Raw genomic sequence first — 72,089 nt, 5'->3', positions numbered from 1 at the left:
AACTCTTGCTTAATAATATAATATAATAGAGTATGGACTATATACTATTTAGATTTGATATAATATAATATTTAATATATAATAGTTTAATAAAAAACAGTTTATACAAAGTCGAGGATCTAAGCAATCAATTTAGCGCACACAACAAAATTCACTAAAAGAGGTTATTTTGAAGCCCAAAAATCATCAATTGATTACCTCCACCTCAAGATGTATAGAAACGAGATAAAATGGATTTCAAGCGTTAGAAATAGTGCATCTTGAAATGCATTTTCAAACTGTCAATTTTCAAGATTTTTGAATGCTCATAGATCTACTCAATCTACACTATTTTTGAAGTTTTAGAGTTTATAATTAGAGATGAAAATACATTTTCAGGTCATCCAAAGATTTCCAGCATTGAAACAACATTTTTTGATGCTATTTGAAGGTGCACTTTATTTTGATTGTTTAGAACCCTGGCTTTATACAAACCAAAATCCATTTTAATAATATTGAAATATTATTTATACAAATATAACTGGAAAAATTGTTTTATGCAGGTTGGACCGCATTTCTATAGTATGCGGTCCAGAGGTATAAAGAAGGATACAATTAGGTGGTCCATCTGAAAACAAGTGCAACTAACGATCCAAATGTTTTCTTAATATAATTATTATTTTTAGTTTTCATTTTTTTTTCTCATATTTATGATTTCTATGTTAAGGATTATATATTCTCTAGAAAATAGGACTATATTATATTTATATCTATACTACATTATTAAGCCATAGTTAAGGGGTAGACACATATCCCTAAAATAAGAAGGGACCCTAGTTCTATAGAGGTTGTAGGACATATTCTCACCTTTTAAGTATAGGCGGTCAATTTCCCATATTTTTCGTGAAGCCAATATCGTGGTTGATACTCTTGCAAAGATGACTACATCTTATCAAGGAGCTACAGTTTAACGTTCTTGTCTACCGGATTTTATTGGCTTTGCTTTTTACGCATGGCACAGGTACCGTGGTTTAGGTTTATATAGTACTGACTTGTAAACTTTTTATTTCTTACTTATTAATAAAAAACAAAATCGAGTAGCATGCATCTCCACCGCTGATTTACCAAAAAAAAAAAAAAACAAAAAAGATAGAAGGACGAGATAGAGTAAGCGTTTTTTTGTACTTTCCATTTAGAGAGAGAGCCACGTATGACTCAAGAAGAAAGAGTAGTAAAAAAAATTGAATTTGACAAGAACTACCATAAATAAAGGAGAGATATCACAATATAAGGAGAGAATGGATTGAGGAGGCACAAAATTTAGAAGCTTGCATAAATTTTCGGAGGTCCTAAAGAGCTCCAATAAATACAGGAGAGAAATTTAAAAAGAAGCAATAAGGAAACTCGAGAAAGAGTGAAGAAGTAGAAATGAGGAAATTTGATTTTAATTTGCGATACATAAGTTTACAACAATGATCGTGTCACGCCCCAAGAATTTACAATACTGATATTCCTGAGATGTAACAGTCAAAACATATATACATCTCTTGATAGGACAAATTTACAGTGGCGAATTCTTGCAAAGTAACAAAAGAAAGTTTAAGCACAACTACAATATCTTTCAGAGTTGATCCTGACGAGCACTCAAAATGAAACGCAGGTATCTTGAAAAAATGTTTACCATAATTTGATGAGTTTGGCTACTCAGTAAATGATCATCATAATCCTAAAAATAATCATGGTTGAAAGATATCAATATTTTCAAAAAGGAGATCTATTAACAGAAATGCATTAACAGTTTCACTTTAAAAAATGCATAATTAAGTATAATCCGAATAATTGAAAAACATATAACATTTTAACTGCAGTGCATAATGCAAAGGATTTCAAAAATTACCCTACTAGCGTCCCAAGTAGATCACCTATATACCTCATCAGCATCCTGATGGGTTCACTTAATCTCTATCAGCGTCCCAGATGGGTCCACTTAATCCTTGCAAGTCCACTTATACCTCTCTGGCGTACCGGATGAGTCCACTTAATCCCTACCGGTGTACCGGATAGATCACTTATATCTCACCGGCGGACCAGATGAGTCCACTTGCATACTTAAAGTATTATTAAATCTCTTTAAACATTCGAAAGCAGCAATATCATGTACTCAACATATCACTGAAATTATTAATATGAATTTCACTGAAACCATTAATAACAGTCACTTTCAGTAACATTTCAAAAATAACTAGTCAAATATTTTGGGCTCAAATTTAGAAAGGTAACAGTTTGTAAAGACATTCTAGCATAATTGCCAATCTAATATGTGTAGAAAAACTCTTATAGAAATTCAAGAATACAGAATTATCACAATTTATGGGATGTCAATTCGCAAATAAACATTTCACAGACAATGCTATAATCAATTACAAAAATATCAATTTTAAAATAATAAGGCAGTCATTTGCACATGAATTTTACAATGTCTAAATATTCAAAAACAGTAGAAAGAAATCTCACAATTTTACTAAAAGCAGAAATATAACATTTATTTTTAATAATTTTACAGTATCTAAAATTTTCTAACAATAGACAAGAAAAATAAATAAATTTATCTTTCTAAGAATTTACAGCATTTAAAATTTCTAACATAGATAAAATATTACAATTTTATTAAAAATATTATTTTTCAAAATAACGAGGTCGCTTGCGCATAAAATTTATCGCGCCTAAAATTCATGATAATAAGTAGAAGTAATTATTTCATTTTATTTTTTAAAAAAAGGGGGTATTTTTCAAGATAATGAAGTCACTGACCTAAAATATTTGAGAGGGAGCTTCCGATAAAAATTCGGCTAGAGAGAGAAAGATCTCAAAAAAATTTTAGGGTGGGAGTCCTCACCGTTCGTATTTAAATTCTTAAGACACCATATTATTTTATCTTATTAAGTTACACCTCATACATGAGGTGTAACAATTATATTACACTTGAACATTTAAAGCCCACGTCCACTAAAGGACGTGGCAAGGCAGTTAAAACTTAAACCAAAAGCTTTTAAAAGTAGTGATGGTCCATAAGAACCATCATGCTCATATGGACCAGCACTTATTAAAAGTTTCTTTTTTTTTTTTTTTTTTTTTTTTTTTTGAAATTTTAGGATTATTACATTCTTCCCCTCTTGAAGAAATTTAGTCCTCCAAATTTCTTTACTTGATTATTAAAAAAGATAGGGATATTTTTCTCTGATATCGTCTTCTAGTTCTCATGCTGGCTCCTCTCTTGAATGGTACTGCCATAATATACGGACCAAAGGAATCTCCTTGTTGAGCAACACTTATACCCTTCTATCCAGTATCAAAATTGGCTGCTCAATGAAGGATAGGTCCTTCCTGATCGGTTAAGGTTCATATTTCAAGATATTAAATGAGTCGGGCTGATATTTTCGTAGTGATGATACATGGAAGACATTATGGAAATTTGTCAATTCGGGTGGTAAGGCAAGTCTATAAGCGACACCTCCTATTCTTTCCAGGATTTCAAATGGTTCGATATAACGTGGGCTTAGCTTTCCTTTCTTGTCGAATCTCATAATGCCTTTTATTGGTGAAATTTTTAGGAAAACTCGATCACCTTGCTCAAATTCAAGATCTCTCTTTCGGTTATTGGCATAACTCTTTTACCGACTCTGAGCTGTCCTGAGCCTTTCTCGAATTAATGCTATCTTATCTGTGGTTACCTGGCCAATTTCTGGCCCCAAAAGCTTTTTTTCACCAACCTCGTCCCAACAGATGGGTGACTTGCATTTCCTTCCATACAGGGTTTCATATGGTGCCATCTGAATACTGGCTTGGAAGCTATTATTATAAGCAAACTCAATCAGGGGTAAATAGTATTCTCAGCTTCCTGTAAAGTCAATGACACAGGCCCTCAACATATCTTCTAAGGTTTGGATGGTCCTCTCCAATTGTCCATCAGTTTGGGGGTGAAAGGCAGTGCTAAAGGTGAGTCTCGTCCCCATGGCTGATTGTAGCCTAGCCCAAAATTTAGAAGTAAACCGAGTATCCCTGTCCGATACAATAGTGACCGGAACCCTATGCAACCGCACTATTTCTTTAATGTACAACTGGGCCAGTCGATCCAAAGTGTACGTTGTGCGAATCGGTAGAAAGTGGGCAGCTTTGGTCAACCGGTCCACAATGACCCAAATGCTATCATGTCTTGAATATGTTCTAGGCAAGCCAGAGACAAAATCCATAGAGATGTGCTCCCACTTCTATTCTGGTACGGGTAAAAGCTGCAACAACCCAGCGGGCCTTTGATGCTCTGCTTTTACTTGCTGGCATGTTAGGCACTTAGACACAAATAATGCTACCTCTTTTTTCATATTATTCCACCAAAAGGTTTTCTTCAGGTCCTGATACATTTTAATACTTCTGGGATGTATCGTATAACGAGAGTGATGTGCTTCTTCCTGGATAGTTTTCTTCACACTCTCATCATTTGGGACACAAGTTCGACCTTTGAATCTTAGCAAATCCTCACCACATATAGAGAATTCATCTATTTTTCCTTGCTTCACCTCTTCTACAACTGTTATAAGCTGATGGTCTTTCTTTTGTGCCGATCGAATCTGTTAGATTAATTGGGGTTATGCCCTAATGTTGACAATCATACTTACCACACCAATAATGGACGAAGTCGGACGTCAATCCACTATTTCCTCTAACAATCTCATTTCTTGGATCATTAGATGAGCTCAGACTCCCGTAGATTTTCTACTTAGAGTGTCGGTCACAATGTTCGCTTTTCCTGAATGATAATGGATTGTGCAATCATAATCTTTTAAGAAATCCATCCATCTTATCTGTCGCATATTTAAATCCTTTTGAGAGAAGAGGTATTTCATGCTCTTATGATCCGTATATATTTCGAATTACTCACCATATAGATAATGCCTCCACATTTTCAAAATGAATACTATTGCAGCCAGCTCTAAGTCATGAATTGGATATTTTTTCTCATATTCTTTCAACTGTCTGGATGCATATGCCACTACTTACCCATATTGTATTAATACACAGTTCAAGCCTTTATGTGAAGCATCACTATAAATGACAAATCCCCCACTCCCCTCATGAATAGTTAAAATAGGTGCTGAAGTTAATCGAACTTTTAGTTCTTGAAAACTCTCTTCACATTCACTTGTCCACTCAAATTTGACATTTTTCTGTGTCAATCGAGTCAATGGGGTTGCGATTCAAGAAAATCCTTCTACAAATTTTCTGTAATATCCTGCCAATCCCAAAAAGCTTCGAACTTCAGTCACATTACTTAGTTATTTCCAATTAACAACTGCGTCAACCTTTGAAAGATCAACTGATAGACCTTCCTTTGATATGACATGTCCTAAAAATGTCACTTGTTCAAGCCAAAATTCACATTTACTAATTTTGGCATACAATTTCTTTTCTCTTAATATTTGCAATACCATTCTTACATGCTGCTCATATTCTTTCTGATTCTTGGAATAAATTAAAATATCATCAATGAATACCACAATAAATTTATCCAAAAAGGGCTTAAAGATTTGATTCATTAAATCCATAAATGCAACGGGTGCATTGGTTAATCCAAAAGGCATGACTAAAAATTCATAATGGCCATACCTTGTTCTGAAAGCTATATTGGGAACATCTTCACTTTTAATCTTAAGCTGATGGTATCCAGATCTAAGATCAATTTTTGAAAATACTTGTGATCCTTGTAATTGATCAAATAAATCATCAATTCTAGGTAATGAATACTTATTTTTCACTGTCACTTAGTTCAATTGTCTATAATCGATACACAATCTCATGGTCGCATCTTTCTTTTTAAAAAACAATACCGGAGCACCCCAAGGTGACACACTGGGCCTGATAAAACCTTTATCTAATAATTCTTCCAATTGTTGTTTAAGTTCCTTAAGTTCTGCAGGTGCCATTCTGTAAGGTGCTTTAGAAATTGGGGCTACCCTTGGCAATAATGCAATAGAGAATTCAATTTCCCTGTCAAGCGGTAATTCTAGCAATTCTTTAGGGAAAACGTCGAGAAATTCTCGAATAACCGGAGTGGTATCCAAATTTATTTTTTCCTTCCTATCTTCTTTGATATAGGCAAGAAAGCCTTGACATCCTTTTCGAAGGGGGCCATTAGCTCGAATACAGGAGATTAAATATGATGGGGAGTCTTCTTTGATACCATTGAAGTAAAATACTGGTTGATCCGGAATACTAAAGATAACTATTTTTTTGCAACAATCAATACCTGCATGGCATGCAGAAAGCCAATCTATGCCTAAGATTACATCAAAATCTTGAATTTTTAGAAGTATTAAATCAACCAACAGTTCCTTTTCTTCTATCTTTATTACATGGGATTTGTACACTATATTGGTGTCACTTGAATTTCCCATCGGTGTGGCTACCTCTAGAATGTATTCTAATTGTTCTGGTTCTACCTTTAAGTGGCATGCAAAGTATGGTGACACAAATGAATGAGTAGATCCAGGATCAATCAAAACATGAGCTACTTTTTGGAAGATAATAAGAGTACTTTGGATCACTGATTTTGAGGCCTGAGCTTCTTGCTGGGTGATCGCAAATACTCTTCCATTCATTTGAGGCTTTTGAGCTATCTCTCCCTGCTTTGGAAGCTCTTGCATCTATAAGCTAGGATATTCTCTAATCTAGTACCCCAATTTTCCACATTTAAAACAGGCTCCAGTATTCCAATAACAAGGGCTCGATCCATGGTTTTTCCCACATTTTTTACATGGTTTTATTGGGCTTTGAAGTGGTAAGGGCCTTGGCTTCTTGTTTGCCCTTTCAAGCTGTTATCGATTAGATGGTGTGGGTCTAACCTGAATTTTCTGATTTTTCATCTTTTGGTAATCTTCGAAATCCAATTTGGGCTCGATCCACTATTTCAGCATAAGTTCTCAATTTTAAGACTGATATTCTGCTTCTAATAGCTGGTCTGAGACCCCTTTCAAATTTTTCACCTTTCTTGCCTCATTGTTAATCATATGTGGTGCAAACCTGGCCAATTCAGTAAACTTGGCCTCGTACTGTGCTACTGTCCGGTTTCCTTAGATTAATTCCAGAAATTCCATTTCTTTTTGGTCTCGAATAAAATCTGGGAAGTACTTTTCATTAAATGCCTCTAAAAATACCTCCCAAGTCAAGGGTTTATTTTCTTTGACTAATACTCCTTTGCCATTCGCCACCAATGTTGTGCTTCTCCTTCTAGCATAAAAACTGCAAAGGCCACCTTCCTATCATCAAGACATTCCATTACCTCAAATATTTTCTCCAATTGCATAATCCATCCCTCGGCTTCCAGTGGGTTTACAGCACCCTTAAAAGAAGGTGGGTTCAATTTCTTAAATTGTTCGATATTACTCACACCATTTCCCGTAACTGACTACTTGGGACAATTGTTGTTTTCCATCTGATGTTGCATTAAAGCAACCCTATTTTCTAAGGCTTTGTGAATTCCTTTCATATTAGCTTCAGCTATTTTGAATCTTGACTTCCTCCCTGTCTGTACACGCAATAAATGTAATTTTAAGTACATTCTTTTTAAATTTCCTAAGAATCTTAAACCTATTGCTCTGATACCATAATTGTCACGCCCCAAGAATTTACAATACTGATATTCTTGAGATGTGACAGTCAAAACATATATACATCTCTTGATAGGACAAATTTACAGTGGCGAATTCTTACAAAGTAACAAAAGAAAGTTTAAACACAACTACAATATCTTCCAGAGTTGATCCTGACGAGCACTCAAAATGAAACCGCAGTTATTCTGAAAAAATGTTTACCACAATTTGATGAGTTTGGCTACTTAGTAAGTGATCATCATAATCCTAAAAATAATCATGGTTGAAAGATATCAATATTTTCAAAAAGGAGATCTATTAACAGAAATGCATTAATAGTTTCACTTTAAAAAATGCATAATTAAGTATAATCTGAATAATTAAACTACATATAACATTTTACCGGCAATACATAATTCAAAAGATTTTACAAATTACCCTACTGGCGTCCCAAGTAGGTCACCTATATACCCCATCAACGTCTTGATGGGTCCACTTAATCCCTATTGGCGTCCCAGATATGTCCACTTAATCCCTATTAGCATCCCAGATATGTCCACTTAATCCCTGCAGGTCCACTTATACCTCACCGGAGTACCGGATGAGTCCACTTAATCCCTACCAGTTACTAGATAGGTCCACTTATATCTCACCGGCGAATCAGATGAGTCCACTTGCATACTTAAAGTATTATTAAATCTCTTTAAACATTCGAAAGCAGCAATATCATGTACTCAACATATCACTGAAATTATTAATGTGAATTTCACTGAAACCATTAATAACAGTCACTTTCAGTAACATTTCAAAAATAACCAGTCAAATATTTTAGGCTCAAATTTAGAAAGGTGGCAGTTCGTAAGGAAAGGTGGCAGTTCGTAAGGACATTCTAGCATAATTACCAATCTAATATGTATAGAAAAACTCTTATAGAAATTCAAGAATACAGAATTATCACAATTTATGGGATGTCAATTCGCAAATAAACATTTCACAGACAATGCGATAATCAATTGCAAAAATATCAGTTTTCAAATAATAAGGCAGTCATTTGCACATGAATTTTACAATGTCTAAATATTCAAAAACAGTAGAAAGAAATCTCACAATTTTACTAAAAGCAGAAATATAAAATTTATTTTTAATAATTTTACAGTATCTAAAATTTTCTAACAATAGACAAGAAAAATAAATAAATTTATTTTTCTAAGAATTTACAGTATTTAAAATTTCTAATATTGATAAAATATCACAATTTTATTGAAAATATTATTTTTCAAAATAATGAGGTCGCTTGCGCATAAAATTTATCGCGCCTAAAATTCATGATAATAAGCAGAAGTAATTATTTCATTTTATTTTTAAAAAGAACGGGTTATTTTTCAAGATAATGAAGTCACTTACCTAAAATATTTGAGAGGGAGCTTCCGATAAAAATTCGGCTAGAGAGATGAAAATCTCAAAAATTTTCTTGAGTGGGAGTTCTCGCCTCTCTTATTTAAATTCTTAAGAGACCTTATTATTTTATCTTATTAAGTTACACCTCATATATGTGGTGTAACAATTATATTACACGTGAACGTTTAAATCCCACATCCACTAAAGGCCGTGGCAAGGCAACAAAAACTTAAACCAAAAGCTTTTAAAAGTAATGATGGTCCCTAAGGACCATCATGCTCATATGGACCATTACTGATTAAAGTTTCTTTTTCTTTTTTTTTTTTGAAATTTAGGATTATTACAGATCGTTATTGTGTAATAATAGTATCACAACAATTACATTAATCTATAATAATAATAAATTATAAAAATTAATTATCATGCATCCTAATTTGTTATAATAGCATTAAATATAAATGAATAATTTAATAAAATATTTAAAACCTAATTAAAATTCATGTCATAATTATAATTTAAAATGCCAAATATTATGAAAATTTAAATTATCATGCTTCCTAATTTAAATTTATAATAAAATCTAGAGATAGATTCTAAATTATAGATGTTTATCTAAAGAGATAGAAAGACAACTCCAAATAGAGAGACTCCCAAAAAAAATATTGCGTATAGAAAAAGAAAGCCAAGAGAAATCCTAAATTTAAGTTAATTTTTAGTAAGATGAGGTTAGGATATTTTGTTAACATATCTTTTGGTATATTGGCTAATTTAGATTTGGCTTTTCATGAGGATACCTCACGTCTTAGTTAAGTCTTATTAGGACTAGTATGAATCTTTTTCTTAAGTTACATGTAAAGTAGTGGGCCTTTTGTGGTGCAACGGCGTGAGGTGTAGTGTGTAATAGGGATAAAGATGGAGAGAGAAAGGGATTTTAGAGTAAAACTCCGGTGATGTAAAAAAGATATTGTTTCGTAGGAAATAGAGATAAAGATGACGTATCTGTTTTTAGGAGAGGGGTTGGGTTGTGGTGGTAGCATCCCCACACTCAATTATTACATCGTGGTATCCCAGTTACCATCACATCATAGTATCCATTCTTACTGCTAATACCCACCTTCAAAGTGTAACTCTCTAGTCTACTGAAAAAATGGGGCGATCTTCTCTTTGATCCATTGAAAAAATGGGGCGGTCTTCTCTATTGAATTACCATAAAAAAAGATGAAGATAAAGAGAGATTTTAGAAGGGGCCTTCTGAATTACCATAAAAAAGGATGAAGATAGAGAGAGATTTTAGAAGGGGCCTTCTCCATTAAATTACCCATAAAAAAAAGATGAAGATAGAGAGAGATTTTAGAAGGGGTAAGAGAGAGAGAAAACGAGTAGAGGTTTGTGTTCTCCACTGCATTACCCAAAAAAAATATGAAAATAGAGAGAGATTTTAGAGGGGATAAGAGAGACAAACATGCATAAGAGATAGAGAAAGAGAGTTTCATCACCAAGAGAAAGAGACATGCATAAGAGATAGAGAGAGAGTTTCATCACCAGGTCTATAGTTACAGTAGAGGTTTTCTCTAATTTTTTCTAGAACTTTGCATATGAGGTTTACTCTTTGCTGAGTAGTCTCCATCTTTGTATGGGTTTTATCTCTACAAAATAAACTCTTTGCAGTAGAGATTTTTTTATCTAATATTTTCCATAACAAGATATGACATATAGAGGCTTCCTCTAATATTATCTAGAGCGACGTATATTTCCCGTAACGAGATATGGCATATAGAGGTTTCCTCTAATATTTTCTAGAGCTAGATATGTGTTGCAGCGGATGTTTTCTCTTTGTTGAATTGTCTTTTTGCAGTAAACTCTTTTTTCCCTTAATCTTTCTCTGAAATAGAGGTTGGCCTCTTTTGGTTACTTGAATTTCTTGAAGGTTGAAGCGTACATCTCTTAAAGCCAATGTCTCTACTTTTCTATCTTTATATTATTTTCCCTCAACTCTAAAGAGGCACTTTTTCTTTTTAAAAATTTTCATAGAACTTTATACAAGCCATGTAACTTGATGAAGTCTATGGTTTGTATACATGATTATAGACCTATGTAGATTGTTTAATTTCATTTTCCCTATATATTGTTTATCATTATTTGAATTTTAACACTTTGACTTCGTATGGTTTGTGAATTGAAAATTAGGTATTTATTATTCCTTATGTATGACATATTAATAACACTAGCAGTTGCATGGTTATTTATTTCCTTATTTTTTTAAGTGAAAATACACGTCCAACAAAAATTGAGAAAGAGAAAAATAAAAATGATTAATTTTCTTTTAATTATTGTTTTTTCAATAAATCTAACAATGCATCTCTTTGCTACTTTCATTAATTTTGGTTTTTGATTTTTCATGATTTTGTGTTTCATGATCGTTTATTGTATGTCAATATGTTTTTGTGTGTTTTATTTGTGATTAGTTGTGTGAATGCACATCGCATTTATATGTTCTCTACATTGCATATTTACACAATTACTTACGTGATCGCTTGATTCCTTTTCTATGTGCGACTTATTTATTTCATCTCTATGTGCATAATTCTACTGGTTTAAAAATCTATTTTATTGCCAAGCTCATATTTTTACAATATGAACTATAAGCAGCGTAGACCTAATTAGTAGGGTGTGATTTGGTTCAAGAGAAGGGGAAATCCAAAAAGACATGGATAGAAGTAGTGAGAAATGATATGGTAACTTTTAGTCTTATTGAGAGTATGACTCTTGATAGAGAAGAATGAAGGAACATGATTTATTTAGCCGACCTCAAATAATCGCCAATAAAGCTTGGGTGATGATGATGGTGAGGAATATCTCTTTCTAAAGCACCTTTTCAAAGAAATATTGATGAAAACAAATGTATTCTTATATTTTAAGAGATAGATATGTAAATGGATTTCTAAATACCTTTTATAAAAATCTCCTCTCATCCACATCTACTCACCATTTACCTCGGCCGCTTATAGGTCTGGGGGTTGGATCCACGTCAAGCCCCACATCTTACCTCGGCCGCCTATAGGTTTGGGGGTTGGAGCTTAGTCAAGCCCGACCAGGACCCATACTTGTCAGGGTGTGCAAGACATGGACCCGACCCTGACTTGGCCAAAAATCCAAGTGGGATGTTCAAGGGAGAGGGATTGACCAGGGTTTGACCGATGGCGTTTTACATCTTCTGGCTTCTCTAGAGAGAGCGTGAAGCTCCATTTGCTTTTGCAGATCTTCTGATTTCCCTAAAGAGAGCTTTTAGACTTGAGATCTAATTTTAGTGGTACACTTTCGGGCATTAAAATCAAAATATAGAAGTTTTTTAATTATTATTTTTATCTTAGAGATAATTAAGTTAAATAGTTAAATCGAACTAGAGGCTGTTGCTAAGTTTGTGGGACAACTAACTTAAATAGTTAATAATATTAATTTTTAAAATTTTTATATTACAAATATTAATATTACTAGTACAAATTTGTAAAAAAAATTCACAATAAAGTTAATATTAGATACTTTAATGGTAATAATTTTCTCTTTTTGATCCTCAAGAACTACGATCAAGTGGGACATCTGACATGGTGAGGAGATTTGCTACTGATGTTCTTTTCATAGGATGACTGCAATTGTCGATTCGTCTTAGATTGCCGCACACCATGAGTGTTTTGGTCTTCAGGGGCGCCACGTAGTTTTTAGTAAAGGTTTTCTGAAGCAGTTGGGTGTTGCCTCGAACCTTTTTGTAACGGGCACATTCGCTCGTCCTCTAGAGGACTGTTTTGGCCTAGGCGATTGGGGAAGGAGAGTGTGGGGTCTGTCTTATGATCCCGATGTCAAGTTTATAGGAGGCAACAAGGTAGTTTTTAAACTTAAGGCTGTCGAAGATGTTTCTCATGCTCTGCGTAGTCGTTTCTATAGGCTACGTGGTTCCCTTCTTTCTCTGGACCGGTGGAAACCTTCAGATCATGGTTCGCTTGTCCATGGGAATTTGGTGTGAATTTGGTGTGGATTAGGCTTTGGGGTATCCCTTTGCATATTTGGAAGCTGGAGTCCATTGAGAGGATTGCCTGTTTCTGTGGTACCTTATGTGAACTGATTGGAGTTCCTTCGTGGGGAGGGACTGTACCAGTGTTCATGTTTAGATTAGTGTCGTGGCCTTTGATATGATCCCCAATCATGTGGATATCGTGGTTGATAACCTTCTTTCTCCATCAAGGTTGTTGTGGAGAATGGTGATCCCCACCTTGTTAAAGTGAATTCACCTGAGAGGGCTGCTACAATCCATGGTGATGAAAAGCTTTCTAACTCTCCTTGGAATTCCCCTTTCTATTCCACTGGAAATTGCTGACGATGCACCGGATGCTTGTTTTCGGTGGCCCAAAAGACGTGGGCGTAAGTGGAAAGTTGACAGGAGGAACGCACGTCGGTTTCAATGCGAAACCGCCCAGGATTTAAAATTTCAAAAGTTCTTAGAGGTGGGTTCCAATTGGGCGTTTCCTGCCCTAGACGCAAGTATTCTCGGCGAGTACCCACCCGGGTTTGGAGGAGATGAATTATGCTGAGGTCGCTCTTGATCCCGCGAGTTCACATAATTTCATTGGGGGGGCCCGTGCACATGTGGCCAGCCCGGCGAGTCTCGAGGTCTGCACTTCTGTTCCACCCGCGACCCATGCGTTTGCGCTGCGTATAGGGATATCCTCTGATATCCTCCCTTTGCTGAACTCTTCCTTCTTTCTTCTCCAAAAACTTGATTCTCTCTCGAAGATAAGGTTGCTGGTTTCTCTCCGGTGAAAAAGGGTTTTTTGGTGGAGGGACTTATCGCAGCCTGGTTTCTTTGTTGCTTCTCGTGCCTGATTATGTATTCTCTGCCTCATCGAGCCGCTGCTACAAAAGCCGGAGTAAAATCTTCCAAGCAAAAGCAACGTTTTGATCCTCTGCAAATGGACCTTATGGCCTTGGTAATGGTGATTCCTAACGACGAGGATCCACAGTTCGCAAACCCTATGCTCCTAGATCAGCCTCTTCTTGTGTAGGAAGATGTCGACCCCTCTTCGGCGCTAGTCAGGTCTGAAGAAGGGGACCCTCTAACGATGATGCATGGCCCTGTTTGTCTGCCGCTGTTGGAATGCAGTGTCCCACCGGTGAAGCCTACAACTGATTGTGGGGCTAGCGAGAGAGCAGCAGATGCTATTGAAGTTGTAGAAGTTGCATCAATGGTGCATGATATGGGAATGGAGTTCAGTATTCCTATTGGGGTGTTTGTTGAGGAGGTCAAACGACTGAAGAAGAAAAGAGTGGCGCACGAGGCAAGGGAGAACCCTCAAGAAATAGGGAAGGCTGGTCAGGAGCCTATGAGTGCTGTAGTAAAAAGTGACAAAGCATCCAAAGCTAAGAAGGTCAATTATGTGGGAACTTGCTCCACTGCACGTTTGGAAGCTCGTGGGGTCATCAAGAAGACTACTTTGTCTTCCCTAGAAATTGGAAAAGCACGCTATTCATTGATTTGTCAGATGCACAGCCTCTTGTTTCCCCAAACTCTCCAGACTCCACGGTTACTGCTGAGGCTCTAATGCTGAAGGTTACTGCTGAGGCTCCAATGCTGAAGGAATTCTATTTTGGCACAGGCCATGACGGGCTAGGTTCTTCCTCTTCCCTCTTTTACAACGAACATATGTCCTGGAATGTTAGGGGGTTAGGAAACCCCATACGCAAATGAGATGTTTTGTATTTGGTGCAAAAAATTAGACTTTGGATTTTGCTGTTGCAAGAAACCAAACTTCATAGCCCCAATGTCTCTAAAGGTAGAGAAATATGGGGCCCAAAAGCTATTTCATTCACTGGTATTGATGCCATTCGAGCTTCTGGAGGCTTATGGGTTCTGTGGGATCCACAACTTTTGAAGTGTGTTACTACTGTAAGTTTTTGCTCATTAGGTTTCATGGTCCAACAATTGGTTTTTCTTGGGGTTTATTAAATGTTTATGGACCGGTGGATTTTGCTGATAAAGAAGTGTTTCTTAATGATTTAGATTCTATTATCCGTAATTTTGATTTTCCAGTTTGTATTGGGGGGATTTCAATCTTATTCATTGGCCCGATGAATGCTTAGCAAGCTCAACCATTAAGTCTATGAGGCTTTTTAATAGGTTTATTGAATATAATTCCTTGCTGGATCTTCCAAATGTGGGGACTAAATTTACGTGGTCAAATAATAGCATTACTTCTCTCTCCATGTCTAAATTGGATTGATTTCTTGTTTCTCCTAGTTCGGTGAATTTGTTCCCAGTCGCTTCAATCCGTGCTATTCTGCGGCTGTCTTCTGACCATACCTCCATTTTGCTGAGTACATGCATGGATAGTGGTGGACCGAAGCCTTCTAGGCTTGAAAGATGGTGGCTCAAAGACAATGGAGTGGCGGAGCTCATTAGATCAACATGGTTGAATACCATTTCTTTTTGTTCTTTGGATTTCCAACTACATAAAAAATTACTCAATATCAAATACAAGCTTATTGATTGAAAAAAAGAAAATGTAGTCAGTGTAAAATTGAAAATTGATGGGCTTTTAGGAGAGATTGATGCTTTTGACCAGCAGGTTCAATCTGATGGGATTTTGTTTGTTGATTTATTAGTTGCTAGGAATTCAAAGTTGAATGAGCTCCTTGATCCTCGAAGGGGTAAAGAGTTATATTGGAAGCAGAGGTCTAGGATTAATTGGCTTAAGGAGGGGGACTTAAACACCAAATTCTTCCTCGCTATTGCTAGTACGAGAAGAAGGCAAAACGATATCTCTGGACTTACCATCCCCTGTGTCGATAATGAAAATAGTGAAGTGTGGGTAGAAGCTATTGTTGATCATTTCAAGAAGGCCTTCTTTGTCGAGGTCAGGTTCACTCCTAACTTATCTAGACTATCTTCTAATCTCTTTCTATAGAGTTGCGCTCTTCTCTAGAGTGTGATATCTCTATGGAAGAGCTTAAAAAGGGTTATCTTTGCGTTACCGGGAGATATGGTTCCAGGATTTGACGGTTTCCCTTTGTGGTTCTTTTATAAATTTTGGAGTTTGGCTAAGTCTGAGCTTTTGAAAGTGGTTAGGGAGTTTATGTTAAGGGGAGCTATTTTCAAAGGGCTTAACGTCATCTACATTGCCCTTATTCCTAAGAGGTCTGTGATTGCCGAATTGTCCGATATCAGACCCATCAGTTTACTTTCTGGTTTTTATAAGATCGTGGTAAAGGTTATAGTTGAAAGGTTGAAGATTGTTCTGCCAAGCATTATTTCTCCCAATCAATCTATCTTCATTCAAAACCACCAGGTAACTGATAGTATTTTGGTGGCTCAAGAATGCATTCACTTTAGATTGAGAAGCAATATTCCTAAGGTGATTTTAAAATTGGATTTAGAGAAGGCCTATGACCAAGTGGAATGGGGAGTATTATTGGAGATTTTAAAAAATATGGGCTTTGGGAAAGAATGGAGGAATTGGATTTATGGTTGCCTATCCTCAGCCCATTACTCAGTTCTTGTCAAGGGTAGCCCTTCTGGCTTCTTCAGAGCCACTAGAGGTCTTTGTCAAGGGGATCCTCTATCTCCATTCTTGTTCTCCATTTATGCTGAATGCTTTTGTCACACCCCAAGAATTTTCGATACTGATATTCCTGAGATGTGACAGTCAAAGCATATATACATCTCTTGATAGGACAAATTTACAGTGGCGAATTATTACAAAGTAACAAAAGAAAGCTTAGGCACAACTATAATATCTTCCAAAGTTGCCATTGATGAGTGCTCAAAATGAAACCGCAATTATCTTGAAAAATGTTTACCATAGTTTGATGAGTTTGGCTACTCAGTAAGTGATCATTACAATCCTAAAAAATAATCATGATTGAAAGATATAAACGAACTTTCAAAATGGAGTTCAATTAAAAACAATGCGAGCACAAGCATTTTCATAAATGCACAATTAAACATAATCCAAATGATTGAAATGCATATAACATTTTAACGGCAGTGCAAAATTCAAATATTCCACAAAATTACCCTACTGGCGTCTCAAGTAGGTCACCTATATACCCCATTAGCGTCTTGATGGATCCACTTAATCCCTATCGGCGTCCCAGATAGGTCCACTTAATCCCTGCAGGTCCACTTATACCTCATCGTAGTACCGGATGAGTCCACTTAATCCCTACCGGTGTCCCGAATAGGTCCACTTATACCTCACCGGCGAACCGTTAATAACAGTCACTTTCAATAGCATTTTAAACATAACCAATCAAATATTTTGGGCTCAAATTTAGAAAGATAGCAGTTCGTAAAGACATTCTAACATAATTTCCAATCTAATATGTATAGAAAAACTCTTATAGAAATTCAAGAATACGGAATTATCACAATTTATGGGATGTCAATTAGCAAATAAACATTTCACAACAATGTTATAATCCATTGCAAAAATATGAATCTTCAAATAATAAGGCAGTTATTTGCACATGACATTTACAATGTCTAAATATTAAAAAATAGAAGAAAGAAATCTCACAATTTTACTAACAACAGAAATATCACATTTATTTCTAATAATTTTACAGTATCTAAAATTTTTTAACAATAGACAAGAAAAATAAATAAATTTATTTCTAAGAATTTACAGCATTTAAAATTTCTAACATAGATAAAATATCACAATTTTATTCAAAAGATTATTTTTCAAAATAATGAGTTCGCGTGAGCATAAAATTTATCGCACCTAAAATTCATGATAATAAGCAGAAATAATTATTTCATTTCATTTTTAAAAAGAATGGATTATTTTTCAAGATAATGAAGTCACTTACATTGACTCCGAAACTGGGGAATCATCAGTTCCATCCCACATAAAACGTCAATACTTTCTTCAGATACTCGATGTGAATGAAGAATCTTTTCCAGAGAAAAAAAAAAAAAAAAACACATAAGTATCATTACCTCAATATAAACTCTAACCATGCTAGAGAGAGAGACCCTACAAGAGGTCCTACCACTATTAGCCTGCAATTTTCAACTGAAACATCTACAAACTTGTTCGGATGGCACTATCTTTTTGGCAAGGCTGAGGTCGCTGCACCGGGTTTTTCTTGCTAACTTGGATCATGTTTCTTTGAGTTTGAAGGCTTTTTGTTTCAATTAAGGCATCGTAGAGTTGGAATTGGATAAAAGAGATGAGGAAAGGATCTCCTTTGTGGTTGTAACAGAGAGGCGATGCTTCTTGAGAAAGGGTTAAGACTGGAAGGACAGCCTGCTGCAAGAGAGAGAGAGAAGAAGGCGTATAAAAAAAGAAACACCTCAATGCAAGGTGTCGTTTAAAGGAGTGTTATTGTAAAACTTTAAGGTGGTGGACCTAAGGTCCACCCAAGTAAAATTGAACCCTCAAATATATTAACAATGATATCTTTTATTTATTATTAATATAAAAGCAACAATATCCTAACGGTATATTAGTATTATTATTATTATTATTATCATTACTAATATATACTTATTATTTTATTTATTTATATTTTTGTATTTATTTATTTTAACACCATTAATATTATTATTATATATATATATATATATATATATATATTTTAAAGTTTAGGATTGTTACAGATTCAGTCTATTATTACAGAATGTGGAAGCTCATGGTAGGTTTTTTGGTTTTTCGGTGGCTGAGTCGGGCCCGAGAGTCTCTCACCTCCAGTATGCAGATGATACCCTAATCTTTTGTGAGGTTTCTTTGGTCCAAATTTCTAATATTGCTTGCTTTCTGGATTGTTGTGAAGTAGCTTGTGGTCTCAAGGTTAATTTCCAAAAGACTTCTTTAATTGGAGTCAACTGTCACCCTGACCTCTGCCACTCTCTGGTCAACCACCTTCGATGTTCAGTTGGGTCCTTTCCTTTTTCCTACTTGGGTATCCCTATCTCTGATTCTAGGCCTCCTATTTTGATTTGGGATAATGTGATTCAAATGGTCCAAGTTAAATTGGATCTATGGAAACCGAAAGTACTTTCTCTGGGTGGTAGGATTACTTTGCTTCGCTCTTGTTTAGCAAACTTACCAATTTATCTCATGTCACTTCTTCTTATGTCGGCTTCGGTAATTAAGAAAATTGAGAGAATGATGTACAACTTTTTGTGGGGATCCTTCGGTCTTGAGTGTAAGTACCATTTATTGAGATGGGACTGCGTTTGTACCCCTTGGAATGAAGGTGGTTTGGGTATCCAAAAACTAAAATTTATGAATGAAGCATTACTCGCCACATGGTGGTGGTGCAGTTTCCATTGTGCCAATCAACTGTAGTGTGAGGTTCTAACTTTTAAATATGGTAGGGATAGGCATGGTTCGTGGATTGGAGGCAGCCATTCTCATGAACGTTCTTTCTTGTGGAAGCCTATTTCTAGATGCCAACCTATGATAGCAGGCCATTTCTAGTGGTTGGTTGGAAATGGCTCTTCCATTTCCTTTTGGCATTACGATGTCCCTTTGAAGCTCATTTTCCTTGAGTTGTTTGCAAAGGTTCCCTGCCCTGATACCAAGGTTGGGGAGCTGATTGAATTCAGAGGTTTCGGTGTGGTGTAGAATATTTCTTTTCCTCATGAGAGACTGTCTGGTCTCATATTTCACCAGTGGTTAAAGTTATTGGAAATCTTGGAGCCTGTATATATATCCCAGGGGTCGTCGGATGAGCTAATATGGGAATTCGAGAGTGATGCCTTTTTCTGTGAAATCCTACTATAGGCTTTTCTTTCACGACAGATGGCGATGGTCTTTACCTCAGGTGGCTATAATATGGAAATGGTCTGTTCCTCACAAGGTGCAAGTCTTTCTTTTATTAGCCGCCCTTAACAAAACGGTAGATAATATGATTAAAAGGGATAAATTGTTACCAAATATCTGTTTGATGTGCAAATTGGATGAGGAAACTGATAATCATCTTTTCATTCATTGTAAGGTCGCTAACAAGATTTGGCGCTGGTTTCTGTGCCTCCTTGGTGTTCAGACTCCTCTTCCTTTTTCAATGGCGGATCTAGTGTCCCAGTTCTCCTTTCCCCATATGTACTCTGGTGGCATTAGGTGTGGCAAATTGCAAGAGGGGTTGTGATCTGGGAACTCTGAAAGGAACGAAATAGGCGAACTTTTGAGGGGGTGAATATCTCTAAAGATAGTTTATTGGATAACATTAAGCGATCTATTTGGCTCTGGTTTTCGGTTACCAAGGATGGTTGGGGCGTTTCATAGACAGATGTTACGCTCAATCTCTGCAACCTTTTCCTTTTGGGGAAAGTTAAAATGAGACCGAGATGTTTTTGGTCCCTACCTCCTATTGGACAATTCAAATTGAATTTTGATGGGAGTTCGTTTGACAACCTGGGTTTGACTGGAATCGAGGGTGTCTTACATAATAAAGTGGGCTCGATGATTTTCTCCTATACTGGTCAGTTAGGTTCAGCTATAGCTAACCATGTGGAGCTAGCGTTCCTATTGCCAGGGCTTAAATTTTTAATGTCCAAAGGGTTTAGCAGTAGTTGTATTGTTGAAGGCAACTCCTTGAACGCAATTGGTTAGTGCAAGTTGGAATTACGAATTCCTTGAAAGCTTAGGTCAATTTGGTTGGAGATTGTGGATCTTATTGCGCCTCTCGCTATTTCCATCTCTCATGTGTACCGAGAGGCTAATGATTTAACTGACTCCCTTGCTAAAGGCGGGGCTTCCTTGCATTCCGTTCTGTTTTCGACTGATGTAATTTACTTCCAGTAGATGCCATTAATAATATGCTAAATTTTTGTCAAAAAAAATAATTTTATCTTTTCGATGGTTAAAAATGTATATCACTATTTGAATTTTAATATTTTTTTAGCTAATTAGGTTTAGATAAACTTTTAGGGGTATATATTTAACACTATTGCATACTGCTTTCAAAAACTTAAAATGACTAAGCCACCACCATTTTTTTCAGGAGTATTTTGGTCATTTTAAAATTTGAAAATATTTTTATACATTTTCTAGATCATAATTAAATAAATTATAGCTATTTCTAGTAATCATCAAATAAACTTCTATAACAACATAATATTTCAATATAAATGCATCCTCATCCTCATCGTCATCATTATCATCATTGTCATTGTCATCACCTTACAAAAGTACAATTCTATAGCATATTTATAATATTTAATTCGGGTTCTACTTATTTGTGCATTCGTAGTATTGATATCAATCATATTTTTAAAATTTATAACAGTTATCAATATTAACAATTATTAAAAAGTAAATAACAATAATGATTTAAACAATTTTAAATAGATTAGTAGGGGATATTTGAACACATTTTTCAGCACCTTGGTCCTTGATGCGGAGTAAAGAGGAAGCGTGCAATAAAGCCTTGACATAAAGTTCTCGATTGTCTCAAAATTTCCCTAGAACAGGTAGAAATCTTTCTAAGCACTTCAAAAGGCCACCTGCTAAGTTTTGTCGCAATCCGATATATCTAAGGCAGTGCAGACAAAGAAACAATTTCGGAAAAATGAGCTTCTAGCTCCCTGAAACGGACCCCGTAACTAGAATTATATTTCTGGTATGTCAAACAGCTGTGGGACCACTGCCATTGGATTTGGTACGATTGAAAACCCCTATGGGTTAAGTTTCGGCTTAATCGAGCACTCCAGTACAAAGTTATGGGTAAAATACCGAAAAGGGTTAGGCCGCACACTATTCCCATGTGGTCTCCCTTCAACAAAACACCATTAAAGGTGAATGTTTTTGCAACCTCGAGCAGTGACTTCGGGTCCATATCTCATTCGTCCCAAGTCGAATCGCACTCAAAATATGTGAGTGTGCTTGTTTCGTTAAGACGAGCGTTTCGATATGTGGCACGCTTCGTGACGACGCCCCAAACAGGGAGAAAAGCTAAAGAGAAATTGCTGATTCATATAGAAAGTTGCAGGAAAATTAGCAGCGACACGCCTCACTCGAGTGGCCAAATCACGACGCTCGCTCGTCGGATTGACAAGAGACTAGTTCCATCGTATGTGTAAGGTCCAAGGATACCATTGATCCGAACCCCGTATATGATGAACGGTCATATTTCGTACACAAAGCCAATAAAGTGACTGTAAATTCCGGCGCTGAAATTCCAGATTCTAGCCTAAACTCCAAAGTTGCGAAATCTTCATCACATGATCATGAAGGCATGTTTAGTGTGATCCAACGAAAAAATCACGGAAAAACATCAAAAAACGAGCACACTATCGATCGAAAGTTTTCAAGATTCATCCAAATTTGAATTCACATCATCCGGGCTTAAAAACACGATTCGAGGCTAGAAGTTGGCATCATATCGATCGCTATGCCGAGCCTTACAAGAAAACAATCATCTTTCGAATAAACGGGCACCAGAGCAAACCTAGATTATCCATAAAAGATCACACACATTCTAGAGCAGCAGCATGGGCTATTTTGAAATTCCATATATTGTTAGGTAGGGGCAAAACAGTCATTTGACACCCATTTTTAAAATTTCTTATAATCCCGTTAAATATTAATTTCTAACAATTGGGATTTATTTTGATTAATCCACCCATGTTTGGGCAAAAGTCTATATATATCATGTTATATCATTATACAAAGACCCACTTGCTTAACCAAATTTTCTCTTTTTTTATTGTTGGGTCCCATCTTTGAGAGAGAGAGAGGAAGGAGAGAGAAATTTTTGAGTCGGTATCACTGGGCTTATTTCTTTCTCTCCACTCTTTTCTCTTCTCTTTGTTTTTCCTTTTCCTTTTTCTCTCTTTACCCTTGTGGTCTTGAATGACCACGAACCTCCTCTTCTTCTCTTCCCCCTTCCCTGTGGTCCCTCAAGACCACAACTTTCTCCTCTCCCTCCTTGTGGTCCAGCGTGACTACAATTTTCCTATTTTACTATTCTTTTATCATCTGTAAGTCCACTTGCTCCCCGTGCACACTCGGATCTACTTCCTCCATCTTTTTTCTGGTAGTCCCTCCCTTTGTCTTCTTTCACCTTCGCATCACCTCCTTTTTGTGGACCCTCGTGTTTTTTCTTTCCCTCACATAGCTCCGTGATCCGCAGCGACCTCTATCTCCGGAAAGTTTTCTTCCCAGCACCGTCGGTGCAATCCTCTAACGAGCGCGGTTTGTGAAGCCTTCCTACCTATCGCCGCCTGCGAAACCTTCCCACCTATCGCCTCCTATGAAACAAAACCTATCCCCGCTTGTGAAACCCATCTTCCTATCGCCGCCTGTGAAATCTTTCTATGTGAAAATTTTCTATTCAATGCCGTCTGTGAAACAAACCCATCACCGTGTGTAAACCAAAATCCAACGCCGTGTGTGTAAGCTAAAACCCCAACGCCGTCTGTGTAGACAAAAACCCATCGCCGTGTGCCTCTCTCCATACCACAGCCGAGCCCTTTCCTATCTTCGTTGCTGTATCCCTCACTCTTACCTCCTAATCTCTCTTTTCTACAACTCGCAACCATCTCCCCACTCCATCAAACCTTCACCTCGGCTGCACCCACCTCTGCCCCTGCTCTTCTCTTCTTCATTTCCACCAACTGCAACTACCAGCAGCCTGCTACACCTTCTCCATCTCAATCCCTGTCCTCCATCTCTCTCGGCAGCCTGCTACACCCTCTCCGCCTCTTTCTTCCTCAATCACCACCACTGGCAACTCCCTCATCTCTATCTTCGCCACTTCCTGTCACTGCCACCTTTCTTTCTCCCCATCTCCTTTGTTGCGGCCAGTTTCACTCGCTCACCTGCGACCATCACCAGCGGCCTCTCTCCTCTCTTCGCAGCCGCTCAACTGCCTCCATCTTTGCTGCAACCATATCCGCTCCTCTTCTCTCGCCACCAACCACCTTCGTTTCTCCCTCAACAGTAACCATTACCTGCAGTCAACTTTCCATCATCTTCTCCTCCCATTCTCTTCTTCCAACCGGCAACCTTGTTAAAATCCTAATCTATCACTCTCTCTCTTCACCGCCCTCTCTTTACTCTCTCTTAACCGCCTCTTTGTCTCTCCCTCTCACCGCCTCATCCTTACTCTCCCTCTCTAAAATCTCCTAAATAAAAGGCGGTCATAATATACGTCGAGCATTTTCCTTTTCGGATCACTGGCAAATCAAAAGAGAGCACGCATAAAAACATTGCATGCACTGTTTTTATTGCATGCACTTTGTATAGGACCATCTCAACTTTGTAATAAGGCGGTAGAACGAACCGACCTTGAAAGCGTATAACTAGGGCATAGGTTTCCTGTGTGAGAGAGCGTAGGAAAAAAAAAAAAAGGAAGTTTAGTTAGAAAAAAGGGGTTATGGTCCCTAAAGACCATAACATTTGTTTGTTATCAAAATTATTTCTATGAAATAGAATAGTGAAATGTCATTGAGTTGATACTGCCACCTCTTTATCCCTATTTTTTTCTGCTATTTTCAAATTATTATATCGACGCTTCCGTAAATTCCTAATATTTGGTATGAATTAATCTTTGCTAAAATTTTCATTCCGAGGTTGATGTCATTGGTAAATTCCAGAATTTAGAACAAGCTTGTTAGTCAAAAATTAAAATTTCAGCAAAGAAAAATATTGATGAAAATAAGAAAGGGGGGACATTTCAAAATTATCAAAGAAGTAGTGGTAGACAAAAATTTTCCAGAAGCTAAGGAAGAGGAAGAATTAATTTCAATAGCTACAAAAATTCAGATGGAAAAGATAAATCTGAATCTTACTGTATTATTTGCAAAAAATCAGGGCATGAATTCAATGATTGCCGGTATAAATGTAAAAAATGTAGAAACCCCAATCATTCTCAAAGAGATTGTGGGTTTCAACTGAAAAATGAAATACATAAAAATGAAGCAATTTTTTCTGAGAAAAATAATAATACAGGCCATATGTTTTATTCATGCATGAATGTTCAACAGAATTCACATGATATTTGGTATTTGAATAGTGGTTGTAGCAATCAAATAACAGGAAATCGAAGCAGTTTTATTGAGATGGATGAAAAAGTAACTTTTTAAGTCAAGCTCGGTGATGGGAAGCTTCAAAATGTTGAAGAAAAAGGAGTAATTGCAGTAAAATCAAAAGGAGGTAATCCTAAATTAATTTATGATGTTCTTTATATTCCTGGCTTGACTCAAAATCTTTTAAGTGTTGGTTAATTGATGAAGAAAAGATATTCAGTTAATTTCAATAGAGATGAATGTGTGATTTTTGATAAGGAAAATAACCAAATTATAGCAAAGGTAAAAAAATAAGGTTTATCCTATGGTGATGCCGCAATGTGAAAATTATGCATTGAGTTATGAAAATATTGATAAATCTTACTTGTAGCATTTAAGATTTGGGCATTTAAATTTTCAAAAATTGAAGTTGATGAATCAAAAAGGTATGGTAATTGGGCTACCACCAATAAACGAAGAAAGAAAAATATGTGAAGGTTGTATTTATGGAAAATTACACAGATTACCATTTTCATAATCATCTTGGAGAGCTAGAGCTCCATTGGAATTGGTTCATGCTGATATTTGTGAACCAACTCAGACATAAACCTTTAATAAAAAAAAGGAATTTTCTATTAATTGTTGATGATTACAGCAAAATGATGTGGGTATATTTCTTGGCTAAAAAATCAGAAGCATTTTTAGTTTTTACTCAGTTTAAAGTTGATGCAGAAAAGCAAAGTGGTTTTCCATTAAAAGCTTTGAGAACAGATCGAGGAGGAGAATTTGAATCAAAAGAATTTTGGATTTTTTGCAAATAGAATGGAATCAGAAGAGAGTTGACAGCAACCTATACTCCACAACAAAATGGAGTAGCAGAGAGAAGAAACAGAACAATAGTCGAAATGGCTCGGAGTATGTTGAAAGGTAAAAATCTTCCTAATAAATTTTGTTTTGGGCTGAAGTTGTTTATATTGCTGTTTATATTCTGAACAGGTCTCCTACAAAATCCCTCCAAAATAAAACACCTTTTTAGATATGGTATAAGAGAAAACCAAAAGTAATTATTTCAGAGTTTTTGGATGTATTGCTTATGGAAAAAGTACCACTCAAGACAGAAAATTTTGATGAAAAAGGTGAAAAATATGTATTTGTTGGATACAGTGAAGTTTCAAAAGCTTATCGTTTTACATTCCAAAACAAATAAATTAATAATTTCCAGAGATGTTATCTTTGATGAGAAAAGTGAATGGAATTGGAATGAAAACTCTAGCCAAGAAACGATAATTTTATAAAATGATGATTCAAATAGAAGTCCAGATCCAAGGCCTACAAGTCCAAGTTCAAAAAGTCCAAGACAAGGAAGTTCAAGGTCAAGTTCTTTGGATTCAGAGACACCTCCCAGAAAAGTAAGGTCTCTTTCAGATATTTAGGAATCATGTGATGTTGCTTTCTTTTTTAGTGAACCACAAAATTTTGAAGAAGCAGCTAAACAAAAAATTTGGTTAAATGCTATGAATGAAGAAATTTTTGTTATAAAGAAAAATAATACATGGGAATTAGTAGATCACCCAAGAGGAAAAGAAATAATTGGTTTGAAATGGATTTATAAAACCAATTATAATGAAGATGGGTCTATTCAAAAGCATAAAGCTCGACAAAAAGGCTATTCACAACAAACTAGAATAGATTTTAATGAAACTTTTGCCCCTGTTGCCAAAATGGAAACCATTCGTACTGTTTTGGCTATGGCTGCCCAATTAAAAATTCCAGTTTTTCAATTGGATGTAAAATCTGCCTTTTTGAATGGGGAACTTGAAGAAGAAGTTTATGTTGAATAACCATTGGGTTTTATTGAAAAAGAAATTGAAGAAGAAGTTTACAAACTAAAAAAAATATTATATGGATTAAAACAAGCTCCAAGAGTCTGGAATAGTAAAACTGATAAAATATAAAAAAAAAAGTGGATTTATTTTTTTGGAATCCAAGTAAAATGGTCAAATAGATAAATATTTATCTCTTAAGAAAAATATGTTGAAGATCTTTTGAAAAGATTCAGAATATCAAATTGCAAACCAGTGAGTACTCCAATGGCAGTGAATGAAAAGTTGTCAAAATACGATGGTGCAGAAAAAGTTGATGCATCGATTTATCAAAGCTTGATGGGATCTTTAATTTATCTGACTAATACAAGGCCAGATATTGTGCATGCAGTCAGTATTTGTTCCAGATTCATGAATGAACCAAGCAAATTGCATTTTGCAGCAACAAAATGGATAATCCAGGGAACAAAGAAACACAGTATCAAATATATTTTTGAAAATAATACTAATCTTGTTGGATTATCTGATAGTGATTGGGCGGGTTCATTGAAAAAGCACGTCCGGCTATATATTCTGCCGAGGTACAAAAGTGATATCGTGGTCATCAAGAAAGCAAAATACTGTGACTCTATCGTGCAAAAGCCGAATACATCTCAGCAACAAATACAACATGTGAAGCTGTGTGGCTCAGAAGAATTTTATCAGACTTGCAGCAAAAGTAGAATACCCTACAACTATTTTTTGCAACAACATGTCAGCCATTGCAATAACAAAAAAACCAGTATTTCACAGCCGATCAAAGCATATAGAAATACGACATCATTTCATCAGGGAGTTGACTGAAAAAAGAGAAATTGTGCCAAAATTTATCAACACAAAAAACCAGCTTGCAAACATTTTCATGAAGACAATTACAACAGATATATTTATCCAGTTCAGAGATATAATGAGAGCGACAAAGTAAAGAGAATGTTAAAATCCTAATCTGTCACTCTCTCTCTTCACCGCCTTCTCTTCACTCTCTCTTAACTGCCTTTCTGTCTCTCTCCCTCTCACCGCCTCATCCTGACACTCTCTCTCTCTAAAACCTCCTAAATAACCTTCATAATATATGTGGAGTATCTTCCTTTTTGCATCACTCTACAAATCTCTCTCTCCCTCTCACCGCCTCATAGGCAGTGGAAAACCGCCTTCATAATATATGTGGAGCATCTTTTTTTTTACATCACTCAACAAATCTCGCTCTCCCTCTTATAACCTCATCCTTACTCTCTCTCTCTCTAAAACCTCCTAAATAAAAGACGGTGAAATACCGCCTTCATAATATATGTGGAGCATCTTCTTTTTTTACGTCACTCAATAAATCAAAAGAGAGCACGCATAAAAAATTGTCCTTTTTACATCACTCGATAAATCAAAAAAGAGCACGCATAAAAAATTGTGTACTTTGTAGATAACCATCTCAACTTTGTAATACGACCCGTAAAAACGAACCGCCCTTGAAGGCTTATAAATAAGACAGGTTCGTGTTTTGTGCAGGGAGAGCGTAGAAAAAAACGAAAGGTTTAATTAAAAAAAAGGGGTTATGGTCCCTAAAGACCATAACATTCATTTGTTATCAAAATTATTTTTATGAAATAGTGAAATATCGTTCAGTTGATACTGCGGCCTCTTCATCCCCATCTTTTTTTGCCAAATTCACAACAAACCTCCTACGATCTCAGCCTACTCGATCATCGCTGCCAATTTTCCATCCCCCTTCTCTTCCCGCTTGCTCACTTGCTGCTTCCTTCTTCACTCATTGTTCTCCGCTCTCTCATGGTTTCATCTGCGCAACTTCCACCTTCTCTCTCTAGAACCTCTAGTTTTCTCGATCATCGCTGCCAATTTTCCATCCCCCTTCTCTTCCCGCTTGCTCACTTGCTGCTCCCTTCTTCACTCATTGTTCTCCGCTCTCTCATGGTTTCATCTGCGCAACTTCCACCTTCTCTCTCTAGAACCTCGAGTTTTCTCGATCATCGCTGCCAATTTTCCATCCCCCTTCTCTTCCCGCTTGCTCACTTCCTGCTCCCTTCTTCACTCATTGTTCTCCGCTCTCTCATGGTTTCATCTGCGCAACTTCCACCTTCTCTCTCTAGAACCTCTAGTTTTCTCGATCATCGCTACCAATTTTCCGTCCCCCTTCTCTTCCCGCTTGCTCACTTGCTGCTCCCTTCTTCACTAATACTTCTCCGCTCTCTCATGGTTTCATCTGCGCAACTTCCACCTTCTCTCTCTAGAACCTCTAGTTTTCTCATGCTTTCGTACCTCGCGCTCAACCCATTCACTTAAAAACCCAATAACCCAATGCTCTTCCCCCTTTCTCTCTCGTCCAAATAAACCCCCTTCTCTCTTATTCAAATTGTTTCATTTTTCTCTACTTTGCCTTCCGTCCATGTATACCCCACATCCCTTTCTCTCTCATCCAAATAAACCCCCTTCTCTCTGAATCAAACTTTTTCTTTTTTTTATTTTATTTTGCCTTGCCTCCTTCTACATGTCAAACGTTCCCTTTCTTATTTCCCCGTACCTTTATTCATATGTCCAACTCTCTCTCCTCTTCTTACAATAAAAAAATTCCAATGCATAGCCCCTCTCTCTCTTTTAACCAAAAGCACTGCCCATTTCTTTATAAGACTTACCTTCCTTTATGCACATCAAGCCCCACAAAAAAATTTCTTTTTTTTCTCTCACTTAACTAACTTGTCTTTATTTTCTTTTCTTTTATTTCATTAAATGATCCCATGTTACTTTTTCACCCCTTCTTTGTTATATTATTTCGCTCAACTCCATCTTAGTTTATTTCCTAATTTACTTCATTTCATCTTATCTTATTTTATTTACCCATTTCATTTTATCTCATTCACTTCCCTTATTTTATTTATCTCACTTCACTTCATTTTAATTTAATTTATTTAATTCCATTTTTCTAATTCAAATTTATTTTAATTCATCTATTTTATTTTTCATCTCATTTTCCATCACTTTTATTTCCGCATCACTTTTATTTTCACTTTAGTCTCTTTCTTTCTCTCCATTGCCTGTTTGACCGGAGGGTAGGCTGAGCCTTGCCGTTGTGCCGGTTTGAGTTACCGTGCCTGTCTTACTGCCACGACAGGCTAGCCATCGGGCCAGACTGATCGGTGTTCGTTTTGTCGTCTAGCCGTAATGCCGTTGTGCTGGTCTGAATTACCAGGCCCGTCTTACTGCCACGACAAATCAGTCACCATACTGGTCTTGCCATTGTGCCAGCCTAACCGCCTTATCGAACTTCTTCTCTCATTTTCACGTCTTTTATCGCTTTATGGCAAGGTAGGGTCCTATGACCCACACTTCTGTTTTTTGATGTGTGTGGTCTTGCCATTGTACCAGCCTAACCGCCTGATCGAACTTCTTCTCTCATTTTCACGTCTTTTATCACTTTATGGCAAGGTAGGGTCCTATGACCCACACTTCTGTTTTTTGATGTGTGTGTGTTTGCAGGAAGGAGAAACAGGTAAAGGGAGGCGATTCCAAACCGGCCATAGGCTAGGGGGCTTTCTAACGTGATCTAAGAGGGCGCCCACGCGAGCCAGCTCGAGCGTGTCACGGAGGCAATTGAGGTAAGTCCTGTCTCACGACCCTAATTCCTCTCTCACCGATTGGTACTTCTACCCACGTCTTCTTTACGTGGTTCCCGAGAGAGTGATCTCAGGTCCCGGGTCCATCTCGAACCCAGAACCACACCACAAGGTCAACCCGATCCGGAGGACGAGATCGAGACACCTAACCAAGGGGTACTATTGAAATGTACAATAGGTATAACGAGTCACTATTGATAAAATATTGTTTCCCATATGTAATTAGTGAAGAATCACCATAGGAATGGTTCCATGTGTGACTCATAATTAATTAGTGAAGAGTTATGTTTCAAAATGATTAGTGAAAAATCATGAAAGATATGAATGAACGAGTGTAACCAAAAGTAACTAGCGAAGAGCTGTGAATTCAAGAGTTATAGGTGATGTCTTGGGAGTAAGGTGTGTCCTATTTAAAAAATAGTATGTCTACCCCTTAATTTTGGGGGAATAATGTTATATAACTACCATATAAGAGATACTTAAAGTTAAATCGAATTGGAGGCTTTTTGTTAAGTGTCTAGGACAATTAACTTTAAAACTTAACATTATTAATTTGTATGAAATTTTTACAATTATTAGTATTACCAATGTGTATAAAAATTTCAAAGTAAAATTAATATTAGATATTATAAATTATCTCTTTTGGATGGTTGAAAATGCATGTCACTATTTGAATTCTAATAGTTTTACTTTCAAAAAAATGTTAGTACATATATATACAAAAACACACCAAATCCAGCCAGATCCACCCTCAATGTCCATGACTAGTTCCAGATCCAAGTTGGGCCAACCTCACGGGCCAACTCCCAACCTTGAATTCCTAACTCTCAGCCTTGAATTTTTCACACATCCCCTTGATCCGTCCGTACCCACTTTAGAACTTAAAATTTCATAATCAAAGGTGGAAATAAACATTTTTGGCCACAATAAAGGATTTTTGGATTAGTAGGGTTTTTGAGGCATACCTTACTTTTTATTATAAAGTCTTTGCCTTGCTTGTGAATGGCCCTTGAGCTTTAGTGTGGCTAAACGTTGCAAAGAATATAAAGAGACTATTTACTTTTGGTACAAGGAGGTCATTTCAAACCTACGGTCATAAGAGTGTCATTTACAAAGTTTAAAAAAATAAAAAATTCTATCCCGTGCTATCTAATTTGACATCTAATGCTATCTAATTTGATATCCAATGGCTAAGAATATTTGTGACCTCTTTGTAAAAAAAATAAATGGTTTCACAGTATGCAATGCCCATTTAAAATTGAGTTAAAAAGTTGGAAACAAAGAACTCAAAAGATGACCAACTCCATTCTATCATCTAAACACGAAGAAGTATGATAAAGCATGATGAGCCATAAGAAAATAAAGGCATGGCAAAGAAAAACCCTCAATTGTTGTGCAACAGAAATTTACAGCTGAAGAGTGATGGCTCATAAGGTATGATGTTGATGAATGAGTCATTTTCTTCCCCATAAGGCCACTTAATCTTCTTTACCCCACCGCTCTTCTTGAAATCCTTGTGCAAGTAGATCTCGAGGCCCCTCGCCTTCTTTTTCGAGACGAGGAGAGCATGCTGCTGCAAAATCACATCCATCCCGGGTCTCACATTGCGTCCTCGACTCTGCAAGAAGGTGAAGTTGCCAACATCAGCTTCAATGGTGACTTGCTTCCACTTCTTCTCTTCACTCAAACTCCATATTCCCAACTTTCCATTTCCGAATGCATGAATAAAGCATACCTTCTTTCTCCAACTTACCAATTTGCAGGAAATTGCTTCAGAAGCCGAAAGTCTTGAAAGAGTTTCTGCAACTTGCAAAGGGAGAGCAATGATTTCCCACACCTCTTTGTCCATATCGAAAATCGCTACACTTCTTCGAAAGTGATTATTGATAAATACTTCGTAACAAGCTCCGCCTGTGCAAAGATAGGTTGCATCACATGGGGAGATAGGATACCCGGAATCTAGAGGGGGATCCAGAACCCTCTTCCACAATCGTGTCGAAGAATCGAACAAGTGATACTGTATCTCAATTGGCAGGCTGTATGCCATACCACATATCATTGCACATAACAGTATCTTAAAAGTTTGGTTGTGAGGATCGAATTGAAATCCAAAGCCTTTAAGCACAAGTTGCTTGCCAGGATCCCTGATCCTGAGCCTAGGGTGGGTAAAGAATTCTCTAGTCATGGGGTTGCAGACACAAAAGGTTAAACTATAGCCTAGCACAGTCGATGCTATAAAGCATACCAAACCATGGCTAGACGCAGACAACCGCACAAACAGTTGTTGCTTACCCTCCTCTTCGGAAGCTCTACCGAACATCAGCTCCCTCATGGGTACTTTGCTGCATGCCTCTAGTTCAGAGAGACTAAAACTGAACAATCTATTCCTTAGTGTTAAAATGGCAGATGGATCAGATGAGGACGGAGGTTTCAGATAATGGAATTGAATAAAGAAAGGGGAGGAGAGCAGTTGTTTCCATGATTTGGATACACGTTTGAACCTGACAATGGATCTTACAGGAAGGGCAGATAGAATACAAACCATGACGTCCCCGCATATAAACAAACCAGTGTTCTTGGGAAATTCATGCATATGCAGGGTTGAGATTGTAGGCTCCAAATCTTTCAGAGCAGATCTCTGCAAGCTTTCTGTCGCAGTCGAGCCATTAGTCACCATGGCGCGATGTGAAGAGGTTCTCTTTCCTCTCACCATGGCGGTGGCTTCAGTCTCCAGTTCTTCATTCAAACACTTTGTCATGGTTGATCCTCTTGGCTCTGGTCATGGTTGAAGTTGAACGAAGGCCATGTATTTTTACTCTTGGCTCTTTTGGTTTAGAAATTTTCACAAACAGGGTGTTATCTTTGGGAAAGAGTTACAGAGAGCTAATATTTTAGGCGAATTTTAAGCAGAGTCATGCACATAGAGTTGCAATTAGATTTCGTGTGTGCCACTTGATATATTAATAATAATAAATAGAAAACTGCAAAGAATATTTCATCTAAAAATATCTTTAACTGCAAAGAATATTTCATCTAAAAATATCTTTAACTGCAAAGAATATTTCATCTAAAAATATCTTTAACCCAAACAAGGTAATAACATTTATCATATTCAACTTACATCTAAGACTTACCTTAGAATCCATAATTCCTATAAGACATTCCGTACATATCCAACCAAATGGTTATTTCCGTACCTATTAAAATGCGGACGCAATCAAAATAGGGCAAAGCAATGAAGTTTCAAGAGAAATCTTTGTGATGGCGCTAAAATATATTTTTATTTTTAATTATAAAATTTAAAGGCAAGCTATGCTTTCTTTAGAACATAAAATTTATATACTTCCCTTTATCCAACCGTTAATTCTAAATAGAGGGCTAAGATTGCCTCAATAATTCATGTTTGTACGCTATTTTATTTTTAATTTTTTCTATAAACTATTTGAAACCAAATTTTGTACGTCTAATCCTCTATTAAACTTGCACTAGCGAAAAAATATAAAAAATTATTTTTAATAAAATAAAATGACTAAAATACCCTTACAAGTTTCAAAAGGTATTTTGGTTATTATATTTTATTGAAAAATTATTTTTAATATTTTTATAGGTGCGCCCCAATGAGAAGATGATACATACCAAATTTCATTTTCATATAATTTGTAAAAAAAAAAACTGAAAAATAAAATACTTTGAGACATTGAATCGAAGATCAAATGGTGAGTGGCTTTCTTGATCAAAATTGGACGGTTGGATGGTAGGGGAAGCATAGATCTTTTATGCTATTAGGGGAAGTATAAAAACCTTTCCCAAAATTTAAAGCTTAAAAAATGTAGATCTTCTATAATGTAGGGGAAGTATAGAGACTTTTCCCAAAATTTAAAGCTTAAAAAATAGTGTAGATCGAGCCGATCTATGAACACTTGAAAATCTTGAAAATTGACTGTCCAAAACTGTATTAGAAGATGTACTATTTCCAAAACTTGAAATCAATATATTTTTTTTTTTTTCCTCATGTGCATGCATCTTGATGTTGAGATCAAGAATTTGAGGTGCACTCTAATATGATTCTTTACGACCTCGGTTCTATATAAACTTTTTTCAATTCCTAAAAGACGCAAGAATTTTAATAAGTAATGGATTTTCCATACATATCCAACCAAAAAGAAAAAAAAAAGGTAATTTCCATACATATAAAAAAAGAGTTAACGAATTTTCCATTAAGTAATGGAATTTCCATACATATCTAACAAAAAAAGGTTATTTCCATATATATCGAAAAAACTTTAACGGATTTTCCATACATATCTAGAAAAAAGTTTAAAACGGATTTTCCATGGTCTTTAGTGATGTAGTTACATTATATTTCTTTAAGTTTGATTTTATTTCTTAATAAGCATTGTTATCTCCCTTTCTCTTCTGGTTCTTTGCTCAATTCAAGATTTTTTTGGCACCTCTCTCCATCGATATGTATGCTCCTGAGGAGGATTTCACCTTCCTGGAGAATGATTTGTCAGACAGGGTTTTGAGGGTTAAGATAGAGGCAGGGCAGTCCGATCATGTACACGACAATGACAGTTGCAGAACCATCGAAGACTGGTTGTGCCGCCACCAAGCGAACCGCAAGAAACGTATTGGCTCTCTATCTCTCTCTCTTGATTTTTAGTCCGAGGGGTTAGGTTAGAAACCTGTATCAGCTTCCTCTTAGCGCGAGGTAGCACAGTAGCAGGGATGAAAGGTTTCTCTCTTCACCCTCCGAAGTAGACCCGGACTCGAATAACCTAAAATTTAATAACCTGACGTTGAACTTTGGGTTATGAAGCACCCCATGTTCTTAATTCTCTGTTTCAAAATTTGACAATTTGACAATTTGACAACGCTGAGGTTTCTCTCTTCACCCTCAGAAACCCGGACTCGAATAACCTGAAATTCGATAACCTGAAGTTGAAACTTCGGGTTATGAAGCACCCCATGTTTAATAAAATTATTTTAATAAAAATATTTTCTAAAGTAATGTATTTTTCTTAATAAAATTATTTTGAATAGATTGATGATTTTTTTATAAAATTACATTTTTTGATGAATATGGGAAGTGTTTTTCTAGTTTGCTCAATAAAATTATTTTTAATAGAATTATGATTTACAAAAGGACTTTTTTTGATGAATATGGGAAGTGTTTTTTTTTTTTGTGTAATAAAATTATTCTTTTTGATAAAACTATTTTTTTGATGAAATTGATTATTCTTTTTGATAGATTTTTTTTAATTATGTTTTTTAAGTGCATGATATAGATATACTTGTAATGATGGAAATGAGACATTTTGTTTTTTTAAGTGCATGTAAAAATTTTGGTTGCCTTATGTTCAATGAAACACTACACCATCATCTTGTATGTGCTTAGTACTTCTCTTTTTTCTTTTTCTTTTTTTTATTTTTTTTATTTTTCTATCAAGGTTTTTGGAATCTTATGAAAGAGTCTTTAAAAGATCAATTAGAGAGAGAGAGTTTTACCAAAGTGATCTTAATTTCAAATCATCTCTCACATTATGAGAAATTGATTTTTCTAAAAAAAAATTCATTTTGATTAGCAAAATTATGTTTTGTTTTTTTTTTATCAAAATGGGAAGTTTTTTTGCTATATTGCTTAATAAAATTATATTTTAAATAAAATTATGTTTTTTCATAAAAAATTATGCTTTTTGATGAATATGGGAATTGTTTTTCTATTTTACTTTTTTATTAAAAAAATATGGTTTTTTAATAAAAATATATTTTATGATAAATATGGGAAGTGGTTTTTCATTTTGCTTAGTAAAACTATATTTTGACAAAAATATGATTTTTTAATAAAATTATGTTTTATGTTAAATATGGGAAGACTTTTTCTATTTTGCTTAATAAAATTATTTTTTGATCAAAATATTTGTTCTACTGTTCTTATTTTTTGATAAAATCAATGTGCACAACACTGATATGGATATGGTAAATACATATAAGAACAGTAGAACAAATATGGCTATGTATATGGTAAATATACATTGATTTTTCGTTTTGATGCATATCGGGAGATGTACTTTCTGTGAAGTATGCCTTATTTAAAGTATTGTATAAATTATGCTTTATTTAACCATATGGAAGATGACCTTTCTATTTCTTGTCCTAATTAGTTGGCGTTTTTATTTGATTTAATAGCATCAAGCTACTTTTGTTTTTTGACAAAAAGTGCATAAACTTTCATTTGTAATGTGAGTGATTTTTGCACACAAGAAACTAGAAAGTTTTTCATGTAAGGCTTGAAATGAATATCTTAATTCTTAGAAGAAGATGTTATATGAGAAAAATAGGTTCGATTTCGCAAACACCGATCTAGCTCCACTCCGTAAAGAAATTTCAAATCAGCAAATCACCTTGTAAACTATGGGAGCAAATACTGTCCATCTACTAAAACCTACTTAAAGGAATTTTTTTAATTTAAAATTTTGGGAATTATTGAGAATCCTAGATGATTATTTACAAAAACTAGAAATTTTGGATTTCAAGTTTTCTAACCCTCAAAAAATTGGACAACCTTTTTAGGTTCTTTTTTGAGGTTACTCCGTGCAGATGTTACATTCTAAAATAGATTGGGTTTACCCAAAACTGAGTAAATTGACCGTATTCGGGAGAATAAAATCTTTTGCCAAATTATGTGTGCTTTACAAAAATGACATCCGAGAGACCTCCGTTTTTTTTAGTTTATTGGGTTTACACAAAATTGACATTTAGGTAATTGGGTACCTAAAATTGAGTAAATGGACAGTATGCTCTTGCAGGAGCATAAAATGTTTTGGCATTTCATGTCCTACACTATAGGAGCACCTCTTATCTTTTCTCTATGATGGAGGGGGAGCTTCACAAAAAAACTTTTATATTTTCTCTATGATGGAGGGTGGAGATTCACTATAATTAGAAAGAAGTTGTGTTTGTGAGTCCGGTCCATCTTAAGATGGACCTTAAAAAAAAAGTTAAAAAAAAGCACCCAAATAAATGGGGCAAAAGAATTTCAAAAGTACATTTTAAAATTAAAATTCTTATCTTTTATTTTTGGTATGAATCTGTTAAAAATTTATATCTAGAACCTATCTTTAAGACAATCTTTAACTTTAAGGTGGACTGCACCCAAATAAATGGGGTAAAACAATTTCAAAAAATACATTTTCAAATTAAAATTCTTAGTTTTTATTTTTCCATATTCGTATGAATCTGTTAAAAATTTAGATCTAGAATCTATCTTTAAGATCATCTTTAACTTTAATGGACGGCGAGCATGCAGTAGAAACCCCATCCCTATAATTACCCGATAACTAAATTTGATCTCCTAAACCACATTGTTAAATGGTATATGTATGAACTATATATGTCTAGGTATAGTATGATGCTTGTGGTCTGCGATAACAGTGTCGTCATAAGAACTAGCACCGTTCAATCGATTAGTTGGACGGTGAGGTAGAGAGAGTGGGTCACAGCCATAACCCTCCTGACCACTCCTGACCATGTTGTTACTTTGTGCACCATATTATTACTTCCCATGTTTCTTTTTCCCATGGTTGCCTTTTCCAGAAGAGCACACTGTAATCAATGGTGTGCAGTGGACACTACTCAGACAAGCTATTCGTTCTAAGTTTTCAGTTAATGGTAAATTCTGTCTATGTGAGCCTTTGTTTGGAACTGATGTTAATTTCAAATATATGTTATAGGAACTTCTTGTGTAGGTCGCTTTGGAGTACTGTACTCCATACTCCATTGGATTCTTATCATTATGGTGAATTTATGTAAGGATAAAGTTTATATAGAGCTAAACAATTGATCATCTTGACATCATGGACATGAGAAAAAAAAAAAGATTTCAAGTTTTGGAAATAGTGCATCTTGTAACACACATTCAAGATTTTCCAGTTTACATAGATCTTCTTGATCTACACTATTTTTGAAGCTTTAAAATTTATAATTGACGTTGAAAATATATTTTAAGGCTATCACAAAGATTTCTAGTATTGAAACCACATTTCTCGATACTATTTGAAGGTGCACTTTAATTTGATTGTTTAGAGCCTCTACTCTATACAATCAGCACCCTTTATGTAATAATCAGTATTATGAGTACATAACAACCCATGTAACATTAATTTTATTTCCTCACTGCTGTTCTTTTAAGGGGGTTGATCAGGTGGATCACCTGAAAATGGTGGGTTCCAATCCTGCCCATCGGATCATTGATCCAACAGTGGGCAGGGCCCACCCACCAGTACATGTGGATGGTACTCTGCCCCCTGGTAAAATGACCAATGTCTTGCACTTTATTTGTTCAAAATGAATAATGTGGAATGTTATGGTGGGGTGCCACAGTACTCGGTCATGGTCCAATAGAACTTTATTTATTTTTGAAAGGTTTTAATGGCCTCATATATCATGATTGGTGTCATGGTGCTATTGGGTCCTAACATGGTTGGATGGCACTCCACATGATCAAGCCCCATAATTCTCTTCCATATTCATTTTATTTATCTTGATTTGTTTCTGATAAGCTTAATTTCTGATGTTCTAGGAGATGAGGCAACACAAAGTAGTGTTATGTCGGCTGCAAAAAGTTATTTTACACGCACAGTAAGATATTTGATACTTGTATTCTTGGTTTCTTCCTCTTTGTTTTTTTGTTTGATTTTAAGCTATTGAAAGTTACTTGTATCCTTGTCAATGGAACATGTTTTCATTTTAATGGAGAAATATAATCAACACCTTGTCATGCTTTTGTTTTTGAAGCCTTTCTCAGATAGCATGGATGAAAGAAGGGGAAGAGAAGAGACACAGTGGTTCAATGCATCAGGTAAGCTCAGAGAGCTTAATTTAGGAAGTGTCAAATCAACCCTGCAAATGTGAATTGTCTAAGAAAGGAAGAAGTTCTGTTTGATAACTTGCGGTTACTTCAACTACCCTGTTCTTGGTGGCTATTTTTGCTCTCTTCATCCTTTCCATTTGTGTTGCTGACACATCAACTCAGTTTAAATGAAGTTCTAATCAAAGGCGGGTCTCCTTCCAAAAATCGGTGTTAGAAAAGGATTTAGATACTTAAACACATCCTAAGTCATCCAAGATGAATTTCCACATTCCACTTTAGATGAATTTCCACTTTCCACTTTATTTCCATGATTTACAACGCAAAAATAGTGGAGATCTGATGAAATGGGAAGAAATAAAAGAACAGCAAAAAAAAAAAGTTTCTAAATAGACTTTTTTTGGGTTTAAAACCTTTTTTTTTTTTTTTTTTCTCAGATTCATGATTATGGTGATAGAGATTATCCGCATTTGAATAGGTGCATCATGCACCAAAACACCATCCTTAACATTGATGTATGGTACTGGTATTTTGGAAATTAGTCCTCACTATTTTGAAAATTAACCAACCCAAAATAATTGGGATAAGGCTTGGATGGTGATAAATTATTAATGGTATGAACTTTTCTCCTATTAATTTGAAATGAAAATAAATTAGAAATTTGAAATTTCAAAATGACCTTCTTATAATAATTGACTTTCATCTTTGCTAATTTTATGGTAATGGTCATAATTAATAATCATGTCGTAATGATCTCCACTTTTATTCAATACCATCGGTAGCACACACCATAATTTGTTTTTCTTCCTTGAGTTTGTTTCTTGGGGACTGATTAGAAGGTTGGTTTGTTAGCCTGAAAATGGTGAGCAGTTCCACTGCCAATGATTAAAGAGTGATCAAACAACAGTGTTTCTGCAAATGCTACTGTCTATGCGATAATTGCCCATGCTTTGTATTTTCATTTGATTCCAGTGATTAGTGAGAAATGTTAACATGAGGTGGCACCCTAACAAGTAATAAGCAACTAGTGCCAGCATTTCTGGACTCGGCTGAGGGGACTCGGAGTCAGCCGAGTTACACTGCTTCAGCCTATGGGTAAGGTCGAGTACTATGTCCCGATAATATATATATATATATATATATATATGAAGATGCTAGGGTGAGCCCACTAGCTCACTGAATAGGATAAGCCCAATAGCCCAAATTGAATCTGGGCCGATCTGACGGCCGAGAGTGTTTGAATTTTAGGTTTTTTTTTTACAAATCTAAATCACTTGAAATTTTAGGTGAATATTCTTCTCATCAAGCCGCACCTACTAAAAATGTAAAACAAAATAATCCAAAAAATTAAAAATGACCAAAATACCCCCAAAAATTTATAGGGGTATTTTGGTCTTTTTTCACATAAAATATTTTTTTATCAACACACGTCTAAAATTTCAAGTGATTTGAATTTGTAGAAAAAAAAATTAAAATTCAAACACTATAGGGCATCCATGATTGTTAGATTGGCCCAAATTCAATTTGGGCCATTGTGCTCGTTTTTTCTTATAAGCCCATTATATATATATATATATATATATATATATATATATATATATATATATATATATATATATATATATATATATATATATATATATATATATATATATATATATAGGACAAGTCTTCCCTACAGGCAAAAATGAATAGTGATTTTGCCTACCCTCATCACCGTCTAAATTTCATCGTGCGATCATGATTGTTCGATAGTATTTTATTTTTAATTTTTTTCTAGAAATCAGAATGACCTGAATTTTGAAAGTATGTACATCTTACTGAGGCCCATCTAATAAAAATATAAAAAAAATTATCAGTAAAAAATAATTGACCAAAATACCCCCGAAACATTTCAGGAGTATTTTGGTAATATTTTTCATGTAAAATATTGTTTTTATAATTTTTGAAGATTCCTCAATTTTTGATGAGCACGCTTCAAATTTCAAGTCATTCTGATTTGTAAAAAAATAAAATTAAAAATGAAATACTATCGAACAATTGTGACCGTGCGATGAATTTTGGAAGGTGATGAGAGTAGGCGAAATCACTATTCATTTTCGCCTATAGGCGTTGCATAGTATTTTCCATATATATATATATATATATATATATATATATATATATATATATATATATATATATATATATATATATATATATATATATATATATATATATATATATATATATATATATATATATATATATATGGTTTTGTTGGGCTTCACCATTTGTGGTGTAGCCCTCAAAGTACTCAACATATTTAGACATTTAGTTACCCTTATCCGATAATATAGTAACTTTTTGTTTAGGGGTATTTTAAGTAATTAGTCAAAGGTAAATTAGAAATTTCTAATTGAAACAAAATCATTTATTAACAATAGTGGACAATAACATCATCGATAAGGTGTGTGACATCATCCCCAAGATATATTAATTGTTTTTAATTACCAATAGAATGCCACTATTTGCTTATAAAAATATCCATTCTACCCCTTCTAAAGGACCCAAAATACCCCTACTTGAAAAATTTTGTATTACAATTCAAGGGTATTTTAGTGTTAAAAAATGTTTACAAAGTGTAGCCTAACAAAACCGACCACCAAAGTGTAGCCTAACAAAACCCATATATATATAAATTCTAATTGAAATGTTGGCTATTATGTGAGTCCCTACAGCCTCACATCTTCAATTCGAATCCTCCCGGATGGTATCTTATCATATATAAACCTTATTTACTTTTACTATTCCCTTTTTATTTTAAGCATAACATGAACTCAGCCCAATTAATCGGACTTAGCCTCGTAACTCGCCTCGGTCAAGGTTCAACTACCTTGGTGGAGTCAATTTTCTAAACATTGAGAAGAACTTTGATAATCACTTCCTTACATGCCAAAAATACAGGTTACCCTGCCCACCCATGTAATGATGGGCAGGGTATACTTGCAGCATAGCACAGTGGGATTGTACATCTCATGATATACTCCCATTGCTTTTTATTCTTGATTTTTTGGCTTTCTCTTTAACATTGTAGGAGATAAGGAGGCACAAAAGAGTGATTCAACTGGGTACTTGGATCATATGCCCAATATTTTAGGAGATAAGGCGGCATACAAGAGTGCTTCACCTTGGAACAAGAGTTATCCATACACTAAAAGATCCAAGAATATTCATATCAATTCTGTTATTTTGGCTATGAAAAGTGCTTTCTTTCGAAAGGTAAGAAAAAATGTCTGCATCTCAGCATGTTTATTTACCTTCTATGTAAAAATCACCGATCCACGTGCCATGTTTTTGAAGCTTTTCTCATATGGCATACCCGTAACAAAGCAAGGAGATGCAACAGTTGTGATCGAGACAACAGGTTTGATCAAATCAACATCACCTATTTGACTTGTCTGTTAAAAACATGTGTCCTGTTTTGGTAAGAATTCAGTAGTTTGTTCATTCCAAAGTTGATGGTTGGCTTTTCAAGCGCCTCTTTCCTATTATTGTGGTAAATTACAAATTTAATAAATATTGTCATCCTATACTTTCTTTTGAAATTTTACGAGCTCAAATATGATGTGTAAGGCGAAATGGTGGACTAGGATTCGAGTAGCGAGTGTGAATGGTTGCAGTGAAAGGCGACATGGTTCTAAGTAGTGAGAAAGATATGGGGACTGATGGCCTCATGGAGGGTATGGTCCCTGAGAGAGCAGAATGGCGGACCAAAATTCGTGTGGCAAATCCCAAATAGTTGGAAAAAGACTATGATGATGATGAAAATATGTTGGGTAGAATAGTAGCTTCGGAATAGAGAAATCAACAAGTTTGCTCTCATTTTTTTCTCATTTATTTGGTTTGATATTAGTATAGTTTGGAATTTCAAATCACTAGCCAATACTGTAAAAGGATTACAACAATTTTCAAAAAAATTCAACTTTGGTTGAAATGCTCCAATTTCAGGTTCAATATGCGATTGGTTTGTTTTTTATGTTTCTTAATAGGATTTGCTCGTGTTTGTGAAAGTAAACATTATATGCGATTTACAATTCCCAAGGAAATTCCCAGGAAGATGTATATGCTTACAAATATGTGAATTTGCATACCAACAAATGTACAAGTTTTCTTCTTCTTCTTTTTTTTAACCTAAAATATCACAAATATCGAGAGCAGGACTGAGCCAAATTCTCTTGCGTTTTGAATAGAGGAAGTTGCTTTCATGGAGCTATTCAAATACATGTACTATGGGTGCTTATCAAAAACCTCTGCTCCTGAACTGTTGGATGTGTTGTTCATTGCCAACAAGTTTGAAGTTGTTTCTTGCAAGGACCACTGTAGCATATTGCTGCGTAATCACCACATGAACCTAGAAACTGCATTGCTGTGTTTTGAGCCTACATTGGAAAATGCAATCGATCCTCTCGTAGATGTTGCTAAGCAGTATCTTGTCGATCGTTACAAGGAGTTTACCCAGTAAGCATTCTCTTTCTTTAAATTCTTAAACTGGAAACTTCAAACATTTCATGAGATGGCTCTGAAAAATCAACTATGGACAAAGAGGTTCGAACATTAGCAAAAAAAAGCGTCTTGTTTGGTGTCTTTGATATCGTGGTAAATATTCATGTTTCATCGGTTCACCTTTCTGCTTTACAGTACTTTACTATATTTTATATTAGTTTTTGGGGTTTTCCTCAAATGTTAGCAATTGGGACATGTCTTTAATGTTTAAGTTGATGTGTGATTCATCTACCCAAATTTGGTTGAAGTGAGAAATTTGGGGAGGGTTAGACCATTTGATACAGGTGATTGAGGGAGAGACGAGTAGGCCAACTTAACTTGCTCATATGCATTTCTGAAATGCTATTGGTGAAAATGGTTACTAGATCTTGTCCAAAAGGCAGAGAAAGGTATGATCAAAATGGTTATAAAGTAACAAATAGTGGTCTAGTATGATACATTATATAGTGGAATAGTACCATATCATTATTGGATTGGTGGCCATGGTGATCTCGAATGTCTGATATTGGAATAGTACCATATCATTATTGGATTGGTGGCCATGGTGATCTTGACTGTCTGATGTTCAGTGAAACATATGGCTTTGCTCATTGGATGATGGGGACCATTTAGCCCATGGATTTAACAGAGGGCACCCAAACATTCCTTTATAATCGATAAATCATTATTCAATCTGTAAAAATGCAATGGAGTTCCTGGACTATTATTTCACAATGATTGATGAGGGCATGGTCTAATATTGCTGTTTCCTCATTTTCGATGAGCAGGTACCAAGACGAGTTGATGACCTTCCCTTTTGAAGGGATCAAGGTTGTGCTATCGAGCGATGAGCTGCAGGTGCCCTCAGACGATGAGGTGTACGACTTTGTTCACAACTGGGCACGGGCAAAGTACCCCACCCTCAAAGAACGTCGCAAGTTCCTACAATCGCACATCACCGACCTCGTCTGCTTCCCCAACATGACAACCAGCAAGCTCAAAGACATGTGACCGCAACTATGTCCTGGATGTGGTGCATACTGCCGATCTTTTCAAGGCACGTGGTCCACGAATACATTGTAATCTCATGACAACACGTGCCTACAAGATACGTCCCAAGAAGGAGGCCGAATTGGGCTCGCCTCCCATGCTTGTTTTGTCCTTTGAGTTGACACAAAAGGAGTGTGCTCGCCTATTTACATGTAGGAGAATATACTCCAGAGGATTTTTCTTGGGGGGCAAGGAATTCTACCTAATGGCCATATCCCAAAAACATAACCGGAGCTCTAGCTCCTCGGAGAGCTTTGCACTTTATCTCGGCATGGTGAAGGACATGCGGGTTACTGTCGATTTTGAGGCATTTTGGGGGATGTCAGATGATTTGAATTTCTCAAGTAATGCCAAGGCCACACTCAATTTTAAGGGCTTGGATAAAGAGTTTTTAGGGTTTGACAACCTTTTTGGTATCCCATGGTCCTCACTCATGGGAGAGGAGAGCCCCTACTTCTCAAATGGGGTGGTACGCTTGACTGTGGTGCTTACGATCAGGTCTTAGGGGCAAAAGGTGGGCGTATATTGACACTGAGTGTTTCTTTGGAGCTTGGTTGAGAACATCATGTATTTATTTCTTAATGGCAATTGCTATGCATATTTGGTCTTCCTACTAATTTGTTTGGGCAACTTTGGTTTTGTTGATCAAATCAGGGTAAAAGTTTTTACAATCTTACCCAGAAGAATTGTCACCAGATCTCCAAAATACATACAAGCATATAACACCATTAAGAAATGAAGTATTTGTGACAGTGCACACTAATTCAAGAACCAATTTATGGATGGTTCCATAAATCGCTTCAAAACAAAGAAAAAGAGTGTCTACTTCCTCTCTTGTGCACGTAGGGCAGCCGGAAGATGATGTTAATTTTTGGACTGTAAAGTAAACTCCTTCTGAAACCTCAAAGAATAAGAGCACCCACTTTCTATCATATGTGTGTTCGTAGTTTTACTGACACCCTAGCCAGCATAACCTCCCCTTAACCGGGGTCGGATTCAGTACAAAGGTGTCAAGAAAGTCCTAATTGAATTTCTGTAGGAATTAAATCAGGTTTCGAAAACGCTCTTAGTACCAGTTAAATTTGGTATTTGAAGTGTTTAACCCCCCCAATTCAGTAGCAACCGAGATGCAAACATTAGCGGCGAGAATACTCCCAAGATATAGCCGGTTCAAAAAAAAATCCTGACGAGAATACTCCTAAGATACAGCCGATTCAAAAAAAAAATCCTGAATCTCTGATGAGTTGCACGGTCAAAGGCTCCCATAAATCCTGACAAAATCTTGACGAAAATACTCATCACGGTCAAAGACTCGCATAACGCATAAATCTCTGATGAGTTGCACGGTCAAAGACTCGCATAAATCCTGAGAAAATCCTGCCTAGAATACTCATCACAACACTTCTGATCTGGCTCCTTTACAATCAATATCGATCACTTTTCACTTAATTTTGTTAAGACTATTCTCCCCCACATAAAAAAAAACAGAAAAAAAAAAAAAGAACCCCTGTTCTCACTCCGCCCTTTTTAATTTTAAGAGCATACTTTTTTTTCTTTTTCTTTTCCACCCTCTGTCGTTCTTCACCTCTTCTCGTTTATATTATATGAAAGAATAAAATACTCGACATAACACTCGTAAGAGACGAAAGGCAAAGGAAGGAATAAAATGTGTAGGGATGAAAACGAGTTAGTGGCATAAAGCCATATAAAAAATACGTGGCTTTAAGCCATGCAAAAGAAGAAGGAAAGGCACCACAGATAAAAGGCGGACAGTTTCATAAAAAAGGTCAAAGATGATGGTCCATAGAGACCACAAAAACAAAATGGACAATCATAGAAAGGGTGAAAAGCAATAGTTTTGATTTTTTAAGCTAATAATTTAACATGTGTGCGTGCGCACCAAGCAAGAAGTGGGCCGGAGACAGGGGAATAATGAAGTGACGAATTTGTCAGAATTTTCGTAATTAATTTTCAGGATATCCTTTTCAAACACCCGGTTTCTATGCGGCCAAGCCCGCATATGTAGAAATGCGGGCCTCTTAATAATCCTATTTCTGAGATGAATTTTAAGACTTAATTTTTAATGACACGTAATCTCCAACATGGAAATCATGAATATAAAAAATAAATAAATTTTAAAAACTAAAAATAATAATTCTAGTAAGAAACATTTGAACCTTTAGTTTCTATTGTTTTTAGATGGAACACCTACATGCATCTATCTTTCAGATGGATGCTTTACACTTTTTGGAATGCGGTCCAACCCGCATGAAACAATTTTCCCTTTTTTAATATGCCAAACACAACGTAGTTTTTAAACTGGTTTCCAAACGCTGGTAAAATGATTGGAAAGTGGTCACATTTTCATGGTTATCTCCTATTTATAAATTGAAAAGATTGCCACAAGAGTAAAGCCATGGAATATACCTTCAGACCGAGCTCTTATGCAGCATTTATAGAATCCTTATTGCAAACTAATTTACTGGTGGATGACTCCCCAAAGTTCTCTTCATCAATAATTTATGGCACAAGAAAACTGTCAGTTTTTTATTAGTGTATAAAATAGCTCATTTTTCAACTTACGAGGTCTTTGCCTCAAGACATGGATTTTGGCCCCATTAATAGCGCAGCATGGTAAACCAGAATCCCGCAATGGAGTGTTCACTCTATGTTGGAGTGTTCCCTGTATGTAATAGCAATAGTGTTGGCCCAAATGCAGTAGATCTTTAAGATTTTCAAAAGTAAATAGAGCTATATCAACATGTAAGATGGATTTTGAACTCAATCAGAAATATTCACAAACATATGGTATACAAGTCTTATCAAAATACCCACAAAAAATTGTAAATTCTTTATAACTCAAGAGGATGCACAAATATCACTAACTTTGTAGCCCACTAAAGAATCTCAACCAAAAATCAATTGCAACTGTTGATAAGCTCTTCTAAACAATCCCATAGAATTTCCAGCAAGCATGTACACATAAAAAATCCATCATAAACCATTCCAACAATATAAGATAATGCCCAATACTTTTTCCCTTGCTCATAAAATATTTTCCAACCTTCTTGTAGTATTTCTAGATGCAAAAGATGAAGAAGAATGTTGGAACAAAACTCACCAAATTCATATGAATTTATAGGCACAGTTTGATAGCTTTTATAGAGAGATAATGTAGGTGAAAATGAGTTTTCAGCAATATATAGTACAAAATAGAACATAAGTTTCCTGCAAAAAAGTTGTTAGCAAATAATCTAGAGAGAGAAAGCTTCTTCGAGATGCAACATGGTGCTCGAATTGATCCTGTGACACTGGAGGGCTCTCACTGAGAGGTACGTCCCTTGCACCCAGTTCACAAGGAAGCATAAGAGAGAGAAAGAGGTTTTAGGGAGAGAAAGAGAGCTTGTGCTTGATAGTCCAGCCTCCCAAAACCTATTTCCATAAATATAGCTACAAAAAGGAAAAAATAAAGACACATGTAGAGAGAGACATGACAAGTGTTGCTTTTCAGTAGCCACTTGTCCCTCTCTTCACATGGGCCTTTCTTATTCTCTATACAAAACACTAGCTTATCTTAAAATATATTTTACGTAACGTAGAAAAGAAAATTAATAAATCAAAATTTTTGGGCCCTTATTTTGTAAATATTTGGAAACACAGTTTTCTCTAACATTCCCCCACTTGTTTCAAAATATTATTTATAAAACCATCATACAATCTTTTAGTAGCTATATAGAAGTTGCTTGAGCTGTACATCCTCAAACAACAAATCCATCCATACATACCATCCACTCAATGGCATCGACAACACACATTCCCATGCTCATCAATTGTCGTGACGTATTGTGTGATCATCAACCATATCATGAACTTCACCTACATGCTTTTAGATTAGTGGACTTTCTCTCTCTCGCTAGTGTCCTCTGAAAAGCGTCAAACACTCACTCCGTGATACATCCATCATCAAAAGGAATCTCTGTCACCTGAAAAATGTGAATAATCATCAATACAGTGAATGATGCTATGATCCTATAAGGATCCTCAAACTGTCCAAACTAGCCATTGCAAAGTGGAAAATGGTGTCTAAAAGACATGGCAACATGAGGTCATGCTCAATGAGTCATACTAAATACAATTGTCCAGTTGGTCATCATAATGCGGATAACAGAGTCTTAAGACTGCTAGTTGGAGGTCATGTTCAACTGTCCAGATATCCAAGCTAGCCATCACAGTGTGGAAATACAGAGTCAAAAGACTACTAGCCGGAGGTCATACTCAATAAGTGATGCCAAGTATAACTGTCCAGTCTAATCTCGCAATGTGGAAAACAGAGTCAGACGACTGCTAACTGACGGTGGTGCGTGACACTTACCCCTTCGAGGGATTTCGCCATATACGAACCATTAAATATTAGAAGACATAACCTAACCACCCTTAGATGGCGCTTACACGTGTCACACGGGTGTCATCGCCACAAAGGCGGATTTGCCACACACGCGTCATCACCACAAAGGCTCATATGCCACACAGGCAAAGGTTAATCACATAACATTCCACATGTTCAATAGCTGCGTCACTAAGGCTCATCACAGACATATCATAAGAAACCTATGGATCTCAATCCCATACCACTTACACACCTTTCATATATGTTTATGTTGACACCTTTAGTCAATGGGTCAGCTATCATGAAATCTGTGTGGAGATACATTACTTCGCACAAACTCTCTCACAGAATGATACTTTCTATGAATGTATTTTGATACATTGTGGTACATAGGATATTTAGAAATGGCTATGGCAACGTGGTTGTCACATTGAATAACTTTGGAGTGCTCTCAAACGTAGCCAATGGTATCTCATTGAGAAATTTTCTTAAATATATTACTTCATTGGCCGCCTCATATAAGGCTACATACTCTGCCTCCATTGTTGATTGTGACATACTCTTTTGTATATGGTTGCCCCATGATATACATGCTCCTCCATAAGTGAAAAGCCATCTAGATGTAGATCTGAATTCATTTTCTCTACCAGTCCAGTTAGCATCACTGTAGCATTGCAATTCTAATTTACCATTTCCATAACATAGGCTATAAGTGGTGGTCTTTTTAGATATCTGAATAATCTCTTTACAAGTTTCTAATGTTCTGTGCCTAGGTTACTCATATAATGTCTAGCAAACCCCACTATAGTTTAATGATCCTATTGCTTGTGCATAAGGGATCTTTTTCGTAATCTCTTTTTCCTTATCAGTCTTGGAACACATGTCCTTGGACAATTTATACCCTTTCTCATATGGGATTCCCATTGGTTTAGATTCATCCATTCTAAAATTTTTCAATAACTTCACAGTATATAATTCTTGATTTAAGTAGAGTAATCTTCTCTTCTTATCTCTTGTAATTTGCATGCCAAGAACGTGCTTTAGTTCTCCTAAGTCTTTCATCTCAAATTGTAAAGATAACTACTCTTTGGTACTTTAATAACCTTAGGATCACTACTTGTAATGATAATGTCATCTACATATAACACTAAAATGAGATGACTACCCCCACTACTTCAAATGTATACACAATAGTCAACACTAGTATTAACAAAGCAATGGTACTTTAGTGCCTCAGCGAACTTTAAATACTATTGTCTTGAGGACTGTTTAAGTCCATAAAGAGATTTCTTTAACTTACACACTTTGCCTTCTTGATCTTTAGACTCGAATCCCTCTGGTTGCTTCATAAATATCGCTTCCTCTAATTCACTATTGAGGAATGATGTATTTACATCCATTTGATGTATGTTAAAGTTATAATTTTTTGTTATTGTTAGTACAATCCTAATGGATGACTTTCTAGTAACAGGGGAGAAAGTTTCCTTATAATTTACCACTTCTACTTGGGTAAAACCCTTAGCAACAAGTCTACCTTTATACCTATCAATTGTTCCATATGGATTCAGTATTTTAGTATAGATCCATTTACAACTAATGGCTCTACGGCCTTCTGGTAGATCTATTAAGGTCCGTGTCTCACTCTTCATTAATGAGTTATATGCATCTTGCATTGACTCCATCCAATTAGATGTCTCGGATGAACTTATGGTTGTTTGAGGTTATTTTCCATGACTTGTATCCTTGGTACCAATACGGAGAGAGCAGTCCGCGACTTAGGTCCGCGGGTACCAGAACACCTGTGGACTATGAAAGCCGTAGGACAATAAGCTCTGATCCAGAAGTGAAATTTCCAAAAGTCTTAGAATGGCTCAAGAAGGTTCAATATCGTGTCTAAAGATCTCCTAAGAACACCTGCCAAGTTTCGTAGCAATCCGACGAGTTTTAGGCAGTGCAGATGACAAAACAATTTAAAAAACATCTGCCTCTGTCATGCTGAAAATGGACTCTAAACTATGACACCATTATCAGAGCATCAAATCGTCTCCAGATCATAGCTATTGGATTCAAAACTTTTGAAAACCCCTGGGCACTAAGTTTCGGTGCATTCGGACTCTTCTGGAGCAAGTTATGACCACATTACCTAAAATGGGTAGGTCATACACTATTACGGTGCACCCTCGGTGAACCAGTTTCCATTGCTTCACAATTTCGTGAGAAAAGTTTCCATGGTCGTATCTTCCTTGTCCCTAGTCAGATCGAGCTCAAATTTTGAGAGTATGTTCATCTTGTCGACCTAGTCAATTTGATATGTGGCACGCATGATGATACCTGGATAGGCATGAGGACAGACTTAAAGGTCCCTAACTCCCCATTTCTTCGCCCTGGTGGGACTTCCACCAAGGGCCCTTGCATTGGTGGCGCACGCTCTATCACTCACAACATGAACCGAGTCACCGGCAAGTCACTCGTCGGTCGTATTGCCGAGGTACGCCGGAAGGCTACCCAGTCCCTTTCTGCAAAAGACAAAGAAGCTTCTGTTGCTTCTGTGGGTCGCTGCAAGGCTACCCCCCACATTCCTGCACCACCACAAGTCTCTATCCTTAGAGGCCCGACACATCGAGGTGGAGACCCTGGGCCTCCACCTCTCGCACACACCCTAAGGCTCGTGGTTCATCCATTCGAGCCACAACTCGGGGCAACCCTTATGTTACCTCGTCAGCATCCCAAATTTGGCCTCCTAAGGCTAGGTCCTGTACAAGTTACACATGTGCATCCAACCACTTGTGGCAACGTCGTCGTTGCGTCAAGTCAACTACACAGAAGACAACCCCCTCGTCCTCCTACTCAGCACACACTAGCACACCCTGTAAGGGATAGGCTTCCACCTGTTCTCTTACAAACATCTGCTCGCAGTTCTCGGCCTCCTAAGGCCAAACCACTTGCTCAAGACCGGGCTGACCCTAAGGTCACCCGTGATCCTTCTTCAAGGGGTGCACATGCGTCGCCGTCACATACCGCCCCTCGCTTCCGACTCAGTCGCCAACATGAGTCAACCCTTCTCTTGCTTGCTCCTCCTCTATTGGGCAAGCACCTCCAACCTTAGTACTTGAAGATCTTCCCCAAGAGTACCATCTTGAACCAGCCCCCTCATCTCGGTCATGCCTTTGGAGCTCATAAGAGGGCTCGGGGAAAAGATCTAATGGGAGATCAAGTCCTTTATCCTCCTTGGCCCGGGATGACCCCAGTTCCTAGCTCACACTCGTTGCTTCACCTAATGGAAACAACTATTTCTTGCACAAGAAGGGCCAACCAGCCGCAGTCTCGATTATAGTTCTGGCATGAGGTCCATCAAAACCTCAAAGCTAAACATGATAAGGGTTTGCAAATTCTGATTAGGGAAGCAACCAAGGCGGTCGGGGCAACCAGCTCTGATGACCCTCACCTGAACCCCTTTTACCCTCTTCATATGACAAAGCCTGAAGAAGAAGTCCATGAATCCTACACTGTGGTCAGTGTTGTAGAAGGTGACCCAGCCACTCAGCAGCCACAGTCCCAAGAACATCGAGAACCGGTCCTCACGCGATCGGCATACAAGACTCGAGTCCAGTCGGGGCATGCTCAGCCCTTGTTGGCCAATCTGCCACGTGCAACTCGCCAAGCTCGGATGCCCTCAACTGCACTTAAGACTGACCTTCACGAAGAAATTATTAGCGTAATGGTGGTAAACGAACCTGACGACTCTCAGAAAGAGCGCATGAATACGTTCGAGGACATTATATGCGCAATGATGGAGAAGGTTGACCGCATGGAAACCGTGCGACACTCGACTAACCATGAGGCCAACTCCCATCACTCAGATGATGCACCTCCAAGGCAGCCTCCCTCTCCTGCCTCACAGGACAATTTTGTCCGGCACCCAGTCTCACAAGCAGACATTGACGCTATGGTAACTCATAGCTTAAAGAGCAGACAGATCCCAGGTGCAGGGAGCAACGTTTTACCAAAAGCCATACCCCGCTTACATTGATCAAGTGTTGTTTCCCTCGGACTACAAGAAAGGGAAGTTTCCCCTATTCGATGGTACAACCTACCCACACCAACATATCACCCATTTCCAAACCACATGTCGAGAGACAACAGCTAATGGGAGACTCATTCTCCATCAATTTATTGAAACCCTTAATGGCCCAGCTTTCTGGTGGTATGCTTGGCTTTCCCCAAACTTAGTACATAATTGGGAGGAAATGGAGAAACTGTTCCACTAGCATTTCTATGAGGTCGAGAGAGAGGTTCAAACCATTGAGCTTCTCACTTAGACCTAGGATCCAGATGAACCTGTGGATCAATTCATAGCAAGATGGAGAGATTTGGCTGCTCGCCATCCTAATCCTATGCCTGAGAAGGAAGTAGTTCAAACATGTGTGCCAAACATGCGACCTAAGATTGCTCTACATGTTGAGTCCTCCAATTCGACCTCCATGTTAGAGCTGATCTCTAGGTCCGTCCGCATAGAAAGCCCATCACGTCACCACAGTGGGTCACAACAATAGTCTGCAAGCTCAGGGAACAACCAGGGCAATGGTAATTCACGAACCAACGCCTGAGGCAACCAACAAAAAATAGTGATCAGTGCGGCTGTCACTGTAAGTGATCCAAAGAAGGCTACCTCTCAAACTTTGGACCTCTCCAAAGCGGTAAACACAGCGAGAGCGCCTCCGACAGTCAAATAGCAGCCGTCATACAACCGGATACCCCCACCTGCGAACCTTAATCGAGACGATTAATGGACCAGGCATATGAATAAGGTCTACCCCTTTGAGAAAGAATGGGTCCATGCACTACTTCGATTAATACGAGAACAGAACATGATTGAGCTCCCAGAGACCAAGTTCCCTGATCAAGCCAGACTTGATACCCATGCAAATCACTGTGCTTATCATCAGAGGATAAACCACCTCACAAAGGACTACTACACGTTAAAAGACATTATTGAAGCCCTAATCTAGAAGGGTCAGATAAAGCTTGAAGAGCTAAAGAAGGCATTCGGGGCAGCAGAAGCCTCCCATGCAGTGACAGACCAAGAGGAAGACAAAGCGCTTGATCTCCTTCGTAACTTGTTCGTTATGATGCTTCAAGAAGGCTTCAACACACCAAAATTGGCAAGGCAGCCCCAACGCCTTACTCAGGGAATTGAGAACTATTGGTGTCCATACCATCAGATATTGGGTCATGACCTAAGCCAATGCTCCAGTTTCTATGATATAATCGACAAGAAAATACAGGGATGTCAAGAGTCTTGTAGCCTTCCAGAAAGAGATCCCCAAATCACTGCTCCACCGGTAAGAAAGTGCCTCCCGACACAAGACCCAGGTAATGATTCAGATCTTGCTGAACCCTCAACTCCTCAGCCATGGATAGTCCACCGCGGGGGAAGAAAACTCAAGTCCTTAGGGTAAGAAGCAGTTCATCAAGCTAGGACTGTTCATAAACCTAGCAAGATGAATCAATCACTTGCAATGAAAACCAGAAGGAGACGGGCACCAAGGGCTGCTCGCCGGAGAAACAAGATTGTTAAACCACCAGTTGAGCAGGAATTTCTCAGGCCTTTTCCCCTATTACCATCTTTACTGGACTTCATCCCCTACACGATCATCCTTCCTTCCTCATTATGTTAAGAGGATGTCCCCGAGCCATCTTCTCCTCAGAGCATTTCCAATGAGGGTGATGACATTAAAAGCACTCCCCAATGGTCTAAGGAGGGGAAAGACCTAAAAGATTCCCTGCACACGTCCAACTCTGGTGATGATGCAAAAAGCTGCCCAGATCGGTCCGATGAGGGGAATGACCTTAAAAGTCCCTCACCTATTGACCCTTCTCCTTATTCTTCTTCTCATCCTTCCTCTTTTATGTCTCCTGTAGGTACAACCTTGAAATGTCCAAACTTTGAGGCTCTCACTAGAGAACTTGAAGGAATCAATATAAGAAGGACTCACAACAGGCAGTTGAAAAAGACACTAGCCTAGGCAGTTGGATTCTTAATAGTTGCTAACGCCCTGGCAGCTCGAACAAAGGCAGAGCCATCTTCTTCAAAGAAGCACAAGAAGTCAAAGTCAAAGAAACCCTAGTGGCCTCCTGAGCCCAGCTTTGAGCGGAGGCTGGGAGAATCAAGAAGGCACAACTTCAATTCTTAGGAAGTCTATCACATGGTGCAGATATCAGAAGCATCACTTGGCATGGGGAAAATGAGACCATATACCCAGCCACCTCCTAAGCCTCAACCTCAAACCTCCATTCCGCTAAAACAAACCTCTATCACCCAAACCAAGCTAGTTGCACAATCAAGTCAGCTAGCATGCCAAAGTAAACCTCCTCCACCTAAAACCGTTCCTCAACCCACTATACCACCCAAACGAGTGGCAGGGCCAGGAACACAAAAGGATGACAAAGAAAAGGTGAAATATGATGTGATGGGGCATTTAAAGAAGCTGCTGACCCTTCTCAGCATCTATGATGCCCTCATGCTCTCAAGGGACTATCGTATGGCTCTGGTCCAGGCTCTTTCCAATCAAGAGGTGTACAAGGGTGAAGTGGAACTCATTGAGGTGGACCCATCGATCTTGAGTGGATGTATGGCGATCACCTTCTCAAAGGATGATCTGCAATTGGAAGAAAAATTTCACAATCGCCCTCTCTTTATGATAGGTGAATTACATGTATGCCCCATCAACCGAATTATGTTGGATGGAGGGTCAGCAGTCAACCTTATCCCAGGGAGAATCCTCACTCGGTTAGGATTAGGTTCTGAAGATCTCACTCCGATGCATATCACAGTCTAGGGATTCAACCAAAGCCGGCTGGCACTGTCCGCCTTCATCTCATGATTGGTGAATTAAATGACTATTCTCAGTTTCATGTAATCGACACTGACACCTCCTACAACATCATTCTCAGCCACCTGTGGCTCCACGACCAGGGGGTGGTTCCGTCCACGTTGTACCAGTGCTTCAAGGATAGTCGAGATGGGAGACAGCATACAGTCTATGCCGATAAAAGACCATTTCCTGTAGCCGAAGCTCACTATGCTGATGTTAAGTATTATTTCACAGATTTGGTGTCATCCCAAAAGCCAAAATGATGGTGACTACAAGTCTGTAAGAAAAATAGAACCTTCATCCCATGAAGATGTTGAGGACATCGAGCAAACACTAGTGGACATGCTCAAAGAAGAGGAAAGACAAGGCAAAAATCTCCCTCTGATTCCCCTTCATCCTAGCATACTATTCACTAGCCCTGACCAAGCTCCATCTTCGCTTGAAGATGAAGCTTCCCATTTTTCTTCCGTTCTAGAGCCACCTTTGTAAGAAGATGAATCAGAGGTCGCTCTGGAAATTGAGGAAGTCATGGGGCTAGAATTCCCAGCTCTAAAGGTCACCTACACTCTGGACCATCAAAAAGTCCTGCATGTCCCTACTGCACTCTTGAAAGCAGAAATGGCGCATCAGAGCCGTGAAAGACTTTTCAAACTCTAGTTGCTATAAGCATAGAGGATGCTCCTTGTCTTACCGCAGGGTTAGTTCAGATTAGTAGTCAGCTACAAGTTCTGCGCTTCCTTGATTCTATGGGAGGAGAGAAGTTTGAGAAGGGACAGCCTTCTTACCCTCAGGAACAGGATCCCCTAGCAGAGTTAAGAAGCGAAGTTCGCAGTCTCAAGAGCCAATTGGAGGTTATGTGTATTGCTTCAAAACATCTAAAGGAGTTCGTGTCTGAGACCAAGAGCCATGACGAGCTTGAAGTAAATGCACCTCGAATGAAGGCTAAGTCACTCCTGATTGGACTATTTACAGTAAGCAGGCTCATCAAATAATGAGAAAAATGGACTATGAGCCATTGTCCAATCAAACGTTCAAGGGAGAAGAAGCAATTGCTCCTTCATTCGAGATCATTAAAGCCACATCAACTTGTCACAAGACGAAACAAGGCCTAGGGTATTTTGTCTTGTCCCCTTGAGACAATGAGCATTTCGAGAGGTGGTCAAGCCCAAAAAGAAGCAAAAGAGGCGTAGCAAAGTAAAAGAAGAATGAAGTCATGCAACAAAATTAGCCAGAAGAGAAAAAGAGGCGTTTCATTCATAAATTCAAAATTTTTACAAGTGCAGACAAATAAAGGACACTCTAAAAAATGATTAATGATCTTATTGATCTCTACTTTGGAAGCTGCAGAAGAAGCCTCGACATGCTAGATATGCTCCTTCAGCTTGACCACCATTTGAGCCTCCTACTCCATGGAGGCAGTTTCTGATTCGATGGTGCGAGTGAGTTTCTGATAGATCCTCAGCCAAAGAAGCATCCAAGGCCATTTTCTGAATCATTTCCCTCTCAAGAGCGACAAATTCGTCCTTTAGCTTTCGTATCTCCTCCCTTATGCCTACCATCCTATTGAAGCAACCTCTCCCCTCCATCTTGATATCAAGCTGACAGGCAACCATAGTGGCCTTCTTCTGAGCACATGCATCTATTCCCTCGCGACAATGTGAGATTGACTCCTCCAAGGAAGCCAGCTTGTTGGTCTCAACCTCATGATGCAACCTCCAGCTCTCCAACTAATCTAAATTAGCGTTAAACTGAGAGAGGACTTCTGGCGTGTTCCCCAAAATGCTGGTCACAGCAGCAAATTGCCTGAGTTTGACTATTACCCAGCCCAGCTCAGCTCAGTGAGCGGCAGCTCCCTTAGACCCTGAAGACCTGCACAGAGCATGTTCGCAATTATGCCAGAAATCCCGCTGAAATTAGGCCTGTGCAATGCTGCTGGGGCCGCTGCAATGGAAGGGCTCGAAAGGATGATAGCCATGTGATTTGCTGGCTCTTCTCGAGCGATTGTGAGGCCCAAGCTCTCATCATTTCCAGATTCAGAGGGGGCCCCAATCTCCAATTGGTCAGCCCTCACAATATCAGCCTCCTCACTTGGCCTTTCAGCCTCACCATTAGCAGGCTTGGTCCCTTTAGGGCCAACTTCCTCCCTATTCCCTCTCTTCTTGAACTACCATCTCTGCCTCGGTAGGTTCGACACGTCTCCCCTCTTCTTCTTCGCCCTTTTCCTCTACGGCAGCCATTTCAGCTACCGCTTCTTCTGCTGGGCCCACCGCTTCTGTGGCTATTAGGCCCTCCACCTTTTCATTGCCTATTGGGCTACCGTCTCTGGGCCCTCAAGATCAGCCCCCTACGGATGTCCTGCCTCTGCATCCCTACAGTTACATCACTTGAAGCAGCAACTTCCTACTGCTTGGCTTGCGCCTCTTCAGTCTCTAGGGCACCAGCCTCCACTATGACCACAAGCTCTCCTGGGGTTTCCCTTTCCATACTGCACCCTCTGCCCTGGTAGGTGCAGCAACCTCCTGAGCCTCAGAGGCTTTCCCCGTATTGACTGCCTCATCAAGGCTGACCTCATTAGCCTTGTTGATCTCCATCGGGACTGGGCCCTCCCCCTCAGCCATAGACGTCACTTCTTGGTCCAAAGCAATGTTGATCGGTGCCGTGGGATCTGAGGCACCGACCTGAGTCTCTGAAGAGTTAGAGGAGGGCTCAAGTGACAAATCCTTAAGAGAAAAAGGTGATGCAAAAATAACAGGAGACAAGTAGGACTCCGAGGAAGCAGATGGCGAAGAACCATCAGCTGGCTCTTGAACAACTGAAAGTCTGAGCCCCCGGCACTTTGGAACCCGTGCTATAGTTTGAACCTATGCACGACGTACAGCCGGGGCAGTCCACTTCCTCTTCTTCCCCTTCGCCTGAGAAGGTGCGGCAGTCTCAGTAACACCCCCTCGAGAAGAGCTGGTGGCAAGTCTACTGTGCGGGCTCCTCCCTATCAACTTGTTTAGATCTTGGACTGGGCGCTCCTTGTGGCCCTCCTTCCATTTGAAGATAGCAGCGAGGTCGTCAAAAATTCTCTCTGTCTTCTTCTCCATAACAAGAAACTATGGAAGAGACTTGTTTACAGTAGTTTGTCAGGGCCACCCAACATCTCGCCAGTCTCAAGGGAAGTTCAGGGTGAAAACCTCACCCAAAGAAGGGGTTCTCACCATCTTCTTCTACTACATGCCCTGGCGCCAGTGGCAGTTTTCCCCATTCCCGGGATGGTCGACCCCCTAGTAGCCACGACTGGTGATCTGCCACCAACATTCATGGGCCTTAGTAGCTCACACCATTATACCAAAGTGCAGCAACACGTACTTGTTAATCTTCGTAAACTCTAAGCATGTTTCCCGAGTTGTGCGAACATGCCTCACGAGCCATGTCTCATGATGAGTCCCCAATGTGTCCTTCTTTCTGCGATTGATCTTGCTATAGCGCTTCTCAAAGAACATCAAGAAAGAGTAGCCTTGATCAAGCTCGTGCTGTAGAGCAAATTTATGAGGGAAATACCCCTTGAGCTTAGCACTATGGATGGTGCAGTAAGGTAGAACTCTACCCCTGATGCTCAACATGAACATGAGCTCCTTATGAGTAGTGGGAGCACCATCCAAGTTCTTGCCTAGTCCACCGGCAAAGGCGCGTCTGTAGGGCATCCAACCAGGAAGGCGACCCGGCTCATGTGGAGGTGATCATTGCTGAACAAGCTAGGTGCATGGCCAGGAGTATGGAAGATCGCCTTCTGCACAATAATATTCAAGTGAAATGGACACATTGTTTCCTCCAACACCCTAGTTCTGGTATAGGTGTTGGGGAAATAAGCCCCGAGCCAGCTGTACACATAATGGATGGGGAAAGGGGTCCTAAAATCCCCTGGGAAGGCTTCGCCATCCACTGTGCCATTTCCCCCTTCATCTCCTTGATAGGCTTCCCCCCTAAACACAGCTCCTAGGCCGTAGTAGATGCTACACAAGACTAGTTGTGCAAGCGTGTACTCTCTCTCCCTAAACATAGAACATGCCTGAACGTATAGTGTCTACTCCTCCCAAGAGAGCGAACTTGCACAAGAAGAGCACTAAGTATGCCGCCAGGAAGACATGGTCGTTCCCACTATGCAACTCAAATACTGGAGGCGTTCCCTTCATCGGTGCTTTCCCCCTTCTCCTTGGGCCCGGACCAACTTCATCAGTACAGTCTCCGCAGAAGAATGCCACCCACTGGGTGAAGGAGAAGCGTCCGTTCTTTGACTCAGAGTAAAGCAACTGGTAAATTCCAAATAGCTCCTGAAGTCCAGTTGGTGGTTCTTCTTTCCCGACCCATTCACCTCCAAATATGATTGAGTTTGGGGGCACGAACTCTTCGTACATAGCATCGATGAGTGGGAGCCCACCGATGAAGTGCAGATCTAGCACCAAAATCTCTGCCTCTCGATGAAGAAGCATCCATGTGTTACTGGCAGGACTCCAAGTTTTCAACAATACCTTGACCTTGTTCGAGCAACGATCAAAGTAGCCTGCCGAGCACTGGATGGCGGCTAGCAGGGAAGCGCGCTTCCAAATGCCCCGGTATCGGCCCAACACTTTTATGGTCCATGAAGAATATCCTTTTAAATATTGGTGCTCCCCTTGCACCTAGAGACCAGCAGACAACCACTTCTAGCTCAGGTCTTCACCACCCTCTTGCTTAAAGTAGGAAAGTCCCCACCTGAGGCCACATTCCTATGCAAACAGTGGAAGAGGCCTACCCCTTCTTCCATCCTTACATTCTCCTCGTTGTCTTCTTTGACCTCAAAGCGAACAGGGTCTATAGCAAAAGTGACACTCAAAGGCCACCTTGGTTCACACAATGCATCGGCGAGCCAGATGGGCTCACCCCTCACCAAGCTTTCATCGGTAAACATGTTGGTGCCAAGTTCCCCAACCCGTGGGAGGTTCTTCACTTCAAGAATGGTGCCTGAAGGCGAGGCCATGAAGCTAAAAGCCAAGGTTTTGCTACTGTGTGCAAGTCATTGAGGGGCAGTGTTACCGCCATGCACAAAAGGTTCCCAAGGCATAGTGCCGGCTGCGTTCGCAAGGGCTTATTGCTGGCTGGTTGCTTAAAGCTTATCACCGGCTGTGTTTGTGGAGGCTATCATCATCTGACCACTGAAGTAATAGCATCGCGCGTCGACCAAGGCACAATGTCGTTGCCCGACCAAGAGGCTATTGCCATCTGCTGACTCAAGACGCAGCACCGTGTGCCAACCCAAGTAGTTATGTTGTGAGGAGCAATTTCACCGACGTTCAGTGCCCACTGTGGTCAAGCTAATCGCATGTGTCACATCGAGCTCCGTTGCGCCGCCTGATAACTACCGTAGCAAAGTGGCTTGACACACGTCTTCGCACGTGTGGACTGACAGCCGTTTGCCACCCAGTGACCCTTCGTCTCCAAGTAACTGGTCACTATTCCATGACCTCTCGGTTTCCCACCGGAAACTCCCTTCCTCTGTTGAAAACCCAATAGGAGACCTTTCCCCTTCCTGCACATTGCCCGAAGACTACCAAAAACCTATGGCAGTCCCCAGCCAGTCCTCAACTGCAACTTCCACCCTTTTTCCCCTTCTTCGGAACCCCGAAAACCACGGCCAAAATTTTTGAAGCTCCCCAGCGAACCCCCTATTTTTCTCGCTACCCCTGCTGGCAAACTTTTGCAACCTCACATATGCTCCTGCGGTCCCTCCGGTGTTCTCTTTTCTCAGTCGGAACCTTCTCCTGCTTGCTGGCAAACCCCCGCAAACCTCATTCTAGTGCTCCACTTGCTCGCCAAAATTCTTGCCGGAAGCTTTCTCTCACTGTTAAAACAATATGCCTCAGCTGTTTTACCTTTGGTAAAATAATAAAAATGAGGTTTACCCCCTTATATAGGCAAAGCTTCCCTGAAGTGCCCTCCACAAACCAGGAATGCCAGTCAGGTCCTTGAAGGCCAAACGACAATGGGCCAGATCGAGTCGGGCTCAGACTCGAGGCCTGAATGAAAGTTTGCCGCCGCCCATGAAAACTCAAGCAAACAAAGACTAAGACTGGGTCGAGATTGGGCCTAAGGCCCGAACACTAACCCGTACCCAGCGCCAACTGTGTTCTCAATGTACCCAGTGCTGGCTGTGTTCTCAATGACCCAACGTCTTAGCTGCATTCTTAATGACCTAGCACCAACTGTGTTTACAATGGTTCAGTGCTGCCTGTGTTCTCAATGACCTAGCACCGGCTGTGTCCTCAAAGACCCAGCACCGGCTATGTTCTACAATGCCCAGTGCCAGCTGTGTTCTCACATTTACGATCACTGTGCACGCTAGCGCCGTGTGTGTTATCTTCGCCCGTGCTAAACACCATATGTGTCAATGCTTCTACTTCTCAAGCCTACTGTCGTGTGTGTTATGCTCCCCACACTAGCACCATGCATGTTCTAGCACCGCGCGTGCTAGAACCTGGTCACCACTATGTGTGTTCTGCTATATCACCAGTGAAGTTGCACTCAGGCCGTGACTCATGTTCCCCAGTGAAGTTGCACCCAGGCCAATGCACCCAATCCATGACTTGTCATCCCCTATAGGAGTCACACCTATCTTGCATCCCATCATCCCTAGTGGAGTTAGGTGTATATCAAAAAGGGTCATCCTTACCCCTTTAATCCCTAGTGGGTCACTCTCATACCAAGTTGTCTCATCCCCAAGAGTTGGGTTACCTTCCATAAGCTCATTCCCTATGGAGTCTTATTTTGTTTCACCAGGGAATCACACTCATCCCTTAATCCCCAGTAAAGTTTGCTTCTCATCTAAAACCCATGCTAGCCTCCACTACTTTATCCCTAGGGAGTTGAATTATTATACACATACCTATTCCCCTGGAAGCTTCACCTACATGGTGACCCACACCATGGTCCGTGCTGCATGGCCCTAAACTACACAGCCACAGTCCGTGCTGCATGAACCTAAATTGCGCAACCACGGTCCAAACTATATGACCTTAAAATGTAGCGGAGGTCTAGTTGTACGACCTTAAATTGCATGGTCCTAGTTGCATGACTTTAAAATTGCATAACCATGGTCCAAACTATATGATCTTAAACTATAGTGCATGTCCTTGCCGCATGACTTTAAAAGGGCTTAGCACCATGGTCCGTGCTGCATGACCTTAAACTGTATAGCCATGGTCTAGATGCACGACCCTAAACAGCATGGCCCAAACTATATGACCTTAAACCATAGTGCATGTCCTGACCGCATGACGTTAAAAGGCTTAGCACCATGGTCCAAACTATATGACCTTAAACTGTAGCGGAGGTCTAGTTGCACGACCTAAAACTGCATGGTCCTAGTTGCATGACTCTAAACTAAATAACCATGGTCTATGCTATATGACCTTAAACCATAGCGCACGTCTTGGTCGCATGATGATAAATTGCTTTGCACAGGTCTAGGAAGCATAACCTTAAACTCGCTCCTACACACGCGCACACGCCCTTTACGTGTATCTTCACGCATGTCTTCTGTAACTGACCCGTGTGCGCGCACCACCTTCATAATTCCTCAGTGAATCTCTTCATTACCATTCAAGATCCCCCAGTGAGTTCCATCCGTGCTCATAAAAAAGGTGAGCCATCCCGCCACCCATACTCGCCGTGAGCTAGTGGTCACCACTTTGCACCCACCATTCGTACATCATCCATCTTTCCTAGGTAGCCTCGTGCCATCTCCCCAAAGTGAGTCAAAACCACTACCATACTCACTCTATAGCTTCAACAGACTTCCATCCATCTCCACCATGGTCCAGCTGTATGACCTTAAACTGTAGTGCACGTCTTGTTCGCATGACGCTAAAAGGCTCGCATGGGTCCTGAAGGCAAGACCATAAACACGCCTTCACAAAAAAGAAAATATCAAGCATGGTGTTACCTGGACAAAGAAACATCATGAGTAAAAATGATGGACGGGCATGGTCATGAAACCATGAGTAAGAGAGTTCCGTAAAATAAAAATTGGGCACGGTGAAAACCCGAAAGGGCACCGTGAGTAAAAATGAAGAAAATGGTGGACATGGCCGAAAGGTCATGGGTAAAAAAAAAGCTCCAAATAAACGGACATTGGTGGAAACAGTCTCTACGGAGTCGTTTCCCAAGTCCAATTGAAAACCCACAAAGGTTGCTCGAACTAATAAATAGGTTGATGCAGCACTCTCCTCAACAGGCGGCTTCAGCCCACATTCAAAGAGAAAAATCCCTAGTGTCACAATACCAGAACCCAAAAAATACGAGCTTCAAGGAAAAAATTTCGACAGCCTGAGTGCATTCTCAAAAAGGACTCGAAAGACAGAAAACTCACTAAGAAGTCAAGACAAGTCTCATGAAGAAGAGTACTATTCCCATGAGGTCACTAACGCACTTCAAAGATGCTGAAGACACCCCAAGAAAGCCAAGTCAGCCATGACCTTGGACCTGTTATGCAGCAATTAGGTTTGAATCCTCAGGGGTCTCCTCGGACAACGAAGGGATGTATCTTAATTGTTGAAACTGCTAGCAGTGGACAGGGGTTATACCCAAAGCCGGTAACCTCGATAAACTAAGGTACCCTGCCCACCAAGGAATATCTGGTGCACAACACAGACGGATGCCAACTAAAGGCTCCCAAGTAGACCATTTAGAACAAATAAGAAAACGAAATCCTCAAAATGTGGACAACCACCAGAGGATACAAAAACCCAAACTAAATGGGAAAAATTCCCTTCAACATGGCACTCGACTGCCAGATAAGCCTGATTCTGACCAACGAGGTTCGTAAAAAATTCTCAGCTGTCAAAATCAAAAATAGTTTAGGACCCCTCAAAATAGTCTCTTCTCCCCCTAAAGTCTCCATCGATGGACCTGTACATTGCATTTAAATGTCTGAGCATCCTAGTTACAGCATTGCATGGATCTCCTCACTGTTCACGTGGTCCTATGCGAGGAAGAAAAAAGTAATAAAACAGATGGAAATTTTTTTAATGTTGTCCTTGTCACTTCTCTCAAAGCACAACAATCGGGGGGGCAAGCTATTTGAACACATTTTTCAGCACCTTGGGTCCCCGATGCAGAATAAAAGAGAAGCTAGTAAATAAAGCCTCGACATCCAGTGGAATTCCTGATATGCACCTAATTACCCCATAATGGGTCAAAATCTTCTTAAGCACTCTAAAAGGCTACCTGCCAAGTTTCATCTCAATTCGACATGGCTAAGGCAGCGTAAACAAACAAACAATTTTGGATAAATCAACCTCTTGCACCCTGAAACGGACCCTGTAACTAGAAAATTATTTTTGGTGTGTTAAATAGTTGTGGGACCACAACCTTTGGATCCGGCATGGTCGAAAACCCCTAGGGATCAAGTTTCAGCTTAAACAAACATTCCAAGACAAAGTCATGAGCAAAACATTAAAAAGGGGTAGGCCGCACGCTCTTCCCGTGTGGCCTCCCTACACCAATCTCCATTAAAGGAGACTGGTGTGCACAGTGCAGAGCAATAACTTCGGAGACCTGTATCTCACTCGTTCTAAGTCGGATCGCTCTTGAATTTGGTGAGCGTGTTTGTCTCATCAAGATGAGCATTTTGATATCTGGCATATCCGATGACGATACCCATGCAGGGAGAAAAACTTAAGAGAAGTTGACAATTCATGAAGATAGTTGCAGAAAATTCAGCAATAGCACGCCTCCCTCAAGCGCCCATATCACGGTGCTCGTGTACCAGATCGACGGGAAACTAATTGCAATGTTGCGTAAGGTCCGAGGCTATGTTCGATTTGGACCCTGTGTATGATGAACGGTTGGATTTCACTCACGAAGGTGTCAAAGCTGTTGTAAATTCCGGCCGTCGGATTTTTAGATTCTTGCCAAAAACCCAAGACGACGAAATCTTCTTCTGGACACGAAATCGAGCTGCATTCATTGCAACGTGATCGTGACGACTTGCTCAGTGTGATTCAGTAAAGAAATCAAAGAAAAAACATCAAGGTACAAGCACACTATTGATCGAAAGTTTTCAAGATCTATACAAATTTTGAGTCACATGATTGTGACCTAAGAATGTGATCCATGTCTCAAAGTTGGTATCAAATCGATCGTCATGCAGAGCCCGACAAGAGAGCAATCATCTTTTGGCCAAACAGACGCCGGAACAGCCTCGAATCATTCATGAAAGATCATACATGTTCAAGAGCAGCGGCGCGGACTGTTTTGGAATTTCATCTATTGTTGGGCAGGGGCAAAAAAATCCTTTTGCACCCAATTTTAGAATTTTTTTTAATTCAATTAAATTGTAATTATCATCAATTTAGGTAGTTTTTGGCCGTACACCCATGTTTGGGCCCAATTCTATAAGTATATGTTAAACACAATTATCAAAGACACCCTTGATTTTTTAATACTCATCAATAAAATTTGAGAGATTTCAAGTTGAAATTGTGGGCATGTCTTAGAGTGAGAGAGGAGAGACAGGAAAAGGTCTGGTACCCTTTGATGAAGGTAATTTTCTCTCTCCTCTCATCTCTCTCATTTCTTTCTCTCCTCCTCTCATTTCTCTCTTCCTCTCATCTCTCTTTCTCTCTCCTCTCGTCTATCTCTTTCTCTATCCTCATCTCCATATCTCTCTTTCTCTCTCCTCTCATCTATATCTCTCTTTTCTTTTTCTTCTTTAATCTTCTTTATCCACTTTCCTTCTCTCTCTTTATCTTTCCTTTCTTTTTTCTCTCTTTCCTTCTCTCTTTGTTCTCTCTCTTTCTTCTCTTTTCATGCATGGTGGAGCCTATCACAGGGAGTGATGTCTTCTTACTTTAGGGACATAAACAAAGAGCCGGGCCTTAACCTGAGTGGCGGGCCAAGCCTCTGTTAAAGTTTCCTTGTCTTCCCCTGTCATGGATGGCAAATGCTCTTCGCCGTCCATGTTTTCTCTCTCTTCTCTTAATCCTATGTCATGGACGGCAGATTCTCACTGTTGTCCATATTTTCTCTCTCCTATCTTAATCCTCTGTTATGGACGGTGGATGCACATCGCGACCCATATTTTTTCTCTCGTCTCTTAATCCTCTATCATGGATGGCACCATCCATGTTTTCTCTCTCTTCTCATTCCTCTATTATAGATGGTGGAAGCTCATCACCGTCTATGTTTTCTCTCTTTTCTCACTCCTCTATCATGGAAGGTGGATGCTCATTACTGTTCATGTTTTCTCTCTTCTTACTCCTCTATCATGGATGATGGAAGCTCATCGTCGTCCATGTTTTCTCTCTCTTCTTGGATTGTAGATGCTCATCGTTGTCCATGTTTTCTCTATCCTCTTGCTCTTCTGTCACGGACGGCGGTTGCTCAATGCCATCCATGTTCCCCTTCTCTCTTTCCCTCTCTCCCTCTTCCTTTTCTCCCTTCTTTCTTTCTTCTTCCCCCTTTTCTCCTCTTTCTCACTGCTCCTCTCTTCTTCTTTTCCTCTATCTCTCTCTTTCCTTTCTTTTTCTCACATGCACAACATTAGTAGTACTGTTCATGCCTCTCCCTTTCTCTTTCTTCTCTCTCTTCTTCTTCTTTCCCTCTCGTTTGACTAAGGGAGGCTAATTCAAGCGCTGCCTAGGTAGTCTCATCGTCAAGTGGTATTGTCGGTGTGCTGGTCTTAGTTATTGTGCCCGTCATACTACCACGATAGGCTAGCCATTGTGTTAGGGTGGTCGATGATCGTTTTGTCGTCTAGTAGTATTGTAATTGTGCCAGTCTAGTTATCGTGTCTGTCTTGCTGCCACATCAGGTCAATCACATGCTGGTCTAGCCTCTATTATATCTCTTTCATCTATTCTCTTACCCTTTTTTCTTCTTTTGAATGTGCATGTCCACTTGTCTTGTAAATTAACCATATGTGTGTGATTGCAGAAACATGAGAGTGCAGGTCAAGGGAGGCGATTCCGAACTAGTTATAGAACTAGGGGCTTTCTTCATGCTCTAAGAGGGTGCCAATGCGAATCAGCTTGAGTTATTCCCGAGCCCACCTTAAATTCCTCTCTCATCGATTGGTATGCCTGCCCTCACTCCGAAGCGAGGTTCCCGAGAGAGCAATCTGAAAGTCCCGGGTTCCCTCGAAACCCGAGACGCATGCCGTCAGATCATCAAGACCCAGAGGGCGAGATTGAGGCACCTAACCATGAAGTTGAAATAGAAGTCGAGACTATTGAGCTTCTCACATTAACCCAAGGCCTAGAAGAGCCAGTGGATCAATTTATCGCAAGATGGAGTGATCTGGACGCACACCAAGCTACCCCCATGCCTGAAATTGATGCAGTACAAATGTGTGTGCGCAACATGCGGCTGGAGATATCCCTACATGCTGAGGTTTCAAACCCGACCTCTATATCGAATCCAATCTCCAAAGCAATCTAAATAGAGAGCCTCCTTAAGCATCATGACAAACTTCAAACTCTGTCATCAAATGGGGAAAACAACTGAAGCTCTAATGTTCATCCCAATTCTTGGGGCAATCAACAGAAAGGAGTGATCAGCTCCACTGTCTCTGTCCTAAGAAGGCCTCACCTCAAACTTTGGATTTTTTCAAGGGGGTGAACCTTGCAAGTGCTCAGGGGACACCTCAGGTAAGTGAATAGAAACCCCAGTCTTACAATAAGGTCCCTCCACCTCGAAACCTCTACGGAAAAGACTACTGGGAAGAAAAAGAAAGTCTATAGCTTCTACAGGGAGTGGGTCCCCACTTTACTCCAAATGTTGATTAAGCAACAAATGATCACCTTGCCTGAGATGAAATGGTCGAAAGATGCTGAGGTTGTCACCAACAAAAGTTATTGTGCCTATCATAGAATGTTGGGGCATCCTGTTCAGGATTGCTTCACACTCAAAGATCACATCGAGGCTTTAATTCAGAAAGGGAGTATACAGATCGATAGTCTCAAGAATGCATTCAGGGCAGTTGAAGTGTCTCACATGGTGACAGTTCAAGAAGAAGACAAGCAAGTGTATCATCTTGATGAACTGTCGCCAGACCTTCTTCAGGCACTATTTTGTATGATGTTTCAAGTAGGGATCATTGCACAAAGCCATCAAGACAGCCTAGGCACCTTGCTCATGGGACTAAAAACCTCTAGTGCCCTTATCACTAGATATGAGGTCAGGATTTAGAGGGGTGCTTCAGTTTTCGAGCTATAATCACAGAGACAGTCCAAGGAGGACATGTCGCCGGCTCTCTGGCAGAGGATGATGCTCGAATCACCGGGTTGCCAACAGTAGAGGTCACTCAGATATAGACCTCCTGTGAGAGTGCACCGACCGAGCCTTCTGATCCTGATGAACCCTTGACTTCCCAACTGTGGTAGGTCTATCGCGTACGAAGCCGAATCAAATCTATGAAGAGGGAGGTTGTTCGCCAAGCAAGGCCAGCCCCTAAGCTTCATGAACCTGCACCCATTCCCAAAAATGGTAGAAGGAGACGAGCACCAAGGGCCGCTCGTCAAAAGAGGAAACTCCCTCAACCCAAAACTGAGGTCGAATTCCTCAAGCCCCTTCCTCCGTTGCCAACCCTGTAGGATTTCTTCCTTGAGTCAGTCGCTTTCACTGACCAAAGCAATCCAATCAGTAGGATATTCTTGAGACTTCCTCTGCTCAGGTTCCCAACACGTCCAATAAGGGTGACAACAATAAAAGCACCCCCCAACGATCCAAGTAGGGTGAAGACCTAAAAGATTCTCTGTACACATCCAATTCTGGTGATGACGCTAAAAGCTACTTAGATCGGTCCAACTCGAGTGTTGACCTTAAAAGCTCTCCCCCATCATCTATCCCCGACTCTTCTAACCCTTCTCCTTCTTTTGCTAACATGTCCAATGCCCATAATTTTAGGCTCTTGACAAAGCGCTGAACAGTTGCAACATTAGCAAGTGGCATAAAAAACAGCTACAGAGGACGGTGGCCTAAGCAGCTGGGTTCTAGACAATCGCTAATGCCTTGGCGTCTAGAGCCAATACAAAGCCTCCTCTCACTATTGAGGAGCTCTTCAAGCAATATAGGAATCCCAAGGCTAAGAAACCCCAATGGCCTCCTGAGCTCGACTTCGAACAACAGCTGAGAGAGTCAAGAGGGCAGAGCTTCCATTCTCACAAAGCATGCCACATGGTGCAGATCTCTAAAGTGACGACCAACACTGAACCAATCAGCCTAAGGTCATGCAAAAAGTTACAACCACCCATAAAAAAACTGAAGCTATTGAAGTACCCTGGTCTGGCACTTGTCTCATACTATAACACACCGATCAATCCGTCACTCCTTGGGTACCCGGGACAACCACTGGTTTCATACACCCAACCATCTCCAAGCCCTCAACTTCCATCAACCTCCACTTTGTCAACACCTACTCCTATCGCCCAATCTAACCAGTCTACACCAAACTCAGCTGCACGACCTAGCCAGTCGGCACCAAGTCCGGTGGCGCAATCTTTACCTACCCAATCTTCACAACCTTTCTAGTCCCTACCGGTTGCACAACAAAGTCAGCAGGTACCCCAAAACAAACCTTCACCACCTAAGCCTACCTCACAACCTACCACCTCGCTAAAGCCCGTGACGAATCCATGAGTATATAGAAATGGTGATCACAATAACGAGAATGATGTCGTGGCTATATCCATGATCACTGAATCACAAAACCCTCCCCTCGCATTTTATGAACCCTGTTCTTCCCAATTAACCCAGACACCCCAAAATTCACTCTCACAACTATATGCACTACCTATCCTTGAAGCCTACCCACCTCATCGAACAAACAAGCAGCAGAAGTAACCACCAGGCTCTATACCGTTAAAGCCCAATTTGAGATAGAGATGTCAAGAGCGTGGGTACCTACAAACTCTGAGGTCGGGACATTCGAGGTCAATGAAGGATCATCTGGATCACCGATTGACGACGAAGTGGAAGTTCAAGAAGCCCCTGAGGAATGGGCAGAAGGTGGACAAGCTACAGATGACGATCTCAAGGAAATAAATTTGAGCAATGAGAATGACCTGAGGCCGACTTTTATTTTGGCTATCATGTCACCAGATGAGAAATAACACTATATTACCTTCCTACGAGCAAACCGAGATGTCTTCGCTTAGCACTATCATGAAATGCCCGGTCTTGACCCCCAGGGGCGGTACATCGGCTTGGCATTGACCCATCCTACAAACCTGTGAAGCAGAAATCCAGAAGGTTCCGATCTAATATAGAAATGCATATAGATGCTGAAGTAACTAAACTCAAGGAAGCAGGCTTTATTCGGGAGGTCAAATACTCGAAATGGCTTGCTAATGTTGTACTGCATTGATTTTCATGACTTGACTGCTGCTTGCCCAAAGGATGACTTCCCATTGTCGTTCACAGAAATTCTTATCGATTCCACAGCCCATTACTAAATTTTCTCCTTCATGGATGGATATTCAGGGTACAATCAGATTAGAATCGCATCAGAGGATGAAGAGGCCACCACCTTCCTGACACCCAAAGGGGTCTTCTGTTACACAATGATGCCATTTGGATTGAAGAATGCAGGCGCCAACAAGCAATGACCACCATTTTCAAAGATATGCTGCACAAGGAAGTGGAATGTTACGTGGATGATTTAGTGATGAAATCCAAAAAGAAGGATGTTCACATGCAAGACCTTGAACGACTGTTCGAGCAGCTTCGCCTTCATCAGCTCAAAATGAATCCCTTGAAATGTTCCCTTGGCATGCCATCAAGGAAATTCTTAAGGTGCATTGTCAGGTATCGGGGATTGCAGATCGAGCCTATCAAGATCAAGGCAATTCGAGGAAT

The 72,089-nt window shown here is 39.1% G+C and overlaps 2 protein-coding genes and 2 long non-coding RNA genes across 6 annotated transcripts; all 4 read left to right on the top strand.

Annotated features, from left to right (window-relative positions):
* Positions 1–28,386: 28,386 nt before the first annotated feature.
* LOC148783583 (uncharacterized) lies at positions 28,387–30,803 on the top strand. The gene is made up of 2 exons (XR_016045299.1): positions 28,387–30,200; positions 30,372–30,803. It is a non-coding gene; the product is annotated as an uncharacterized LOC148783583 (long non-coding RNA).
* Positions 30,804–32,034: 1,231 nt separating this feature from the next.
* On the top strand, positions 32,035–33,442 carry LOC148783582 (uncharacterized). Its single transcript, XR_016045297.1, has 2 exons — positions 32,035–32,136; positions 32,272–33,442. It is a non-coding gene; the product is annotated as an uncharacterized LOC148783582 (long non-coding RNA).
* A 5,534-nt stretch (positions 33,443–38,976) lies between these two features.
* Positions 38,977–45,568, top strand: LOC148783581 (BTB/POZ domain-containing protein POB1-like). Of its 3 annotated transcripts, none has more exons than XM_088852843.1 (7): positions 39,013–39,148; positions 39,305–39,368; positions 40,350–40,477; positions 42,454–42,638; positions 42,720–42,783; positions 43,610–43,877; positions 44,690–45,568. In XM_088852843.1, the coding sequence occupies exons 4-7, from the start codon at positions 42,501–42,503 to the stop codon at positions 44,910–44,912; spliced, it is 693 nt and encodes a 230-aa protein (XP_088708969.1). In that variant the 5' UTR covers positions 39,013–39,148; positions 39,305–39,368; positions 40,350–40,477; positions 42,454–42,500; the 3' UTR covers positions 44,913–45,568. The 3 variants fall into 3 exon arrangements, with proteins under 3 accessions (XP_088708960.1, XP_088708969.1, XP_088708964.1); XM_088852838.1 differs by having other exon boundaries at positions 39,016–39,148; positions 40,350–40,472; XM_088852834.1 differs by lacking the exon at positions 40,350–40,477 and having other exon boundaries at positions 38,977–39,148.
* Positions 44,989–45,456, top strand: LOC18425786 (BTB/POZ domain-containing protein POB1). Its single transcript, XM_011631122.1, has one exon. It carries the CDS (start codon positions 44,989–44,991, stop codon positions 45,454–45,456), a length of 468 nt encoding a protein of 155 aa, XP_011629424.1.
* Positions 45,569–72,089: the final 26,521 nt, after the last annotated feature.

This window comes from Amborella trichopoda, chromosome 1 (genome assembly GCF_054954075.1).
Source record: "Amborella trichopoda isolate Santa Cruz 75 chromosome 1, AtrichopodaSantaCruz75HAP2 v2.0, whole genome shotgun sequence".
In the NCBI taxonomy this organism is placed as follows: Eukaryota; Viridiplantae; Streptophyta; class Magnoliopsida; order Amborellales; family Amborellaceae; genus Amborella; species Amborella trichopoda.
Note: the sequence above shows the minus strand (reverse complement) of the source record. Positions and strands in the feature narration are given on the sequence as shown.

Bases quoted from the DNA above. Each gene is read 5' to 3' on its own strand.
- LOC148783581 (XM_088852834.1), top strand. From the start codon at position 39,116: ATGTCGGCTGCAAAAAGTTATTTTACACGCACA. The intron at 39,149-39,304 runs GTAAGATATTTG...TTGTTTTTGAAG, and splicing joins AAAGTTATTTTACACGCACA to CCTTTCTCAGATAGCATGGA. The intron at 42,639-42,719 runs GTAAGAAAAAAT...ATGTTTTTGAAG, and splicing joins AAAGTGCTTTCTTTCGAAAG to CTTTTCTCATATGGCATACC.
- LOC18425786 (XM_011631122.1), top strand. From the start codon at position 44,989: ATGACAACACGTGCCTACAAGATACGTCCCAAGAAGGAGGCCGAATTG.